Genomic DNA, 70,710 nt, shown 5'->3' on the forward strand with positions numbered 1-70,710 from the left:
ATTTTCAGTTTCGACGAGTTCAGTCACCGCTAGAGATGCTCTTACATGGCTCCATCAATGAAAGTAGAAGGACCATGAGTGGCGGCAGAGCCAAAGAGAATGCGGAGGATAGCACCAGTCTCCATACAAATCGCAAGGTCGACATAGGGAGTACCATATGCATCACCTACGTGGTATCTGCAATCTTATAAAGCAAAATCTCACTAAAATGTACTATTTAATGGCAGTCTATCTCTACATGAAAGCTATCCACATTATTCTTTTTTTTTTGAGTCATCTAATTGCCCATGTCACCCACTGATGTTCTTTAATATTGATAATAAATCTATTGAACATATACACCATCTGTTCTTTCATCCATGCATCCAATTGTCCACATCAATAACTTTTAGGCTATATTTGGAATCTCTGTTTTTCCATATCCATACTACAATATTTGAATGCCCGGCAAAGCAATACTTTAGGCCTAGTTTGGCAGCAAAAGATTGCGAAAACTGAAGTATTACAGAACTAAAGTATTTATGTGCAAGGCAAAGAATACTTCAGTTTCTAAATACTTTAGTATTTCTTAGTTTTGGCAAAAACTACATGATGTTTAGGAAGTGTTGTTTTACCGCCCCTTTACCGATTTTTGACTGGTAGAACATGATCCTCCTCACTCCCTAACAGACAGCCAATTTGAGAAAACAATGCTAGTCTCACAGCTGGTAAAACACGATCGTCCTCACTTCCTAACATACCGACTTTAGGAAGTGAAAGCTAACCTAGAAAAAGCATGCTAGTCCAAACAGACTCCCTCGTCGGCCGGACTCTGCCGGATCAAATCAACAGGAAATAAATAACAGATGAAAGATAAATTGCTTTGTTGTTTGTTCCTGGCTGACTACTACCCCATCTCGAGAATGTAGACGGCAGCGACGGCAGCTCAAGGTACAGTAGAAGCGAGCTGGGAAATTTTCATCGCTTTCTCCGTTTCATAAAAAGAGGTCTGGGGCTGTTTTTTAAATACTTCGAAAATACCACAGTTTAAGGGATATTGAAGTATCAATACTGCAGTTTCTATTCACATCCAAACACATTGAAGTATTCGAAACTGTGGTATTTTTTAAATCTGTGGTATTGCTCAAATACTTCAAAAAAACTTTGCCACCAAAGGCAGCCTTAGTTTTTATCCTTCAATACTTCATAAAGATAGCCGTTTTGAGAATACTACAGTTCTCAAAACTGCAATATTTGCTCGAGCCAAACACCACAAAATACGTAAAACTTTAGTATTTATAAACCATAGCTTCCAAACGGATCCTGAGCTGTGAAATACACAACAATTTCGCGATTTCCACATTGATGTAAGTTAGCCACTCCACTATTACGACTAATTAAACCTTTGCAAAATCCTAAAGACAATTTCATATTTCGTGGTCTTATATCGGTTTCATTTGCTCAACAGATTTCTTAAGGAGATTGCTGTGACAACAGCCGGGCATCCTTCTAGGGCGCGTTTGATAGCCTACATGCTCCTTTGCTCGCATCGGTCCAGCATTTTTTGGCCCGTATGGTTACCTGGCCGAGCCCGTATTCTTGCACGAACCGTTTCTCAATGCACCCTCGGGCTAGGCCTGGAGAAACGTCCGGTTCGGCCGTTCTAGCGAGCCACACCCCCGTTTCCGCAGAACTGGAGAACGCCGCGTCCTTGCAGAGCCACCGCGGGAGATGGCGGGAGCTCGTGCGGGGCGGCGAAATCTCGGCGGGATGAATTCGGTCACCATGCTTGATTTTTCGCCACCGTATATAGGGGCGGCTCTCTCACCAGAAAATCCAAATCCCCCATTTCCCCCCATTTCGAGCTCATCCACCGTTCCCGATCTAGCGACATGGCCGGCTCTTCCTCACCCGCACGGTCGGCGAGGCTTGCGGCAGCGACGGCGGCTGTGGCGGCAGCTACTGGCCGCGGATGGTCGTCTTCTTCCTCTGCATCGATGAATTCGGTTGTGGTAAGCTCCTGTAAACCCTAGCCTTAGATCTAGATCTTTTGGGTACACAAGGGGGGTCTGAACGAATCCATTGTACGACATTTCCTTCGTCACCGGTCGAGGTTGTGGAGGTTGTCCAGGTTGCATCTGAGTCTACCACGGGGACCGTTGTCGCCGTTGACTCTTCCACTGGGATGGTGGTGTTGCCTGCATCTTCGCCAGGGTCCCCTGCTTCCCCGACCTCGGTGCTGCGTGTGGCTCCTTTGACTATAAGGCCACTCTTACTTATCTCGCTGTTCATTGATGTGGTAGTGGTAGTTCATTGATGTGGTACTGCTTAAGGATGTGGATGTGGTACTGGTAGTGGTGATAGTTCATTGATCTGCTAGTGCTTAAGGATATCGATGTGGTAGTGGTAGTTCATTGATCTACTAGTGCTTAAGGATGTCGATGTGGTAGTGGTAGTTCATTGATCTGCTAGTGTTTGTCATGTAGGCAATCATACCTTTGGGTTCCCCTGATCTGTCTGCGTCTACTGTGAATGCTCAGCCATGCCTGATTGCAAGCAAACCAGTCATGGTTTGAAAACCTGAGCTATCAGAGTTTATGTTGAACCGGTTGGTTCAGCTCATCCGTAGAGGTGTCTGCTTCAACATGGAATTCAAGGAGCTGCAGATAAATAAGGCAACCGTGGATGTTCTTGCATTCGCTGGCGTACATGTCACCACTCTTCAGCTGTACAACCACATCAGAAACCCGAGGATGAACTGGAGCGTCATTATGAAGACGAAATCCGATCGCATTCTGGACTCGAGCGAAGATGGTTGCTGCTTCTACGGCGGTGATGAAGAGATGGCGGACGAGTACATTCATGTACGAAGCCTCATTGAGTTCATGCATAGATCTGAAAGTATATATGTGAATATCGTCCGCACTAACAGTTGTTCCTTGTGGATTGCAGCGCTGCCCGAAGCACCGTCAGTATGTCGGCACCCCAATCACGAACTACGCTCAGATGAAGACGATCTTCACGCCCCGGTTTGTGTGCAAGGCGCAGCTGTTCCATCTTAACTTGCTAGTCAGGGCTATCGACTTCATTGCAGACAACGAAGCAGAGTATGCCGAGTACCGTAAGCTGCAGCCACCTGAGAGGAGGAGTTGGCTTAGGACTTGGCTCCGCAACCAGTTTCCTATTTAGTTCTTCTGCTTCCTTCGTCATGATCTGCTGATTTTGGGAGGGGATCTTGTATTCCTCCATTAGCTAGGACTTGCTACAACCTGATCCCGGTTTGTAATGATGAACTTGTTCGAGGTGGTATTCCTCCTATAAAAGCTCCAAGACTACCCGGCCAACCAGGCTATCTGAAAGGGGCAAACCAATCTGGGTCGTCCAATCAGCATGCAACAGTAAATCTCCAATCCCGCTTTTCACCACAGCCGTCCGATCAGTCAAAACTTTTCTCACTCGTTCAGCTTCGGAAAGACTCCATGACGGGTAGGACCTTCCACGTGCGGGGCCCGACAGTTAGAGGCAGGCAAATCCGCACATTCGGTCGCTTCCTTCTCATGTGCACGTACGAGAGGTGAAAACCTAGATCGAATCCCCAATCCCGTGCGCTCGCCTCCACTTCTCTCCTCCCCAATCCCGTGCGCTCCCCAAGCCGCCGCCACGATCGACCACGAGCCGCCACCGTCGTCGTGCCTTGCCCCCTCGCGCCTCGTCCTCTGCGACTCCAAGCCGCCGCCATCGCGCCTCTCCGCCTCAACCCACCCAGCACTGGAGGTGGAGGAGCAGCTAAGGGCGGCGCTGGGACGAAGGTGGAGGAGCACGGATTCTGAAGAGGCACGCGCTCCTTCGCGCCCTCGAGTTCGTCCAACGGCAGCTGGCCGCGAGCTGGAGGTGGAGGAGCAGCTAAGGGCAGCGCTGGGACGGAGGTGGAGGAGCACGGATTCGGAAGAGGCGCGCGCTTGTTAGTGCCCTCGATTTCGTCCAACGGCGGCTGGCCGCGAGCTGGCGGCGAAAGGCGGCAACCGAGCGGGGAGGCGGCTGGCGGCGCTCGCCCTCGATTTCGTCCGAGCGTCAAGGAAAGCTTCTCATGAGAGAGAGAGGCTCCGGTGAACCTGGTTATCCCCCTCCTCTTCTCTCAGATCCTGGACAAAAATTTCTGGTGAGTTCCCCTTGTTTGTGCCTACATCATTAGGATTTCCCCCCCTCTTGATCTATATTGATGCCACTGTTTGCAGATTAGGTGTGCTTTGGGTTGAATCCGGGTTGATTTTTATGGAGAAGATTGTGGTCAGATTGAGATTCGTAACCCCTTTTGTCCATGATGAATAGATGGTGCTTTTGCTGATGTGCTTGCAACCCGTTGTGCAGGTTGAGCTGATACCTTTCCCTCCCCATATCTAATGTTGTGTGGAATTAGAGCTCTTGTTAGTCATTAGGTACCCCTTCTGCTTACTCACCTTCTGCTTAAGAATACACGAAGGGTACCCCTCTCCCCTGTCGCACCTGTCATTTTCATTTACAGTTCTACAGCCTATATAGATTGCATTTATCAGATTGAGCAACTCTAAATATTTCTTGGTTTTTTCACTTCCATTTTTTTCAAGGCGGAAAGAGAACTTGTTGGCAAGCTGCTGATGAAGGGCGATCACCGTTTGGGACACTCCAGTGTCATGGACATTGTAAATGCAGCATGGCATGATACCGGCTGTTGTACATGCACATTAACTTCCATTTCATCCATTTACTTTTACTACCCATTAATCGTTTGTTTTTCTACGATTGCTATTTATTGACAGTTTATGCATCTTCCTGATTGTACAGAAACTTATAATGCAGTCTTCTCAGTTTTGCTATGAAAGGAATTGCCAGTATCATGCCTTTTCTTATGTTACCATGTTACCGGTCATATACTTAGGATTACTTTTCTTCATTCGTGCAAATCAGACATCAAACATACTATGGTATTAAGGGATCGCTTAGGTGGTAAAGCGCCCTTTCAGCACCTTGGAATTGCCCCCCTTAGGTGCTTAAACGTCATACCGGCGGTAGAGCATCTTAGGACGTATTAGTGCCTTTAAAACCTTGAAATATAAATGTTAATACCACTACCAATCATTTACTAATTCTATTTTGATCATATTATGTGCTAGAGGGAGGCATAGCAGTGAACCGAATGGGGACAGATACATGGAATCTAATTTGAAAAGCTAAGGTGCCGCCATAAGTGAGTTTTTAGATGGAAGCTTGCAAGAAATACTCGGTGTGCAGGCCCTTCGTCTTTGCAACAGCGCAACCCTCATGGTATGGCAGCCTTGATGTATCAGCAAATTTTATCAACACAAGAGCCTTCTCTATTTGTCCATTCATTTATGTATGTTTCTTGGCTTTTCTCACAGACAGAGGGTTTGCTGCAGCGCTGCTGGGTGTCGAGGTAGTTTGCGTGAGGCCGGTTTGGGCATTATCCACTGCCTCCTTCATTCTCCAGACCAAGCCCACCACCATGAAGGTTTGCTCAGTCAGAAATGTATTAAGGATCTATGTAACTACTTGTATTGTTAACTGAGATATTGATAATAATTTATTTGTTTTCATAGGATAATTCATTGATGGGTTATTTTTTGGCAATAGGTGATTCCCCTCGCTATAAACTGAACAAGATTGGCTTTTTATGTATCCAAGCAATACTAAATATTTTGGAGGGCAAAGTCTGGGTAATTTTTTGTTGGTCTTCACGTGTTGTGCTAATCATATAAGATCACGAGCATATGTTTCTACAAGGTTTGTAATACATCAGTTGATAGTGATATTGCATTTGCACAATTCATAACCATCTGTCCGCTATCAAAGCATTGTTTTTTCAGCTCAGATCTTAGAAAATTAGAATGTTGTATGGATTTACTAATTGTGGAGTTCATCTTATAGCAGGAATATGTGTATTTTACTTTGTAGACAAAGTAGGCATGTTAGTTCATGCGGTTTATGACAAGAGTTTTGAAAAACCAGGGGTGGGAAAGCTGTCATCAATTATATTTGCTTACCTGTACTTATCAGCAATATAATAAAGCAAAATTAGGTTATCAAACATACTCTGGTTTACTTAAAGTTTCGCCTTGCAAGAGTTAGCTCAGGGTTTACGGTGTGATAGTGTTTGTATTATATGGAACTTCTGCAACAATCCATGATAAAACTGTACAATAAAACCTCTTTTTTTAAGTTAGATGTCTTATTTTGTGAACCCTTGATAACGCAAGAATTAATTGTGCTATAGTTCATAAAAACTTCCTGTGGGTAAAGTAACTAACTACGTTGACTTTGCATTCAGAATATCAAGTGCATATTTAATGGAAATGGAAGACATTGGAATATCTTGTCTTAGCCGCAGAGGGTGGTGTATCTGTAAATATAGACAGTGAATTTGATTTGGAAAATATTACTACTGATGCTGAGTTGCAGGAAACAAAGTGCCTGAACATATTACCACAGGTGCAATTATCCCTCCTCCCAAAGTGGATTGTTTATTTCATTATGGAATCCATTTTCCCCATTATGTTTACTTGGCAACCATATATTGATCTCCGCGCTCCTCCCTCATGCTACATTGTGGTTCCACTATTGGCAGCAGTCTGATTGACCCTTGCGGGGTGAGGGAGTAGACATTGGTGGATATCGGAGGGCATGAGCTCACGGTGGTCGCCCAGATTTCAACAGCTTCGACAGATAGAGAAGGTACTTCTTGTTTGCTACCTAAGTTTTCCATGAAACCGCGGGGCTAGATATTACAATGCATGATTGTATCAGAAAATAGATGTGTTTGCAATGCAACTTTGGTGATTATGATTGAAATCCGAGTTGTATTTGTTATACATCTCTTTCTCTTATATTTTTTTGATTAATCTGCGCCGCTATAATCTGGAACCAGTTGCTGGTGCGAATACCTAAAGTTCCAAATGGGATCCTCTGGACTCCTTTTAATTTTGAGTGGTGTGATGGTTTTCGATGCCTCTACTATCCTGGCTCCAGCTGGACTTTGTAAAACCTTTTCTGTTATTGATATTGGTATTGAGATGCAATTATCAATCTCAGGCCTCGGGAAACTAGAGTCAATTAATATGGGATATTGTAGAACATTGTGCGTTCAGATATCACGTAGTTATCGAGTACAAGCAGACCAATACTTTTCCTGCATTCTCTGCTTTCGTATATCGTATGGTGCTTGTCAGGTATATACCCAATCTCTTATTAAAAAGGAATTTTGAATGACCGTTTGCAATTGAATTCTGCTTTCCTTGTTTCACCTTGCTGGACATTGCATGCTCTCCCATTTCCGTAATTAAGAATTGTGTTTGAACTTCTAATCTTCTAGGAAACATAAGTATAACCGAGGTGTTTTCTGCATGCATGCAACATAATATTAACAAATGGATTGCTTATTGTCGATTTGGGAAACCATGAGTGTATGGCTGATTATGCCAAAGTTTCATTTGTCGAGATTCATTTGCTTTTTCTTTCCTGGTCATAGTATAGTTAATGTGAAATCTGAACTCTATTATCCTTGTCATTTTGTAGTTTCTGTCAAGTGTGACCTCTGTTTTCTGTTACTTTATTATTTTTCCTGGTAGGAAAGTGTGAGCTCTCTTAGCATATTGTTTAATGTTGAATTATTCATATAATCTTGCAGCTATTTTTTGTACTCAAATATTTTAGAAAGCTTTATCATGACGTTAATATTGATTTTACCTTACTGATATGCAGAGGTTGGATGGAGCATCGGACATTTCTGTCTTGAGTCTTGAGGGTGGCCACAGGTATATTAGGATAATTTGAATGTGTTCTTCAGATCATAGGTGACCCTGTTGCTGACGGGTACCTGAAGTATATGCTACTCACTTGCATAGTTGATTTCCCTTAGCTTGTTGTAGTGGTGCTTAAGCAACTATTAAGTAGTACCATATAGTTGTGTGTTACCAAAATGTGCCTAGCAAAATTCTTAAACACATCACAAGAAAAGGTACTATGCAATTTCCTTGAGCTTGTGTAAATGCAAAATGTTCACTTTACGTTCGGTTCCAATGGTGTTATTTCAGTATTGCAGGTTTGTTCAAAGTAAACCACGAGTTCATGATGTACATGATTGGACCTGGTAAGATGTCAACCTTATTTCCGTCTCAAGCTTGGAATTTAACCATTTATTTCCATGTATAGTTGATTTGCATTTATCTAATGGCCTAATGTTGATAAATAGAGCAAAGAACGGGAAGCAGTGGCGATGGCGTTGTGACAGTTCCCGCTTGAGCCGCCGAGTAATATCACCACCGTTCCACTGTTTATTGATGCCATTGATTGCCATATCAAAGGAGTCTATCATAAAGGTCTGAAGGTCCGTTCTGAATAATGAAGCCCTGTAAACTATAGTCTGTTGTTCAGTTTGGAGATTTTACATCTCTGATGACAGCGGCAAGCATTGGTGTTTCTGGTTCCTACTGCAGGTATTCATTCTTCCCATCGATGTCCTATCTTGTACTCCCTCATGATCTCTAGGTCTTCTTATACGAATATTTACTAATTATTTTTCTCAATTTTGTATGCCTTTAATTGCCATTTCTGAAGTAAGGGAAAGGATCAACATACCAGATTTGTCAATGAACGAGATACTCAGGCATAATCTACTAGCCCTCTCCTCCTTTTCTCATGGTCCGCTCTCTGTTTATTCTGGCTCTTGTTTGACTTGCTTGAAGTGCTTAGGTATTGTAAAGTCTGTACTTTGTTGTTGCCACCCTGATCTAGGGGAAGCTACGCACCAGAGAATCATGCCTTTTATCAAAATTAACTATGATACTTATTTAGAATAACCAGTATGCCTTTCCCAAGTTGTTGGATTATATATATTTTTTTGGGAGAAAAACAATTGCGTCTTCTCTTGGAACTAATGCATGCTTGCTCCACTTTATAGATTAATTTCTTCATATAACCTTATCATTGCTATGTTGTAACTTTCTATAAATCCTTGTTCATTCAGATTGTAAAGTGAAATAGAAGAACCCCGCAACTCCTGGGTGAGTGTCATTTGATGATTTCTATCTACTGTAGTGTGGATATGGTGCTATCGGGATATTGAGGATCTGTACCAAATTTCTGCGCGGGAAGTGTACACTATATAGAAAGTAAGTTACACAATTGTAGCAGTATTGCAGTTCATGGCATAGTATATTTTTTACATCTTCATTCTAAATGAAACTTCCAGTGCATAGCTTTACTGAAGGCAATATGGTTCGCCATGAATGGTACTTTTCATGTGTAGTTAATTTACCCTGCCCGAGTGATAATTTTTTTGTTTTAGTTTGATTTGGTGATGTATTTGTTTGATAAAAAGAGAACTGAAACTTTGCACTTAAAGTTTTTCATTTAGATTCTCGATATATATAGGTTGAACTGCAGCGTTTACATGGAGCGATCATGCATAAGTTACACGGCAAGGCCGGCCCAATAGTCATCCCTACATTTGAGAGTTAAACTCACTGCTGCTAGAATGGTAGAATCACATGGATTTGGGAGAGCTCTGCCTATCCAAACTTATCAATGAAATCAAAAAGTGGTAGAATTGCCCGTCTATAAGTTATTGACTTGGATGTCCTGCTGATGTCTTTGAAATAAAAATACTATGAGCGTGGGATAGGTTTCAGCCGAGGGTCACAATATAAACAAAAGTGTATATACATACCAAGAATGTAGGGCTCATCCAAGTTAAGAGGAATTGCTTTGATTTTATAAAGTTATCTAAATATATGTTTCCATATTAACATACAGGGTGTCAACCCTTAAGGCGTTAAGCTAAGAGGGTGGTGAAGAAGCTAAATGTGTGGATTCCAATGAAAAATTTAATAATGTGGCTCTTTTACTTACCCATCATGGTGGTTTTTTTCCCCTCTTAAGTTCTTCTCCGAGATAGCGATGTACGTACATTAGCTTGGACTGTGGTTTCATTTAGAATGAAGATACTAGAGATTTTTCAGTGCCATGTGTTTCATCAATTAACAATCAGGTGCAACCCCTGGATTTGTTATATCTGAATTTATTTGACACCATTGCCCACCATTTTCACCATTATAGTCTGCAAGATTCCGCTGTCAACTAATATTGTGTTATTCACCTTCCTGGAGGAAACTATTGCTGTGTATGGTGCATGCAACAGATAGTTATAATTGATGGTGAAATAAAATACTATAAATACATATTTATCATTCAGAAGTCAAAATAGAGCTCTTAAAATCAACAGAGGTTGATATATCCTGCTATCAAATGATATCTATGAGTGTTAACTGTTCTTCGGTTTTATTTTATATTGATTATCACTCTGCAAACGTTTCATATTCTAGAATGTTCGGATATTCCCACGAACAATGATGCTTGGTCATATGCTGAATTGTTGATGCAACTTGGATTTCCACGGGCTGAATATCCACACAAGGTATATGAAGGCAACATGACCTTACAGATTACCCTTCTAGCTACATAGTATTTCTTTTGTCATTAGCAATTTAGCAGTCATATGATTGGTATCTTGGCCGACAACAACCTGCATTGCCTTCTATGTCTCAAGAAAAGGAGATAAATGCAAGGAATTTCCATAGTTGGTATAGAGGTCTTTCATACATGTGATACCTTCATTTTCTTATTATCTCTGTAATTATTTACTTTTGACAAGTTGAATAAATTCCATATGTAGTGTATTCAAGTGGACATTTAATTTAGGTTCACGAGAACAGAAATTGCATTCTTATGATGCTAACATCATGAAATTACCTTACCTTAATCTGCAAAGTGTACATTCTGTTATCTAATGGTAGTGATGGCTTTCTAACAGATTGCATTATCATTTTTTAATATATTTCTTTAAGATTTCCTACTATTTCTCTAAATGTATTCTCTTAGGATTATGAAATGACAACATATTATCTTAAGATTCTAGAATGTTCAATATGTTTTGTCATCTATCAAGTGTTAGGTAAATCTTGGGACGAGCAGCGGATGACTCATGCCGTGGATTGTTGTGGTTGATGGCGTGGATGGATGTGCTTGAGTACTTGGTCAGCGGATTAGATGGAGTGGAGGCAACGAAGGGAGATGTAGCAGAACAAGGCAGAGGGTTAGGGAGATGAGTTAACAGGAATAGACTGGACCGTTAACTCAAATCGTGATGGGATTGGCGGTATGATCCAAGAATAGTGGTGAAAATTCTTTACGCAGAGGTCAAACATTTGTGTAGTTTCTGATTCCTGTGGTATTGGTTAAGGGCTTAAAATCTTGAACCAAACTCTGTTTTGTCTTGCTACTTATAGTAGAAATATTGTTCTTGAAATTATTAATTGTATTTCTGTGCTTCTCTTATGATGCTACATTTTTCGGTACAATAACCATAATTTGCTGACGGAGCATATACGAAAGAATAAAAGCTGAAAAATAGTAAGAAATTGTACTAAATTGTCATATCTTACTGTTGCGTTCTGCAGCACTTAGATGGATTGGTTGTCGTATCTGCAGCACTTCGATGGATTGGTGTGTTTGAAAAATACAACAGTTAAATTTCAGGCTAATTCTCAGTACTAAATTAAGTAAAATTTATAGTTTATTCTACTATATTTGCGCGATAGCGCAACGGGTCATCTAGTATACTAATCCCTCGTGTGATGAACCTGTGATGCATCACGAAGTAGTTGCTTCGCTCGTGATGCATCGTCCACTAAGTAGTTGATGTGTATTACCAGCATTTTTTGTGATGAACTGAATCTGATGTGCGCTGTTATTGAGTACTAGGTAACATCACCACTCTAAGTGAAGGGGTTACCATAACACTCAGCTATCTGCAATCAAACAGGCTGTAGGCTGCACGAGCAGTGAAGAAAGTACTGTAAACGGGCAACCAAACAGTGGGGCCTAGCTTCCCTCCGCGTCGCAGAAAAGGCCACCCACTCTACCAAACGACCCGACTTTCATGACCCATGGCCCGTTCGCGACGCCCAGGGAGACCCATTTCGCTAACGTATTGGTGCAAGAAATCAATGCAGTCTACCAAACGCACCCCTAGTATTCTCAACATTAACGGCACTAGTGGTTGGGCTGCCCCATGGGGCAGCTCCTCGCCGGTCAGGTGCAAGCAAATGACCACACCTTCTATCTTAAATCTTTGCACTTGGCTAATCTCCTTTTCCCAGCTTTTTACTTATTAGCTTCATGTTTCAAGATCTTTTCTTGACGTGCTGATCTTTGTGTCCTCGTATTTGGTAACACATAGATAACAATGTACTCAGGTATCAAGCAACATAGGGTGTATAATTCACGAGTGTATTAAAAACTGAAGACACGAAAGATTGTACATTGTTGCCCAATTGCCTGTATTACCCAGAGTCTTGAGAAAATAAATAGAAAAGGCAGAGGCCTTTGATACTAATTAGAATGCAAGAGCCGTCGCAACAATTTTCTTTGTGTTGAACAACGGAATTCTTTTCTCCTCAATTATCATGGAAAAATAAAATTAAAAGGCTGAGAAGTTGAAACTTTTCTTGACGAAAGGGCTGTCAGCGCAGCTTTTCATTGATTATAGATTAGAGGAGAGTTACAGGATTTGAAGACAAACCGAACCAAGCTGGGAGCGAAACCGATAAACTGAAGAAAAGAAGAATACAAAGCACCAGAGACTCGATCAGCAGCACCCAGTTGGCCATTATATTCAGTCGTCCATGTGGTCTTCCTAGGTTCAGCATTTTTGAGCGTCCGACCACACCGAAAGGTCCCCGCGGAATCTGTCTAGAGCTTTCAGCAACAACAAGCTGCATGATGGAGCTCCAGGCCTTGCAGAGCTGAAAAGAAACCTGATTGGAAGACAGCTGCCACCAATCAAGCAGATGAGCCCAAATGTGCAGTTTGCGAGGAGGCAAACAACGGATTCAGGTTCGATTCTGCAGGGTGGGCGAATTGGGTTGCAGGGCCAGCCTTTCTCGAGGCCTTTAATGCTAATTAGAATGCAAGAGTAGAACACATGCATAGTTGTCTTAACAATTATCTTTCTATTGAAGAACTATATTTGTTTTCCTCAATTTTACTATCTTGAAAAGACATAGTTTGCTACCTTCAAATGCAGAGATAAGCACACCAGAACATAGATAGAAAATTCCAATCAATAAATCATGTGCTTCTAATTTAGAATTTTAACAGAATATGCACCTACATCTTATTCACTATAATTGTCAACCTATAAACCAGACTTATATATGCACAGAAGTATTACCACTTTTCCTATGCAAAAGAAGACGTAGCAATTTGTTGTGAGCAGAAGGCACAAAAATATGTTAGGCAAACCACAAACTGATTGAAGGCCTAAGCTGTAAGTCCTTGAATGGCAATAAAATGGATGATATCACAAAGAGGGTTAACCACCTGTCTAGCCTGGACCTGGTGCCCTGTTTTCTGAAACAAAAGCTTTCATGCACCCTATCTTGACCCATTTTATCACAGATTTCCAGCAATACATATTCCGTATTTTGAAAGATATTTCAGAAGTAAACGATTTTTTTTTACCAAAAGGCTTCAGTGGGGCACTTGACTTAATGCAAATGGCATGTGTTCATACCTATGGTCCAGGAGCAATTACTAACTTTAACATATTTTTGAAGCAATTACTAACAATTTACCAGTATAGGCATGTGGTCTACTTCATCTGAAAAATATGCAGTACACTTCTCTTCTAGCTTACATGTTATCGGAATTCCCAATCCTCACCTATACTCAAGGTAGATCAGAGGCGGCTCACCTCTTCTCGAAGTTGCTGTGCTGCGGTGGCCAGTGCTACTCCCGCCGAATGCCGCAAAGGAGCAGAGCATAGCCATCTCACTATGTACCAGAGCATGTATACTGCACTATAAAACATGGAAGATCAATAAACATGGAAACGGTTTGCGAAAGAACAATAGAAAGATCAATGTTGACATGCAGCATACCTTTCCTCTTGCTGTATATCTAGCTCCAGGAAGATACTGAGGTATTTGCACCATTTAACCATAACCAGTTTCTCCCACTATGACAATAACCTACAAGAAGCACATACCAGAAAACTCAACACGACATTAGATGTACATAATTACACCATACACAGATACTTATAAAGAGGGTAGGTACATTAGATGTACATAATTACACCACACACAGATACTTATAAAGAGGGTAGGTATTTATATTATCAATATAGTTTAAATTTGGGGAAGAATGAAAGGGCTCTGGGAAAACATAAATAGTTGCTTCCTGAATCCTGACAGTACCATCACAGAAGGTTTGCAAAACTAATATTCATCTACAGCCTTGAGAGGTCCATCTCTGTATTTATATACTGGACATCCTAGTTCAACAGGGAAGCTAGCCAAATGAAAGACAAAAAGACTGTTACGGACTACAGTTACAATCCAACTATTATTGAGACCATGAGGAGGTATATGTGTTTCAAACAAATAAGTTCAAAATCTGAGGATAAGCATGAGAGTAGGAACACCACAACATGCCGGCATTATCAGCATATGACAACTATGACAATAAGCATGGAACAGAACATAGTTCTACTGCCACTAGTCCCGGATATAGTATTCTTTTACCTTGACATGCAACTTTCTTCAACATATTCGCAAGCTTCACGCATAGCAATATGGTAGAATACATATGTCAAAATTAAATATTCTAAGACATTATAAGCTCACCCTATAGCGACAAATAATAGAGGTCACCCTGTAGCCACATATAATAGAGGTCGCATGGATTTATTTTTCACAAAATCATTGGTTCTCTGGTAAAAGGAAAAAAGAACATCATGTCTATGAAGTGAACAATAGTGGGGAAATCTCTGACATTAAAGCTCCATCCATTATACCTTGACCAACTCTGACCCTGTCTTGGAGCTCGACCAACCTCCACAAGAACCTACAAACAAATGGAACCAAACAAAAATTATCTGAGTGAAGGAACGAATAAATTTAAAATGGCTAGCCCTGCCAGGTATGGCAACACATTAATAAGGAGATTTGCTGCTCCTAGCACTTCCATAGAACACGTCTACAAAAAAACAAGTGCGATAGAACAATTAACATGACTGAGTACAGAGGGCTCACAGATGAAACCCGAAGAGCAATGGTTAGGGCTTACGTGTTCGATGTGGACTATCACTCATAAACCGATAGGTCCCCCTCCTTCTCTTACGCCACAAATATGGCGCCACATCATCCCTGCCAGGCGCCCTCCTGAACCCGCCGCCTCCCATCCTCGCCTGACCGATGCATTGGGCTTTACCATCAATCATTGCAATATAAATAAGAAAATGACAGCATTCCATTAGAAAAAGGGGAACGAACCTGACATAAAGGAGTACTCGATCGCCACTATTCACCGGTGTGCAGCAGTAGCTCGTCGTCCCCGACACGGGAGGAGAGCAGCATCAGTAGGCCGGCTTCCATGTCGCGGCAGCGGCACATCTGGAGGCACAGGTCGTCCTGCTCCCTGATGAGCGTTGGGGCGATGAAAAGGGGGTAGGGGAGGGGAGGCGGCTACTGGGGTTCTTGACCTGGTCGTCGCAACTCTGTTGCCCTCTCGCCTCTGCTGCCGCCGCCAGGATGATTGGGAGGGGAGAGAAATTAGGGGTTGGGAGGGAGAGAGCAAAGGTGAGAGGATAGGAGGATGGCTTCAACAATTTTTCCCTGGCTCGCTTGCAGTACAGCTCCAGTGATCGCACTTTCTCGTAGTACACTGCAGTACAATCGAGCCGGGCGAGGCTGTACAATTTTCGCCCAGCGCGAGCGCGCCACCGGGCTATCGTGGAGAGCCCTGGGATAGGGTAAAGGGGGTTGCACTTGCTTCTCTATACCGAAAAATAAGTCTTGGGCCCCAACACATGACGACAAAGTCACATAAAGGGACCAAATTGTACACATACATAAGGAGCGACTAAGGCAACGTCCTTAAGCTCGCTGACGGTTGTCCTCCAAATTCAATCTTGTGACATCTTTATCTGATCTGGTATGCGGTAGTGCATTTTTCAAGTCAAATTCTCATAAGCACCACTTCAGATTAGGATATAGTGCCAAAATTCTGATAAAAAATTGCTCCCTTCCAAAAGCGCATGAAGTGCAGCTTACTTTCCTGAGAAGAGTTAGACATCATATTTACACTACCAGTATCAATACAACCTGGTCACTTTAAGGATTCGTCTCAAAGAGAGAGATATAATAAACTGGATTTGCATGTTTATATACCTTGAAAGATGATGGATGTCAAGCCGATTCATCACTTTGATGCATACAAAAAAATAGATTAGAGTTACTGCAACTATTGGATCTTTGAAAATAACATGGATAGATGAGGGGTTGTTAACATGCTAGGAAGCACTCCATGATTCCTGTAGAAATACAAGAAAAGTAGGAGTCATAAAAAATGATTAGGACAAATCTTGCACGGAAATTTTTTCCATAAATGATAGTACGCATCAAATGTACTTACAAAAGCAACAGGGAAAAAATATCACAAAGATAGCCTTTCAGTATAGCTAGATGATCCAGATCCTTGATTTTGACCAAACCATTCGGAATAGTTTTCTGAACATGTATGTGATGTAGTTCATAGTTGCTTTCTTGTCACTGAATTAGCTCCATTATTCCCAAGGAAAATCCTTCTCTTATAACTGAAGCCTTGGCAAGTGACCAATTCATCAAGACAGAGTGCATTGTACAATCCCAAGGAATAAAGAAGTTGCAAAGGGGGCACGATTGGAAGTGGGCAGCGAATACCCCTCGCCTGCAGCTCTATAAACCAACATTGAAAGTAAAAAGTGGTAAATTAACAACAACAAATGCCAAATAGCATAAGGCAACATCAATCAATCAACAGGACGTGAAATCACAAACTATATATCAGTGTGTGACATACATCTGTACTTAGATGATTATCCCTAAGATACGCTGATGAATCACATGTACTCCGTGCAACAATCGTGGTTTGCAACTTGATCCATCCATCGATGACAATGGAGAAAATGGAGAAAATACAATGAGAAAAATGGGAATCACGTACCTCAGTCCAAACTGCCGCCGTGATGCGCGGCGCTTCGGCCTTCGATCTGTTGGGGCTTGGGGACGAGAGCAAGGGGCGACGCATCCCGGACATTGGGAGGGCCGTATGGCAATCTAGGGCCGCGCCGGTCGCCGTCGCTCTGGCCGTCGAGCCTCCGCGGTTGAGTTGCTCCTGCCTGCTTCCAGCACGGGATGACGACGCAGATGAAGCCGTGACGGTGCAGGAGACCAGGAACCGGCCGGAGCGGACGAGAGGAAGAAGATGAGGGCGTCGGGAGCCGCCGCCGCTGGGACTGGGAGATGGAGGAGTTTGCGTGTGGGGAGAAGAAGCGTGAGACAAATCCACTTCACCTTTTTTTTCGTTGCTCGCCTAGCTTTTTCTTTCGCGTTTTTCTTTCTCTCTCGCACTCGCCAGCCCTCGTGCGCCAGGTGCGTATCGTGGATAGCCCCAGAGGCCTTCCTACCCACACGCACTTGCTTGTTCTCAATGCTGCGATGTCTTCCACAAGGACTACTGGACGTGTGGAAAATATGTCACTTTAACTTGTAATAACTCGTTTGATTTGTAAGTAGGCTATTAGAGCATCTCCACCGGCGGCCCTGATAGCAGCCCCGATAGCTTTTTTGGGGCCAGGAGCGAAAATGGGCTCGCACCGGCGCGCCCCATACGGCGCCGACCAATTTTGGAGCCCAATAGAATCGCCGGCAACCCCGTGCCGGCCCCTTCGCCAAGGGCGCGAATCGGGCGCGCCGACGATAGCGGAACGATGATTTTCGCGGGTGCGGGCGCCTTGTCAGCGAGAGGACGCGACGGTTCGCATCGGCCACGACGCGAGAATGTTGGTCGTCGGCGTTTAATGGCCTCCCGCGCGGAAACCGAGGCGGCCACGAGAGCAGCGACTGGCCACGCGGCGTCCAGTCGGCGTAAATGTGGGTAGTTGCCACCTTTATATAGTTCGTACGCCGTCCACCACCGCCGCTCCATTCTCTCTCCTCTCCACCACCGCCGCTCCATTCTCCTCTCCACCAAAATGCCTCGCCGTCTGAAGACCACTTACTCCATGCTTGGCCTCAACGGCCACGCGCTGCCTCCGCCACCACCGCAGCCGCAGCCCGAGCCGGAGCCGCAAGCCGACACCGACAACAACACCGACGAGGACGTAGACCCACGGTTCGCGGCGTGGGACGAGGTCTACGTCGCAGCCGCAGAAGAAGAGGCGGCGGAGGAGGCAGCGCAGTCGGGGCAGCCGCCGTAGGTCCCCGCCCACCCGGATCAGGCGGCGATCCTCGCGTCGCTGAAGGCGCAACGGTACAAGCGGTTGATGGAGGAGGAGGACGAGTTCGTCAACGACGTGGCCAGCGAGAGGCCACGGAGGAGGCGGGACGCCGCCTCATGGCGGCGGAGCAACAGAGGCTCGCAGAACTCAACGTCCATCGGCACTACGAGGCCTTCGCCCGCCAGGTGGCTCGGCGCGCCGAGATCGCCGCTTCTCGGGAAAGGATGGAAGCGCGGGGACAGCACCGCCGGCAAGCCCCTGCGCCACCGGCCGCCATGCTGTACCGCCAGATGCGGGAAGCAAGGGAGGAGAAGCGGGCACGGTCGCAGGCGCCAATGACGAAGAACGACGACGAGGCAGGGCCGTCGAGCGGCCCAACCGACGGCGGCCAGTAGATAGTTTATGTTTAAATTCGAGCTACCTTTGTATGAACTTCATATAAATTTCTATGAATTTCAGTTTTAAATTTCATTTTAAAATTCTAAATCTATCGGGGCCATCGTTTTGGGGACGCCAGTGTGGGAGCAGCATCCCCAAATAGAGGATGCTGTGCCGGCGCCCCCCAAACAGAGATGCCGGCACCCTACTAACGCCTATTTAGGGGCTACCGGTGGAGATGCTCTTACTACTCTCGCCATTAAGGTGACCCGGAAGCTGAGTGTGGTTCTCGGCTGTACCCCGCATTACACGGAGTATCCTCATGCTGAGCCACAGAGCTAGTCCTAGGCTAGAGGTAAATATCAGAGGCAAAGACACAACAGACTGTAGCATACTGAAATCATATCTGTGTTTCCATGCGGAAAAGTTCCAGTTGAACCTGGGTGCACGTGAACCCAGATGGGAAATACATTTTACAAATGTTAAAAAATTCTGAAATAAAAATAACGGGGTACGTATACATGTTCCATGTGTGCGTAGAAAGTTTTCGCGGAGGAACCATTTTTTTGTTTCAGAATCTACAAAAGAAAAAATATGTCACATATATACTGCTATATAGCCCTGCAAAATTTCACTTTTTTGCCGAGGCAAAATAAAATATTTTTTCATCACGAAACTCATGTCCAAGGCACATGTTTGAGATCACCTTTGCATTCATTTTGTGTTTCGATTTTTAAAACATGTTTTTACATCACAAACGCACTTTTGAAAAAGTGGGTTCACATGCACCCAGGTTCTCGCCATGCGCCATATCATCATCAGGCAAGCTGTACAGGATAGCAACCGGCGACGACCGCTGGGTAGCCGGTCAGGCACGTCGTAAGTACCGGTGACCCCGGCGACGACCGTAGCATCGATCCGACGTACGGGACTAATCCCGTGCATCCACATCCAGATTTTAACCCTCCCACTCATCCACTGATCAGGCAGCGTAATGCAAGATATAGCGGGTTGGGTTTGAGACTCGGGGATCGCACGCATATATATTGACCCATCGCATAACACGAAAAACCAACCACGACCACACACAACCCGGCCGGAGCAACAGCGATGAGCTCCACCAAGGTGCTAGTTAGCGCCATATACTACTTCATTTTGCTGGTGAGCCTGGCGGTGGCAGCTGTGCAGCGAGCATCGGCCGCTGAGGCTGGAGCGGCAGGAAGGGGCGGCATCTTCCATATCCCTTCCGCTGCCGAACTGGTTCGGGCTCGCTGCCCTTCCAGATGCGGGCATGTTGACATCCTCTACCCGTTCGGGATAGGGCCGGGCTGCTTCCGGCAAGGCTTTGAGGTCACCTGCGACGACAGTGCTAATTCTCCGAGGCTCTTTCTGGGCAATAGTACTATCCAGATCAATGACATATCTCCTGGAGAAAATGGAATTGATGCCCCTGCTGTCCACTTCAACGTTACCATGATATCAGGTATGGACACCTATAACAACATGTCATGGGAGGCCCCTGTGAAAGGTGTTACGGTCGGTGGAGTAGCGAATTATTTGTACGTTGTTGGTTGCGGCGTGGGCGTCTACTTGTTCGGCCATGATACGAACCATCCCATCGGTTATTGCATGAGTATTTGCCTAGATGACAAAGAGGCCATGAAGAAGGCAAATAATGCAGCATCGCCATACCTCCCCGGTGATCCTGAGATGGGCTACTGTTCCATCCGTTTGGGACAGGCCGTGCCATCCTTTGGCATCATGGCTGGCCGCCTCAATGGTGGCGTCTCAACACTATCAGGTGAAGTGCCCTCTAACGTAAAAGTTTTCCTGGCAGAAGATTACAAATTTAATATGAGTGACATCTACTCAAGTCGGGTAGACACAAGAAATGTCCAAGGGGCATTCTTTAACATAGCCATCACGGACCAACCGAGTTGTGAAAGTGCTATGAAGAACAAAGAGAACTATGCTTGTAACTATGAAAGCGCTTGCCAGGATGAGTCTTCTGGAGGATACACGTGTTGGTGCCCTGACAACAACTTGGTGCTAGAGGACAATCCTTACATTATGGACGGCTGCAGTCAAGGTTTGAGACTATTCTTTTCTCTGCTGAGTAAGTGTCACATAAGATCAAATTCTAAGCATACAAACAATCTGTAGTATGAATATATACAAAATAAATAAAAGTGCAAGGTAGGAGGTAATAAGTACAGTTGAGGTATATGGGAAGGTACTGTGTTTCTTCACAACCATTGGATGAAAAACTATGAAATTGTGTTAAACATTTCAGATGAATCAAACCAGAAGTATCACCACAACTCTTGTTTCGTTAGATGCTTGCTTTTTATAGTGGTATTTAGGTCAATTCACACATATTGTACATCTAGTCTATTTCTGGATAGCATGGCCATTTTTATTTACAAGCATTTAATATAAATTCATATGGCATCCCAACTTGAGCAGGTTACAGTCCCAATCCTAAAGAAGGTTGCAAGAGATTATGTGGGAATATGAGCATTCCTTTCCCTTTTGGAATTGAAAAAGGTTGCTATGCTCTTGACAAGTTTCGACTTAACTGTACATCAGAAAACATCACAATTCTTGATCGGGCACAAGTCGAATACATTGTGGCCAACGTTTCAGTGAATGAGGGATATCTGAATGTTCAAACCACACAAAGCAATTCAAACTACAACAATGAACAAGTCATCGTGGAGGCTATAATAGGCCTGTCTGGGACAATACTAGACGACCCTCTGAATGATCTTCTATACCTATCTCAAGAATTCGATATGAAGATGTGGTGGTCTGTCGAAAATTTAACATGCTCGGTAGCTATGAGCAAGGAAAAAATGGGTGTGTACGCATGCCGCAGTGTCAATAGCACTTGCGTCAATGTCACCCATGACCTCGGGAATACAACAGTGCAGCTTGGTTACCGTTGCAAGTGCTCACAAGGGTTTGAAGGAAATCCATACACGTCAGATGGCTGCAAAGGTAACCACACAGTTTTCCCATACAAATTTTCATCCATCACGCACATGATTTCTCATGGAACAGGATATGGCAGGTTAAAAGATTAATAGAGAAACATGTAACATGATACATGTGATACACATCCTTAGCTATCTTGTTCCAAATAGTTGATTCCCTTAACATTTTGGAGGTGGACATCATAATGGACTTATATTAACTACATGATCTATCCAAAACACTAGTCATCAATCAGAATACGGAAGACCCAGTCGTGAAGTCATACTCATACACCACGGCTGGGTTGTGTGAATCATATGATGCAGACTCCAGAAGGATGATTTTTTCATCATCTAAGAAAATATATCATTGGAATATGACTCTACCCCGCACTTAGAATTAGCATCTAGATAATTCGAAAAAAATGCCAAAATATCCTTGATCTTAATTCTTGCTTGAACTAATGTTGAATACCTGCACAATACTTTTTCTTGTGTATGCCATTTTTTTACAATGCATGAAAACTTCCCTGACTTCGGTAGTGTACACAATGATGTAAATTTCATCTCACTGAAATAATATCAACATATCTGACATCAAACACTTATTTGCATAATGTTAGTATTTGGCAACATGAACTTAGAAACAATAATTAGATGTGCATGTAGAATGGGTGCTAGACGAAGTGTACCATAGCTTTATTTCCAACCTTCTTACAAATTATTTTCGGCTATCAGTCGGTGCTTACTTACTATTTGTAGATATCAACGAGTGTTTGTTGATAAATATTTGCAACGGAACATGCCAAAATTATCCTGGAGGCTATAATTGTAGTGGCTGCACTCATGGAAAAGACTTTGATATACTAAAAGGAAGATGTGTCACATCAGCTAAGAGACACAATCTTCTTCTAGGTAAAACCATACAAATTTAAGCACCTCAATACAATTGCAACTTGCAAAATGTGTAACTCTTTCACGGCAACTACATGATGTATAGGTATTGCAATTGGAATTGGTTGTGGCCTAGGTTCCATAATTCTTGGGCTAGGTGCAACCGTACTCATCAACAAGTGGAAAAAAGGCATACAAAAGAGGATTCGAAGGACACACTTCAAGAAAAATCAAGGCCTATTACTGGAACAACTGATATTAGATGAAAGCACCACAGATAAAACAAAGATATTCTCCTTAGAGGAATTAGATAAGGCAACCAACAACTTTGATGCCAGTCGTGTTCTTGGTCGGGGAGGACATGGCACAGTTTACAAAGGGATCCTATCTGATCAACGTGTTGTGGCAATTAAAAAGTCCAAGCTAGTGGAGCAAACTGAGATTGATCAGTTTATTAACGAAGTTGCCATCCTATCACAAATCATTCATCGAAATGTGGTGAAACTTTTTGGTTGTTGCCTCGAAACAGAGGTGCCGTTGTTGGTCTATGAATTCATATCCAATGGCACACTACATGATCTTCTTCACATTGATGTAAGTGCTAAATGCTTGCTTTCATGGGATGATTGCATTAGGATTGCAGTAGAAACTGCAGGTGCTCTTGCTTATCTGCACTCAGCTGCCGCAATACCAATTTTTCATAGAGATGTCAAATCTGCCAATATACTCCTAGCTGACAACTTTACTACCAAGGTTTCTGACTTTGGTGCTTCGAGATCTTTATCACTTGATGAAACACATGTAGTAACCATTGTACAAGGCACATTTGGTTACTTAGATCCTGAGTACTACCACACTGGGCAACTGAACGAGAAGAGTGATGTTTATAGTTTTGGAGTTATACTAGTGGAGCTTCTGATAAGAAAGAAGCCAATCTTTCTTAATGACCAAGATAGAAAAGAAAGCTTGGCTCATTACTTTGTGGAAGGACTTCAACAGGGAGTTCTAATGGAAATCATGGATCCCCAAGTTATCGAAGAAGCGAAGCAGAATGAAATTGATGACATGGCCTCTATCGCAGCAGCATGTTTGAAGACTAAAGGCAGAGAAAGGCCTACCATGAAAGAGGTAGAAATGAAGTTGCAAATCCTTAGAACTACAAGATTAAGGAGCCAAACTTCCCCCAGAAATGACGCAGAGATTGAGTCATCTTGGTGTCCAAATGGCAGCAGCTCTGATGCACAGGGCAATATTATCAATAATGTTGGTTTAACAGCTGCAGGCATCTCTGAAAGGTATAGTCTGGAGCAAGAGTTTATGTCTTCAGCCAGTTTGCCACGATAGCACGGATAGTGTCACATTTGGATCAGTTACCCTATAATTTTATAGAAAAAAATAGGTAATGTATGAGGTCCAGTTATATGAGAGCATATGTAATGTAAATTTCCATATTATATTTGTAGCTTATTTCAGGTGTATAATTTTTAATAAGATGACAACTCGTCAGATTTAAAGCTATGGTTGTGAAAATAATGTATTTTACAATGTTGCCAACGAAGAGATTACTCATTTCTATCAGCGGCAGTATGTGCAAGCGAGAGGGACCGCCACCTCCAGCCTCAGTTATTTTGCTTAAGTAAGATTCAGGTGAGTAGAGACAGTAGGGTATAGGCCCGTGCATCTTTCCTGTCTACACACACACAAAAGAAGTTGCTCTGGCCATTCTCGTCCAGCTTTGCCAGTGCCCATCTCCGGCTTTCACATTATAAGTTCCCGGATCTAATTTAGTGATTCATGGTATTATAATTTAACTCCACAACATAAGAAATCCATGTTGCGGCAGTTTTACATAGCATTACTGCATTAGTAACAACATGACTGATTACTTGAAAGTGAGGAACACAGAGTTAGTAGGCAAAGCCATACAAACCATGACACGTGGAAACGGCATGTTACTCTTCTGCTGCACATGTTCGCACAATGTGGCAGAACGACGCCTTTGGCATCTTTTCATTCACAAAACAATTCCACTCACGGCGCTGCAGAGCTGTACTTGCAAATTTGTGAAGTTCAGATACTGCATATAAACAGAATCCTATCCACGGAAGCACAACACAAAACACACACTGGATCGCACATCATGATCTACACCCGAACTTTTCAAATGACCGTGCCACATTGTACATCTTGATCAGGGTTTAGCTCGACCGTCTAACATCAGATGAGAGTATTCCATCCCGAGCCTATGCGCAGGAGCCATTAGCCCTACCCCATGTGCTACCAGAAAATTTCCGGGGAGAAGGGAGCGTACCGATTCGCTTCGGCATGAGCCATCCACTACACCGCCGTGACCGGTTGGCGGCGAAGTGCGGCACGGCGTGATGACGGTGAGGAGGAGCGGCGGCGCTGCAAGTGCCGGCCGGCTCTGAAGGCGAACGTTTTCGCTGGAGAGTAGTGGATTTGTTCTCTGTGGGGAATGGGCTGGTGAGCCTCACGCTACATCAGAACCGGCCTAGCCCATTGTCCAGCCCAAGGCCCAGCTGAGCCCAAGCAACCCGGAAACGGAACCTAACCGACCGAGAGCAGCGACAGGCAGAGACATACCTGGCCAACGGGCCGGGCTTTGGCGTGCCGGCCCACAGCACGCGAAAAAAGCCCGTCACGGGCCCAGCCCGGCCCGTAAGGTGCCGGGCCTGTGCCGGCCCGCGAAATTCAGGTGCCGTGCCTGGGCCGGAGGGCGGGGCACGCGTGCCAGCCCGGCACGGCCCGTTAGGCGCGTGGCCCGTGAGGGCACGCGAGCACGCCACAATTCACCTAATTTTCAGCAAAATAGGGTCTGAGGGGGGTCGAACCCGCAACCTCTGCCCTCTCACACGACCAGTTAACCAACAGACCAGGGAAACCTTGCTGGTGTAGGGGTGATTCGGTGCTCCTTTAAGGTATATTTCGCGGGGCGATCCCGAGCCCGCGTGCCAAACGGGCCGCCGTGCCGGCCCGCTTAGCTTCTGTGCCGTGCCGGGGCCGGGGAGCGGGGCACGTGGGCTGGCACGGCACGGCCCGCCAGTTCACGGGCCGCCTGCGTGCCGGGCCGGGCCAGGCACGTGAAGCTGGGGCCGGGCCAGTGCCGGGCCGTGCCGGCCCGTTGGCCAGGTATGGGCAGAGACAGCAACCGCCCGACCGCACTCCTCTTCCTGTCTTCCACCTCCCGCCCACGCCCACGCACAGATCTCTGGGAGCTTCCTTCCCTTCCACAGCAGCAGCCTGCACTCCACGACCTCAGAAGACATGGCGGCCTTCACCAAGCTCGAGGATTCCCCCATGTTCCGGAAGCAGGTGCCCCCTTCTTCTCTCCCTCCCCGATCGGGGCTCCGGGGTATCTTTTTCGCTTCCCATTGGCCTGGCGAGATCCCGCTTGGCTCTTCCTTTCGCTCGGGCGGATGCGGTAGATTCACGTCATCCGCGTGCTTGGGTTTGAGCTGTATTTCGAGCTCTGATGATTCGTCATGAGCTGGGGCGGATATTATGGGGATTCGGCACCGTCTTTTTTTTTACTCGGAAGATCTCGACTGGATCGCGTGCTTCCGTGGGTGTCCATGGGTTAGGATTAGCAATGCGGGGGCTCTTGAGTGGTTGCTCGATAAGATTCCGTGTTGGATCGAGACAAGTCAGTAGGCTGTTGCTGATTTAGCTGCATGAGTGGATCGCATTCTAGTCTGCTTACCAAGTAGGAGGACTTTGCGTTTCTGTCACCTTTTTGCCCTCCTGGTGCAGCCTGGCAGACAGTGTTTTCTTGGAAAGCTGCTGCACTTTTGTGTCTGGGATCAAACTTTGTTGCTTGTCACGTTCTTCAACGTTAGATCATGTCTGAACAAATTTGTAGGCTCAAGAATTGGGAGGCTTGCTATTGCTGGCCAAATACTACGTATTAATTTGCTAGCTCTGTGATGTTTGAACAAAATTTGTAGGTTCAATGAACAAAATACTCCTTATCTGATAATTTAGTTCGTGAAATTTGCTAGCTCTGTGATGCCTCTCCTTTGATCTGCAATGATGGGTTCGAACTGTTATTGTGCCACCTACCGAGTTAGGATGATTTATTTTCACTTGCTTTATTGAATTATTTACTGTTAGTGGCTTCAATAAATGTTTAATTTGAGCATATCCAAAAGAGCACTCTGTCGCTTAAAACTTCAATGTCACTCTGTGGCTTAAAAGTTAAATTACAACTGTAGAGGAAATCATATATATGCAACTATAGAACTGTTTAATAAATGGGAGGCCACCGCAAAACCTGAATTCATTAAAATAGCACTCTAAAACAACAATCGTTATGTGTAAGCCACTTTGCTTTTGCAAGAACACAAAGTGCGGGCGTCCTATAATATAGTCTAGTCTGTGCTGGTGTCATTTAATCGGTAGACAGTATTTCTTTACTACTATGGCCTGAGCCTCATTTTGATACCATACTTTCACTAATAATATATGAGGCCCGCTGCACTCAAATTTGGGTCATTTAATACTGCACATTGACGTGGTGGGACAAATAGATGTTTACTTGACTGCTAGGTCATCCAGGGACTAGCCGACTGCCCACACGAAATCAACATCTATTCATACCAAGCCCCTTCGTATTGCACGGGGACAAAATTAGTCCCGGAGTAAAGTGGAAGAACAAATGTGTACTTTGCCCTGCAATATCGATGGTGCTTCTCTGAATTATCGAATCGTGCTGTTGGATCAGCATCACCAATTGACAGTGATATATTTATCTGACATATAGGTTTCATCTGTAAGTCAAAATGCCCTTGGTTACAGTTCTTTGGATATATATATATATTCATTGGCTACTTTTACTCCTGATTAAATTCTGTTATAGTTAGTGTGAAAGAAACCACTTTTCTCTAAAATGGCTGTTTTGTAGAAATACTGAGTTCACAAAGATAGTAGTCCACCTTGAATCAAGCCTTTCTGGACATTGGTCTCAATGTTTGAAAATATAAATTGGAGTGCAAAACTCCCTTTCAACTTCTCTCTCGTTTTTGCCCACAGAATTTCCTTTCTTCTTTAAAGGTCAATCAAACTTAGACATAAATTTAAGTTATTTCTGACTTCTTTCTGTTGATCCATAGGTCAATTCTTTGGAACAACTTACCGATGAACTGAAACAACGGTGCTCAAATCTTCATAAAGGGTGTAAAAGATTCATGTACATTTCTCTCCTAACTCCTTTTCCATAACTGTAAATATCTTATGTGTAAATGTAAAGCAGTAGCCTCAAATGTTGCACAAAGGTACTGATTGGTGTTGTAGAATAGAGGAACTATAGCAACCTCTACTGCCTGTAAAAGTATACGCATTAATGAATTCTCTCCTTAAGTCCCACCTTCTGCCCCTTTCTTGCTTTGCTGCTTCTAGCTATATTTGTTGTCATATTACGTATATAATTATTGCAGTTTAAATTGTTTCTAGGATTAAAAGATTAATAAGAAGGCTTATGGTCAAGGTTCTGCTTTAGTATAGCTTTGTTTCCTAATAGCCTTAGTTTCAGGGGATCACTTGATGAAGGATATGCTGGAGATCTACTATTTGCCGACGCCCTAGAAGCATTTGGTGCTGGTCGAGATGACCCTGTTAGTGTTGCCATTGGAGGTTATTTGACAAATCCCTGATGTTTCTTTTGCTTACTTCTACCTGTTTTCTCATCTATATGTACGAAAGCCATTGAGTTTATCCCTCTAAATTATATATTTTGTGCCCCTTTGTTTATTAGTGGTGGGTGCTCTGTATACTCAAATTTACTTTTTTGTTTGTTTTGCGGGTAGTATACTTAATTTACTTAAAGCACAGTTCTTGCAACCGGAGACATGATCGATACCATGCATATTCACGAGTTAGATTCAACAATTTTCCTCAATAAAATGTGATTCCATGTTATCTTTAAGATTTGGGGGGAATCTCAAGTTCCAAATTCTTATTATGTTGCAGGGCCTGTAATGTCCAAGTTCACTACTGCTTTTCGGGAGCTTGGAACATACAAGGAGCTCCTTCGTTCTCAGGTACTACGATCATATAGCATTGACATGTACCATTTCGCTCCATCTGTAGTTCACTTCACCCACAGGAAAATAAGTTACTGGAAAATAATATTGCTGTTACTATTTTCTCAGCTCGCACATCCTGAGCTTATCCATCTGAGTCATGGCATGAGTTGTACCATTCTAGTTTGTACTACCTCCATTCCAAAAAGGAAGGCGTATAAATTTTTCTAAAGGTCAAACAACTTGAAGTTTGACTAAGCTCATAGAAAAAATTATCAATATATATAATAAAAATTAATATCATTAGATGCATCATACAATATACTTTCATATCATGTGTGTTAGGTCTCATAAATGTTAATAGTTTATTGTACAAGTTTAATCAAAGTTTACACCATTTGACTTTGGAAAAAAATATACGTCTTCTTTTTCGGAATGGAGGTAGCATTTACCTCTGCAGTACCTATCCTTTCCTTTTATTTTCAGATTTGAATCTGCAGTCCAAAATTATTACAATTTGTCACCTGCGGTGCAATGTTTGGCATACTTGAGGGGGTGTTCGGTTTCTAGCCACACTTTGCCAAGCCTAAGTTTGGCAGTTTAGTATGTGTTTGGTTATTTCCACACTTTAGCAGTGCCACACTTTATTATCCATATGGTCCACCTGTCGTAGAGTGAACTTTGTGCTAACTTCTCACACACTTGTCAAACTTAGTATTGGCAAAGTCTGGCTATGAACCAAACCATCTACAGACGGGGTAGTTAGTAAAGCCTGTAGGTGGAGCAGATTGAAAGCAGAGGTGGTCAAATGTTACATATTTAACATAAGAGTGAGTATTGGCAACAACAACAGCAACAGCAACATCAAAGCCTTTTTCCCAAGCAAGTTGGGGTAGGCTAGATATGAAGCCCAACAGAAGAAATAACCAAAACAAGGAGAAAGAAAAGAAAAAAGCGAGTAAGTAAGGTTCCGGCACATGGATCGCTGATCTCCATGCAGGCCTATCAAGAGCCAAGATTCTAGGTACATTCCAATCCCTCAAGTCTCTTTTTATCGCCTCCACCCACGTCAACCTTGGTCGTCCTCTACCCCTTCTAGTCTCCTCCATACTCTTTAGAATTCCACTGAGCTTCTGGATATGCCCAAACCACCTTAGTCGGTGTTGGACTAGCTCCTCGTCGATCGGTGCCACCCTATACTATCGCGAAATACCTCGTTCCTAATCCGGTCCTTTCTTGCATGTCCGCACATCCATCGTAACATGCGCATCTCAGCAACACTCATTTCTTGGATATGTTGTCTTTTAGTGGGCCAACATTCTGCCCCATAAAGCATCGCCGGTCTAACCACCGTCCTATAGAACTTACCTTTTAGCTTTTGTGGGACCTTCTTGTCACATAGGATACCAGATGCTTGCCGCCACTTCATCCACCCTGCCTTCATCCTGTGGAAAACATCCTCGTTGATATCACCATTGCTTTGCAACATTGATCCCAAGTAACGGAAGGTGTCCCTCTTGGGCACTATCTTTCCTTCTAAACTGACATCTCCGTCTTCGCCACCAACACCACTAAAGTTGCATCGCATGTACTCACTCTTGGTCCTGCCAAGTCTAAACCCCTTTGACTCCAAAGCTCTAACTTCCTATTCATGCCGGCCCTAGTTTCATCTACTAACACCACATTATCAGCAAAGAACATACACCAAGGAATATCTCCTTGTATATCCTTGGTCACCTCATCCATCGCCAAGGAAAACATGTATGGGCTCAAGGCTGACCCTTGATGTAGTCCTATCGTGATTGGGAAGGTATCGGTCTCACTATCACCGGCGCCAACACTTGGCACAACACGACCGTACATATCTCTGATGAGAGTAATGTACTTTGTTGGAACTTTGTGTTTCTCCAGCACCCACCACATGACCGTCCTTGGTATCTTGTCAGACGCCTTCTCCAAGTCGATGAAGACCATATGTAGGTCCTTCTTCTGCTCCCTATATCTCTCCATAGGTTGGCGAAGTAATAAAATCGCCTTGATCTCCCGGGCATAAAACCGAACTGGTTTTTAGTGACATTCGTCACTCTCCTCAAGCGATGCTCCATGATTCTCTCCCAAAGTTTCATAGTATGGCTCATAAGCTTAATCCCTCGGTAGTTAATACAACTTTGAATATCTCCTTTATTCTTGAAGATAGGTACTAATATGCTTTTTCTCCACTCTTCAGGCATCTTGTTTGACCGAAGAATGTGGTTGAAAAGCTTAGTTAGCCATACTATTGCCACGTCTCCAAGGCTTCTCCACACCTCAATTGGAACATCATCAGGGCCAAGGGCTTTTCCTCCTTTCATCCTTTTGAGGGCCTCGTTAACCTCAAGCTTTTGGATCCTCCGCACAAAATGCCTATTGGTGTGATCAAAGGAGTCATCTAGCTTGGGCATAGTGCCCTCATTCCCATCATTGAATAACCCATCAAAGTACTCCCTCCATCTATTCTTGATCTCTTCATATTTCACTAAAAGTCGATTAGCCTCGTCCTTGATGCATTTCACTTTGTTGAGGTCCCTCGTCTTCCTCTCATGAATTTTCGCCATCTTATAGATATCCTTCTTGCCTTCCTTTGTACCTAGTCTACCATATATAGCTCCTCATGGGCCCGCCCCCTTACTCCACTCACAACTCACCTTGCATTCTTCGTGGCCTCTTTGAACTTCACCATGTTGCTTGTGCTTCTATCGTGGTGCCAACTCTTAGCGCTTATGTCTAGCCCAACTTGTGGGGCATAAGCACTGACAACATTCCCAACAACTAGCTTGACTAGGATGATCCTATCCCCCTTTCTCAGAACATCCACTACTCCATCCTTAAAGCTCTTATTTATGAGGATTCCTACGCCGTTCGTAGTACCTACTGAACCTGAATACCAAAGCTTGAAGCCGGTATTCTCGACTTCCCTCGCCTTCTGACCCGCCCATCTAGTCTCTGGGACACAAAGGATATTTACACGCCTCCTGATCGCAGCATCCACTAATTCCCATAGCTTCCCGGTCAAGGATCCTACATTCCAACTACCCACCCGCAACCTATTTGCCTCGGCTAGCTTCCTGGCCCTTCGCATCTGTCAAGAGAGATGCAAAGACCCTTGCTCACTTAACACTACATCTGGGCGAAGATGTAGCACGCCACTAAGGCGGTGGCGGTCTGGCCCTTGCTCATTTAACACCACATCCGGGTTCCGATATGGCGCGCCACTAAGGCGGTGGCGGCCCAGCCCTTGCTCATTTAACACCACACCCGGGTTCCGATATGGCGTGTCGCTGAGAGGGTTACGGCCCAACGAAATTCTATTGGGTTTCATATCCATAGGAGTGGCTGGTTTTTACGTTTGCTCGCCAAGCCTATCACAACCTTCCTGCTTTACCCGGGCTTGGGACCGGCTATTCCTAAAAGGCATAGGCGGAGTTAAACGTGAGCATTGGCAAAACCATGAAAATATAGTTACCAGCCAAGGATATCTAAATTTGTGAAGGTTTGTACATCTTTTAGTTGCAAGAAATAGAACATTGGAAGGAAATGCCAAAAGGGTCTTTGAGTCAATCTTCTCTTCCATTATGTTTATAATGTCAAGTGTATTATTGCATACTGTGTAGGGTTTGCGTGTCTTGTAATATATGCCCTGTGGGCCTCATATTGATACAATAATCTCTGTTCTTTCAGTCAGAAGGTTCTCCATTCTTCTCTGAAAAAACAGAAGTTATCTTGTCAGATATGAACTGTTTTACCATTACCAACGAGTAAATTGTAGAACACCCCTGGTTGTAGGGTCGCAATTGCAGGCCGAACAGCTAAATGGTGAAGGTTGGCCACAGAATCGTTCAAACACATCAGCATTTGTACTCAATTATAGAGCCTTAACTAGTTTGTAAGTTCCAAGGAATCCTTTTGGAATGATAAATATACATCAGTAGAAGCGCTAGGTTGTCTCTAAGTAGGCCTCTAGGGTCTTTAATCAGTTGAAAAAAGCTTTTGGAAGATGTTTTCATATACTTGGCATTGATGCACCTGCATACATCCAGAACCTGAATTATGTGTTGAAAGAGGATATTCTTGGTCCGGTAACGAAGTCTCCATTTGGGCTCACAAAACCTTCATGTACGGATTTATGGGAAACTGGCAAATTTTATTTGTTTTTAAGTAGTAATAAAATAACAATACTAATTTACTATAGTGAATATCAGAATATCTGTAACATCCTTACCACTCTGTTCCCTCCAAACAGGTTGAGCATATGCTCAGTGAACGTTTAACGCAATTTATTAACGAGGATCTGCATGATGCAAAGGTGACCCCCCCCCCCCCCCCCCCCTCTTTGCAACCAAAATATTGTATTATTCTTCACTGACCCACACTTGCATGTTCCTCTTTTTCATGCCTTAATAATTGCTCCTTGAGCCCAAACTTCAATAACTAAATAAATCTGACAACAACAACAACCAAGCCTTTCAGTCCCAAACAAGTTGGGGTAGGCTCTAAATAAATCTGACATGGTTTTAAAATTATTTTCAATGCTTGATGCTCCCTTGACTATGCTTGCCCTACTGTCCTAATTGACTGTCTTGATTTTGATGTAGTTAATTAACACATGGGTTAAGTTAATATTATGTGCTAACATTTCAGCCTATATATAGGACTGTCGACAGCGTTTGGATAAGGCTACAGTGGGCTATGATCAGGTAATGTCTTGACTTCTAGCTATGTCATTGCTTACTTTTCTTCTTTATTTCTTCCTGTTGGCATGTGGTGCACCACAAATAAAGCAGCAATTCAGCCCATTCCTAAGTAACATTTTCTTTAATATTCTAAATTTATACAATTTGTGCCCTACTTAATGTCGTATCTCTATCTTGCTTCCAGGCACGTGAAAAATTTGTGTCAGTGCGGAAAGGGACTAGAGCAGAAGTAGTGACAGGACTTGAAGAGGTAAACTATGACAACTTTTTTCATAGTCAAATATAATTGCAGATTTGCAGTGTGCATCCCAGCTCCTTAATCCCATGTTTACAGGATTTACACAATGGCAAGTCAGCTTTCGAAAGATCCCGCTTTAACTTAGTATGTATCATCATTTTTTCTTCTTTCTAGCATTGCTATGAAATCATATAACACGCCAATGATCCTCCTGCAATGTAAGGAATTCAGGTGCACGCCCTTGCAAACATTGAAGCAAAGAAGAAGTACGAGTTCTTGGAATCAATAAGTGCGGTGATGGATGCCCATCTGAGATATTTTAAGCAGGCATGGATACTCTCTACAGTTTAAGCGATTATCGTTGTTTTGTTGCTTGAGACCTTCTTGATTATCTTCTTTGTTCTAGGGATTTGAACTACTGAGCCAAATGGAACCATTCATTCACCAGGTTCAGTAATTGTTCCTTATATTGGTTTTAATCGATAATGTTCATTCTAATAACCGTTATCCATAAGTTACCGATGAATGTGCTAACAGTAATGTCTTAATGCAGGTTCTAACATATGCACAACAATCAAAGGAAATGGCTATGAACGAGCAAGATAAACTTGCAAAGAGAATTCAAGAGTTTAGAACTCAAGAAGAAATAGCAAATTTGAGAATGGCTAGTAATGTAAACACATCTACTAGTGGTGATGGTATCCATGTTGTTGGTCTTCAATCCTATAAAAAGATTGAAGCCTTGATGCAGTCAACTGCCAATGGCCAGGTAAGTAATTGTTCATTGCTTCCCCACGTAATGCTTTGAAGAGAACCTATCGCCAATAGATAGTATGATGTAATGTGTCCAAATTGCCGGCAACCTTTCTTTCTAATATGGTGCTTGATTTGTATATGCACTTGTTCCTGAAAGAGGGATCTGACAAGATATAACTATGATGTTGGGTTCAAAATCTAGTACTGTATTCCTATGTTATCCTTCTCTTCTTTTTTTTCTCGAGAAAAGGCAAGAGGATTGCGTCTTGTTTCATTGAAAAGTGGAGAGTATTTACAAGCCTAGAGACACTGGATATAACACACGTAACACACGTAAATCTAGTACTGTATTCCTAGAGAGGCTGTATTCCTCTGTTATCTTCTTATTGTAATTAACTAGGCTCCATGTTCATTCTATTTTAACTCATATTTATTTTGTACCAGGTTCAAATAATTAAACAAGGTTATCTCTTTAAGCGTTCTGAAAATTTACGAGGAGAGTGGAAGCGGAGGTATTTTGTTCTTGACAGTCATGGGACTCTGTATTACTATGGGAACAAGGTAAATAAACAATCGGTATGCAATCTTAATTAGCAGTTATACATTTATAGTTTGGCGATCTCCTGAGCTTTTTAATTTTGCTTGCATGAGTTTGTAAACTTGTATTTTGTAGGAATTTATGTTTCGTCTTATTCATGCAGTCATATTTGTGTAAAACATTGATATTTGTAATGAATGTTATGTTTTTATAGTAGCTTATATCCTTGCTCCTGGTTTTCATCGCACTTATATACTCTGCTACTTTTCTCTTCCAGCAATTAGAATGGTCTATTTGGTTATGTTTAGTTATTAATCTTTCTCTATGGGAGGATTCAGACTGATGTATATCTTTTTTCCATCAAGTGGATTGATTTCCTGAGGGCCATGTTGCTATAGTAAAATGCTCTGAAAAGTTTCTGCGCAATTGGTGATTATAGTGAAGATGTGATAGATTGTTTAAGTGTGGTGTTTAAAGTTATGCCATAGATTTGTTTTATAATTTACTCTAAGGAGGCATACATTGTTTATTTTACATTTACCTTTTGTTCTTTGGAAGCAAGGGGTGGCATCACAGCAAACAACTGAAGGGACTGGTGTTTTTAGTCGTTTCAAATTCTTAAATCAGAAAGCTTCATCTCAGGGAGATGATCCTCTTTCATGTCGTACAATTAATCTCAGAACTTCAACAATTAAGATGGATGCAGAAGAAAATGATTTAAGATTTTGCTTCAGAGTAATCTCTCCCATGAAGGCATACACTTTACAGGTAATTGTAACCCCCTCAGATGTTGAACATTCTGTTAGAGCCCATATTTTAAATTTGATTGAAAACACATTTCTGAAGGTCTGAAGAAAAACACGTTGTTATGATAAACTATTTTTTGAACAGTGATACCATAGATTTCTTGATAATTGATACTAAGAGGTTCTAACTTTGTTGATGGCAGGCGGAGACAGAGGCTGACCAAAAGGACTGGATCGAAAAAATAACAGGAGTTATTGCATCACTGCTGAATTCGCCGCTCCCACCGCAGGTTTGCTCCATTTTCTTCTCTTTTGTTACATTATACAGAAACACTCCGCTGTTTAGTAGAAGTAAAACTGCTGAGATATCTAATTGCAGCATCTGTTTTTCATAATCGTGTTATAAGTTAATAGTGCTTGGCCTGCCATAAGATTGTCTTGATTTTAGTGTATTATTACATGCATGTGATTTTTTTTGTAGGAGAGTAAATTACATAAAACCACTACATCTGGGGTAACCTTCAAACACAACTAACTACTCCTACCACTTGTTAAAATTGCTGCTAAAGAACACGACTCTTGTGACAGGATTGATAAATAAGGCTGATGATCGGGCCTGCATGTCAGAGCTGGGCGTAGCTTAGCTCATGTGGACTCTATGTTGAGATGGATTTGGGGCCTACTTGTCATCTTTCATTTTCTTCTCAGCCTTTCTTGTTCCCGCTTCTCAGCCTTTCTTGTTCCCGCTTCTCAGCCTCTGACCTCTCTCTCCCACACGTCCTTGCCAGCGTTCTGGCCATGCCAAAGCCACTCCACTCTGACCACCACATCTTCCGATGATCTCCGTTGAGTGGTAGGACGATTCCCTGTGTATATTCTCTCTCTCCTTCACCCCCAACACTGCTACCCTTGACAAATTCAATGATTCCATGGCTGCAGCCTTGCTCCCTTATTTGCACATACAACGTTTAGGGATCCAGCGAGCTCCACCTTTGCTTCCCCATCTTCCAGGACTGGCCATGTATCGGTCACGCTGCCACAAGAGGCATTCGGTCGGGCTTGGGTTGAGTCAAATCAACCACACCTCGGTTGCAGTGCCACCTCTCCATTGGGTGTGTGGCACGCCTGTGAGCCACATGAGGTCTGACATGTGCGCATGACATGTCAGATTTACTTTTGATGCATTAATAGAAAGAAGGTTATGTATAAGTCTGAAACCGGACCAACACCACATCATACAGCTCAACCCACGTAAGCTAAGTGCTTGAGGGGATCAAAGAGTGTAGGTCAAAACCACTGAACCCAATCATCAGCCTTATATGTCACAATCTGCCCCAAGAGTAGAAGGCTGTCCCAAATGTGGTGTTTTTATGTAATTTATTCTTTTAAGTTAGTAGTACTGTTCAATACTGATTTTATCCTGATTTCATCTCATTTCAGCTGCCATATGGAAATCTAGCGGCAGAAAGTCATAGTTCTGCAAGTTCCGCTGACCTTGCATCTCTTGAAGAGAGTAAAAGTTCAGAGGCACAGAATGATGCACTTAACCATCTCAGGACTATCCCTGGAAATGACTGTTGTGCAGAATGCCGTGCTCCCGATCCTGATTGGGCATCTCTAAACTTGGGTATTCTGATTTGTATTCAGTGCTCTGGGGCTCACAGGAATCTTGGAGTCCATATTTCGAAGGTGCAATATCCTAATCTATATTTAGCTCTGTATTTATGTTACTTAGTGATTACATTGGGTTGGTCCTGTCTTTCACTAAAGTTTGTTTATGAAATGATTGGAAACATTAACTTAGTGTTAGCGGTAGTGTAAAGCTGTAAAAGTAGGAGCATATTACTGTCCAATCTCCAGATGCCACCAGTTGACAGTCGTTGTGGAAGATGATTGGCAGAACTCGTGTTAACTATGCCTTTCCTTTTGCTGCAATGGTAGTACTTGGTATCCTTTGCAAAGTATCTTTGTGGTGTAAAGAAAACTACATATGCTAGATCTGAACTAAAGGATCTAGATTCTTGCTGGCCACCAGAACATAAAGCAATGATCTGCCTCTTTTCCTTGTTTCATCTGGTGTTCTCCATCAATCGTTACCTTCATGCAGTTACGAACAAATCGCCACGCCTTTACCGGAAAGGCTCACATACCAGAAGCCATAGCCCATAGACCTGACTTAGGTGGAAATTCGCATCCGTAGCTCTTGTAATGTTTTACTTTGGGGAGTAGTCCACATGCTGCTTGTGGGCTTGAAGCCTTGCCCCCTAAGCAAACCACTTTGTAAATCATAATTCTCTTTCTTCTAATTAAAAGGCAGTGCCCCTGTTAGTTTCTCGTTTCTCTCTCTAATTATGTCTATACCATTCCATTGGCACTTACCCTAGCACCACCATCATCCACCATTATGCAGTAATCAACCTATGAATCTACTGTTTTCATCATGGTTTTCATCATTATCTATACTGATTGAATTGGAAGAACTCGTGCTCTTTTCACTGTGATGGATGATTATGAGATGGAGAATGCAACTAGGCATTGCCAGTTGCAATTAAACGAGAGAGATTATGTACAACGACCGGACGGTGGTCTTTTGCACAGGATACATGCATGTAGTTCCAAGCTATACTTCTGATTTGTGCAATTTAGTATTGGGAACATCCTAGGACTACACTTTAAGATCTCTACGTTGTTGGTCTAGCTCTACCCTTCAATTGTATTTGGTATTTCTTTTGCCATATATACTACCTTGTGGGCTTTTGGTACATAGTTTTTTTTTTTTTTTTGCTTTTAAGATTATAAATTAGCGGGGTTAATATTTCAACAGTTCAGCTTATCGTCTTACTTGATGTAGGTTCGATCCTTGAGATTAGATGTGAAAGTATGGGAGCCAGTAATTATTGATTTGTTTCGTGCACTTGGAAATGATTACAATAATTCCATTTGGGAAGCTCTGCTTCCGAAAGAAGATCAAGGGTATGTTGATATATCTTGTCTTACATTTATTTTAAGCATTTCTCATCCTAGCCACACCTCCATCTTCAAGCTTTTGTAGATTGACTAATATCCCAGCCGACCAATTTGGGCTAACATGGATCATGTGTACACTGTACAGATAATTTATACTTCTACATGTATGTTGATGAATTTTGCAAATATTTGAGCTCTCTGGAAGACTGGGACTCTTTTATATACAGAATGAACTCGGGCTTGAATTTCTATTGAATTTTAAGTGTGCACTGAAATTCGTTATAGGTGGGGGTACTCAAGGCATTAGCTAGGTTACCCCAGTATACTGTGGAGTTGCATTATCAGTATCCTGATATGCATCTGGTGCTGATACAAATGGAGAAGTATCAGAATAATTTTGGGTGAGGGAAAGCTCTTGATTGGAAATATCAGTATTATCCATTGTAGATAGAAGCCAATAGTGGAGCAGAGTTGCAGAGGTGCTGGTGCTTTATGAGTCGATGAGTTGCAACTTGTCACTGGGGTACCAACAAGCAGACAAATCGTGACTAGTCGCAACTCATGCTAGACAAGTTGATATAGTTGAGATGGAAAATACTAAGTACCTACGGAGGTAGTAGTTACTAGTTACTTGTCTGGGGGCAATAAGATTACTTCGTTCCTCATCTGTGGCCTGTGGGTTTGAGTTTTGTTAGTTTCTTATTCTAATTTTCTACCAAGTAGATGGAAAATGACTCTTTGAATCTAATACTACATCAAATATATTTCTATATGATACGAGTGCTGGCAACTTTGCTCTTTTCTCCAGTGATCCTGTCTAATTTAATTTTTGACATTGACAGTCTGCGTAATATTAATTTGTATCTATGCAGAATGGATGAGTCAAATAGTGCTATCCTGTTCATGGAAAAGCCTAAACCTACTGATGCTTTCTCAATAAAAGAAAGGTTCATACAATCAAAGGTAAGCTCTTCTGTGCTGTCTTTAGTACTAAGCCTAGTGTCATATTCTCAAAGATTATTGTATGGCCAGCCATGCATTTACTGATTGAAGTTTCCAAAAGGCAATATTTCTGCATTTATGAGCATGACACTAGTGGTTGTTATTCTGATGTAGTATATGTTATCCAGTATTTTTGTTGGAAAGCCTAGCAGTCTGATGTGCTAGCATAAGATTTAATATCCACGACAATTCCACATCCAGATCAATCCTGCTATTAAATTTGACATCCTGTGTTTGCAGAATGTAGTTAGCAACCGTTTGTAGAGTAGACCATGGGGATCCTCTATGATGCAAGTATGTAATCTTTGGGCATTCCTTAAAGTTGGAGGCAAAGTTCAGTCGGCGACCTGATTCCTGGCACTTCAGTTACTTATCATCCCGGCAAAAGAAGGCCACATTTGAATTCCAGCTGGGCTACCACCCGATCTGGGTGACCCTCTTACCTTTTGGAGGCTGGTTCTTCCTGCTTGGGTAGGAGGACCACTAAATTAAGACCTGTTTATAAATCTGAATTCTTAACTGCGCTGTAGGGGAGAGATAACCTGCATGTATAATACATAAACAAAAATTGATGGATCGCTGATGACTTGCCTGTTTGACTGATAATCTTTCTGTTGATATTTACAACTTGCATTATTAGTCTAACGGCTGACTATAGACTTCAATCTTTCATAGAGATACAGTGAAGTAATGCTGACCTTTTAGGAGAGATAGTATTTAGCTCCATGTATGGATTATGATATGATATAGACTATTTCACTATGTTGTTGTTCCTTCAGCAGTGTTCATTCTGTAATTCATTCTTGTAAATGCTCTATGCAGTATGTGGACAAACTTCTTATTGCCAAAGATGCCAATGAAATTACTATTGGTATACTGGAAGCTATAAGGACAAATGATGTGAGAGCAGTGTATCGTATTCTTGTGTTGGCCGATGCGAGTCCTAACATGACATATGATGACTTAAACAACGACGTTAACCATGTTCTGCCAGTTACAGACAAGAGATTATTTGATCCAGCCTCTTGCGAGAGAATAGAGGATTCTGGGAAACCGGAAGGTTGTCTGCAAGGCTGCTCTTTATTGCACATAGCATGTCAATGTGACCATCCTTTAGTAGTGGAGCTTCTGCTACTTTTTGGCGCGGATATTAATAAGCAGGACTTCCATGGACGGACACCATTGCACCATTGCGTCCAAAAGAGTAATGACGCTCTTACTAAACATCTTCTGAAGAGGTAAGGTTGAGTTCCTGCTGTATAGTCTATGCTTAGTTATATTCCAATATATTCAGCGCCTCGAGATGTAATGCTTGCTCGTGCCAATTCATAAGTACACTGTTTCCACTTAAATATGTTGTATTTATTTCAGGGTTAAAGTGCATTCATTGATTTCTTTACAAGAAGACTGTACTTGTTTCTCTCAAAAAAGACTACTTGTCCTTTTGGGAGAATACGTTCGCTAAATTTTATCATTTTAACTAAAATATTTAAAACAAATGTGAGTGGTATGTTTGTCACATACATGGATTCATTTACGTATCATCCCATGTCCAGGTCCACCGATCACTGTAAAAAGCAACCATGAAGGCTTGTGTGTCATTTTTACTCTAAAGATGGCATATATGCAAGCTTCGTAAATCAATATGCCCACTCATACCAATATAGTGGCCACCATAGCCTCCAGTAGATCAGGTCAGGTCACTGTGAATGTGTATAGTGGTTTTACTTGCTTCTTGGGTTTGATTGGCGCCTCTTCCAGATCATTATACGATACATTTCAGTAATCTAGTACCAATCATGGAAATGCAGTATATGCAGAAGACATTCTATTTTGTTTCTTTATTTTAGTACTATGATGTACCTAATATTGTGAATATTCTCTTATTTGCCTCTGGAGAACATGAAAATAATAAATATTCTCCCAGATCATTTTTGTTTTAGTACTTCTCTTTTAACCAAGTCCCCTTCTTCACAGGGGTGCAAGAACAACAATCAAAGACGGTGGGGGGCTGACTGCTTTGGAGAGAAGAATGGAGCTAGGAGCAATAACAGATGAAGAATTGTTCATATTATTTGTGAGGTACGATCAATAGCAGGGCTAATTTTTTTACACAAGTATTTGAACCATTTTGGCGATTTACTTTTTCTAGAACTCCCAATAATTTATATTTTAGTCTCTTGGGAGTGAACATACATTTATTTTGGGAAAGTTGGAGATCAAACATAGGCAATTAAACCCTGAACCAACATTTGCCTACACAAAATTAAGATGATCGTTTATTGGTTTAAAAAAAGAGCAATTAATTTGTACTACTATAGTTTTCTCATAGTTGTTATTGTTGTAAATCATCCCCTATGGGAAATTAGGATTGATGGCATGCACTACCTTAGTGTGAGACAATTCCACATCAACTGAACCAGTTCGCATATATTGTTTGCATCACTAATTGATTTTACTTTCATTAACTTGGTTGAATAACATCTGAATCTGAAAACAAAACATGTGCAGGTGATATTGCTGAACAATACTTAGGTTGTACTGTTGTAGCCTTAGCAAGCAAAGCTTGCTTGTATCTGAAAGCGTCTATTTTAGCGTCTTTTACACTTGTACATCTGAAGATAAGACAAACTCACTGGAGATTACTGAATCTGAAGCAAAACGCTCTGTTGTACAACAACTATAGGCTAGTAAAACATACATTATTACATTTATTTATTCAAATAGTCTCTGGGTTTGTATTTCTTTTGTGAAGCATATCATACCATATATACATTTGAGCAATTTTCAAATCCATTTTTTGTGGCCGTCTACTGTTTTGCTATCGTGCTTGTTGTACATCCTATAATATATTTGCGCTTCATGAGCTGTTTTGCGATCGTATTTGCTATTCTAAATACTAGTGATTAGTTCTTTGCCACTGCTCTTAACAACATGTTAATCATCTAGGAAGGGACCAACCAATTTAGAGCAACTCTAACATTGCCTGTAAATGCTGGAACTGAATTTTTCCGGCGGATTTACGGATTCAGGCCAAACGCCGCGTAGAATAGAGCCTGAACTTGCGGCCTGGCCCAAAAAGATCCTCGGGGGCTCGAGAAACTCCGCGCGCGGCCCTTATTTATATAGGCCGTGTAGGGGAGCTCGGTTCCAAAACCCTTAGCCGCTCCGCCGTCTTCTGCCCCGTGACTGATGAGAAATCTGAGTGTTGCCGCATTTGCGCATCCGCGAGCTTTAGGCTGCTGGATTGGCGGCGGGGGGATTGGCGGCGGCAACTCGCCACCGTGCCACCTTGTCTTCCGCTCAGAGGCGAAGCGGAAGAAGTGGAACCACTCCGAGGGCGCGCGGAAGCAGAGCGCGCGGCGGTGGATGAACTGGGGCCTGACGCCTCCGGGGAAGCTCGCCCGCTACGCCAATAGCGGCGAGGGCTCTTCCTCTGGAGGGTCACGCCGGACCCTGGCGCCGCCCATCGACAATAGCAAGGAGGAGGAGGAGGAGGGGGCGCCTTCAATTCCGGCGACTACGTCCTCAACAACGACGAGGAGGCGACGGTGATCCAGCAGGTCGCCGTCATTTCAAAGGCGGAGGCGCATGTGCGCGCGTACGAGGCTGCGTAGAGGGAGGCTGTCGTCCGCTGCGTCAAGAAGGAGATCGTCGACCTCGACGCCGAGTAGGCGCGAGCAGTTCCTGCCTCGCCGTCGCCCGCCTCCCCGTCCTCCGCTGCGCCGTGCCTAGAGGCATCGGTAAGTATCCCAAAGCTGAATTTTGTTCATCGTTAGGTCGCGCGGCAGAGGAACTACCTATATTTGATCTTTATTTTGCGATTGACATGTAAATTATGTATGTATGAACTACGAATTTCATCGCCGAACTTGTTGGCGATGAAAAATTCTCCCTGTAAATTTAAATATCAAGTTTTTCGGTTTCGATTACGGGTTCTGTTCTGCGCCACCTCTGAATTCGCTCCAAAAAGTTTTTCGGGAGACTAAACTTATACTTTTCAGTTCGCGTGTTTACGGGCTCTGTTTAGTGGACAGAAATATGTAAGAACTCGCTATGCAATCGAGACTGATCTTCTAATCATAGTTTTAGAGTTCGAGTGAAAACTAAGGCCTGGCTATCGGTATATAATTTCCTAACTAATATCTGGGCTGCTCAACTAGCATGTAGCCTGGACGGTGAGCACGCCGGATCCCTCACTGCCAGCAGAGTCCAATTCGTCAGTATAGTGCACGGTGCACGACTCCTTTCCAATGCATGCCGCCGACAGCGCCTCCATGGCTGGCTTGGACTCGTAGCCTCCCTCGTACGCGCCACACTGGCCCTTGGCCACACCGAAGCTCGTGACGTCGATGCTGGAGATGGTCCCACCGTTCGCGCACGCCAATGTGATGCTGTCGCCCTTCTCTGCATTGATGCACACCGACCCGACGACCACCGTCCTGAAGTTCACTTTGGTCGGGTCGCCACCGGCCTCCTCGAACAGCACGATGGTGTTGAGCCCTCGAGCGTTGAGGAAGGACCGCGGGACGTGGTAGAACTGCTGGCCGATCTCGTGGCAGCCGGTGAGGCACTTCTCCTGGTTGTCCCAGGTCTTGTACGCCCCTCTGTAGTCGCAGCGGTGGCAGCCGTCCATGTTGCCCGCGATGTAGCTTGGCCAGTAGCGCCCCAGGTTGCGGCCGTTCACGTACACCACGCCCTTGTTCAGGCCAGCCAGGTCCACCACCACGGCATCCTCACCATCAGGAGCGTGGAAGAAAGCCTACAGAAAAAGATAAATCAAAATTTACTCACTATTTTTAAAACAAATTATCTCATGAAAAGTTTGTATGTTTTCCAAAGTAGTACCTTGTACCAGCTGAAGGGCCTGTTGACTGGGACGGCGGGGTGGCAGCTCCACTCGAGGTCAGGCTTGTCCAGATGGATTTGGATGCTCTCACCATACAAGCCAGTCTAAAACACAGGGATTTATAAGGAGTTTCGTCAATTACTATGAGGTTAGAGATCATCAGTGATTAAACTAACTAAAGCACATAACATGATCTACACTATCTTGTAGTACCTCGTAAGTCCAGGTGCTGTGGGAAAGATCAATGGCGCTGTTGTCGGGACGAACCAGCTTAACCGGCCCACCGACAATACCAGCGGGCATCAGCTCGAAGGAGGCTCCATAGTTCTGTTTTAGCATAGGAAAATTATCAAGCATACATGGCTGAAACAGCAGAGATGCAAAAAAAAAAAAAAAAAAAAAAAAAGATACTGGATCTTTTTAGGTTTGTGAAAACCAAAACCTTGAGGCCGACGGTAGCACTGAGGAGGGAGATGTAGTTTTTGCCGGCTCTCATTGTCACAGGAGCCTGGAACTGGAAGATATATGGCCCATTCACGGAGTGCTTGTAACCAGCGAGCTCCCCGTTGACAAATGCATAGAGCTCATGGCCGGTGGTGTTCACATACAACGTGAACTCCTCTTCCGCACCACTGGTCAGACTGCATTTCAAAGTTTAGGTTTCAGGTTTAGTGACAATATTGACACAAGATGCTACATACAGAGCTATGATATTTGCCGAGATACCTTGTCTTGTACCACAGGTAGTCGCTCTTATCAGCTCCTGTAACAATCTGTTCCAAGAGCTCATTTCTTCTGAAGGAGCCGCTACGATCGGTGCAGAAAGGCTTCAAGAGTTCAGGAAGCCAGAACCACTTCAAACCCTGGGTCGCCTCACTTTCTTTCTTCACCATCACAGATGTCTGTGTCTTAACCTGCTCATCGAGTCATTGTTCCAATAGAAAACAATCAGTACCGATCAGGACTACCTTATACTAGATTGCTCGATATAAAAAACCCAATATATGGTAGTAGAGGAAGCTACCTTAGCGGTGTTGTATGCGACAGTCTTGCAGTCAGGCAGAACACTGACGGACCATGCTGGTACCTGGTAAGTAGACCCTTCAAAGGTCACATTAAGATCCTCGTTGTCATGGCTGTTGCTGATGAAGCAGGCAGACGAGCCATCGTCCAAGGTGTACTTTGTCGCCTACATTGACCAGAAGAGTAAACCACAACATAGCATGCCTGACCGTAAAGGAAAAAAAACAAAGCTAGAATCATACTTTGACTTTGTCGTCGAAGCTGGTTTCGTTTTGCTGGCCGTAGACGAGATGCTTCTCCATGGAAGTCAGCATAGCATGAAGCTGCTTTAAGTGGCCATATTTAGGTTGCCTAATGTTACCTGTCAGAGTGAAATTGATTAGATCTGAATACTGACTGCAATGCATGCCTGAAGCAAACCTTCTGAAAGCAAGCTTACCATACTCATCCAAAGGTGCATCGTAATCATAGGAAGTTGTGATGTATGGACCTCCAGTAGTACGGCCAAAGTTCGTCCCGCCATGATACTGCAGATCAACGTTGCGGTGGGGAACTAATTAACATGCAACAATCATTCGCCTAAGTTGAAATAAGAGTACAATCACTGAGAGGAGAATACCATGTAATAGTTCTGAACTGATCCACGGTTTTGGAAGAACATGGCGACCGAGTAAGCAAGATCCTCAGCGGGCCTATGATAATCTGGCTTGTCCCAGGCTTTGAACCTAATGACATATTGAAGTTATCGTCGGCTAAGCCTACTTGGTGAGAGTTAAGTAGTCTCATTCTTGCTGTACCTAGATGACAAAGTGAATATGCTGAGAAAGTAGTCTTACCATCCAGTCCAGTTCTCCGTCCATATCTTAGGCATGTTTTCTTTGGGCTTGAAGTTGTGGCAGTAGAAACCATTGCAAGTTTCGAGCTGATGATCGAAGGCGACAAATATAAAACATATGGTTCATTCAAACGAACACATCACTTGTTCATGTGAAATTTGGAGAGGGGGCCTTACCACATTGGGTGGGAGGTCGTTGGACTGCTGGCACATGATCCACGGCACGCCGACGTTCTGGTTGTTGGCCATCTCCGCGCACCAGTGGATGTACTTGGTGGCGGATTGCTGGTCGGGCAAGCCACTCTGAATGTTCCCGTACTCGTTCTCGATCTGCGACGGAGGAGCGAGTGTGTTGACATTAGAGTTAGAAAGCTCGTCATTCCAGATTTTAGGAATATCCTGTACATTTGGTCGACTTTGCTTTACCTGAGCGAGAATGATGGGGCCTCCCTGCCCAGCGAACATGTTGGCGTCCTTCATCTTGTTCACTATCAGCTTGGTGAAAGTCTCCATCTCGCGCTGTTGAACACGTAATAATACACAAAATCAATATAGTTCAGTTTGAATCACAGGTACTTTATGCCAGATGGATTTAGAGAGATGCATATAATCAGCACGGATCAAGAACTGGAATGGAGTAGTACCTCGAAAGGCTGGTTGTGAAGTCTGAACTGCATGTCAGGGATGTCACGCAGCCAAGCAGGCAGTCCTCTGGAAAAACAGGAAATGAAAACACACAAGTTAGTGCTTGATTTAACAATAAAATTGCAGTGCCAACGTACAGAGTGTACATACCCGTAATTCCATTCGCCACAGATGTAGGGGCCAATGCGAAGGATGGCGTACATGCCGGCCTTCTGGACCTCACTGAAGAACCTTATGATGTCGTAGTTTCCCGCGAAGTTGTACTGAAGTTAGTTTAGAGAAAATAACGTTAGCCATGAACCGATGCAGCATGATCTCTATATCGTGATGTTTACGGTACGAACCTCACGAGGGCGTGGCTCATGGCCATTCCAGAAGACGTAGGTCTCGATCGTGTTGAGACCTCCGTCCTTGGCCTTCTGGATCAGATCGGGCCACATCTGCACGACAAAGAAACAGTAGCAAATCAACAACGTTGCATCAGTTAGCTCTTAAGAACTTAAGAACGTTAAGGGTTTGTTCACTTCTAGTTTATGTATTTCAGAAGAATGCATGGGATTATCCGAGATCCCAAAAGACTCGAATGGTGCGTTTGTCATGATCCTAAGACCCCCCACAAACCACCACAAACCTTCTTGTTTTTTTTGTCTAGATTAAAAACTTCCCGCAATACTGGTGAAATGGAGAGATTTACTAAATCCCTTTCCATCCCTAAACCCCTAGGGGTGGAAATATTCTAGAGCTAACAGAAGTTGCCCGTGTACTCACCTCGGGCGTGCTCCTCGGGTAGTGGATGGAGCCGGAGAGGATGATGCGGCGCTCGCCGTCGATGACGAGGGCACGGTCGTCGTACGAGACCTTGGTGCAGCTCGCGCCGGGGAAGCTGCAGACGGCGGAGAGAACCAGCACCGTCAGCGCCAGCGCCGCGCGCGCTATTGAGGTAGAGGTCCGCATCTTCTCGCTTGTGGAAGGAAAGCAGAAGGTGTTGTTGGTGCAACGCAGAGCGCAGGGGACGCTGCTATTTATGCATGAAAACCATCGCCCGTACGTATATGTTGGATAAGGTTTTACTACGTATTTTTTGCTAGTTAGGTTTGATCTTTCGTGGTTAATTCGTTATCTTGTCAGGCAGTTTTGATTCACTATACGGCAGGTAGGCATGATAATACTTGATGGCGGCGGCAAAATCTCCCACGAGATTGTTGGTTTTGGATTGGACGTATGGTTGGGTTGATCGTCAACGGGACTGATCCAGCGCGCCAACGTACCTGAGTAAAACCTAGGAGACATGTAAAACCTACTTCATCTTTTGTATCGCAAACGTGTTTTGCGGTATCTCACTACGGGAAAAACGGCCGCTGCGGCGCTGCCGTGCCATTGCCTTTGTCGTCCGACGGCAAAAATACGCACGGCAAACAAACACCGCATGGCAAAGAACGAAAAAAATGCAGGGCAATGCTGAGTGCATGGCAAAGAGAACATACGGCGTACGGCAAACAACAAGCGCACGACAAAGCCACAGAAAAGCGCACGTCAATGAAACCATTCACGGTAAAGAAAAAAAGACATTGCCATGACAATCTCTTTGCCGTGTGCAAAGTAAGGGCGCACGGCGCTTTGCCGTGCGTTTTTGCCTTTGCCCTTGTGGCATTTTCTCTTTTTTCCTTTCTATTGTACTTATTTTAATACTTATTTTGAAATTCAAAAACAAAATCTTTATTTTAAAATTCAAAAACAAAATCTATTCGCGTCGGAAACGAGAGATCTTTTGTTTCTCCATACAGAATTAGTTTCTTTAGATTCTGACATAACAAACAATTTCTATGAGACATTAGAACCCCCATTTACCCCCATTTATTTTTTAAATATGACAAGTACTGCATCTTAGGGAGAATTAGATCCATACCATCAAAAGATCCCATCTTTAGAAATATACCACTGAAATATTGTGCATTAGAAAAACGGTTTTGCTAAGTCTCAGGCGACTGAGATTTCCTTATGTCTCAGTCGACCTTGAAAACCATTGGATCCTTTTTCGAGAGAGATTTCCTTATGTCTCAGTCGACCTTGAAAACCGTTGGATCCTTTTTCGAGATTCGTGCAGACTTTGTGGACGGACAGAAAAATGATGAAGCGCGAGAGCTGAGACTTGAACTCTCGTCCTTTCGTGTAGCAGTGCGCCACCGCAACCACTAGGATAGCCTGATCACGTTGTACAGAACTACGGTAGTCTCATATAGTTTATTAGTATCTGTTTCAATTATTAAGTACACAGAGCAAATGAGAGGGTATTTGTGCTGATTTTTTCTTCTCCCTTCTCCCTTCATTCTCATTATTTTTATTCTTTTTTTTCATTTCTGTGGTTGCAACTTTAAGGAAATGTGCAACTACCTCATTATTTGTATTTTCTATATTTTTTCCATTTAAATGTATTGCACTTTCATAGACAAAAGTGCAACAAATTTTTACCTTATATTTATCTTGTCACACTATGAGCCGCACTTTTAGTTTTCAAAACTATTAATCAACAACCGGGTTTTCCGATAGAGAAGAAATGTGCAACTATCAAGCTATATTCGATATCAGTTGCACTTTTTTTAAAAGAAATATGAAATTCTATTCGGTTTTAATATAAGTCGTACTTTTTCTCGAGAAATGCGCAACTAGAAACTAGTTATTGATACAAGTTACACTTTTTTAAATAAATGTGTAACTAGAAGTTTTTTTATATGATTTTCACTTTTCTCCAACAGTGTGTAACTTTTCGATATGAGTTGCGTTTTTTCAAGAAATATGCAACTAGCAACTTATACTTGATGTGAGCTATACTTTTTCATAAGAAATGTGCAACTCCATCTGGTTTTTCATTTTGAGTTGCACTTTTTCTCAAGTAACATGCAATTACCAACGATTTTGAAATGAGTTGAACTTTTCTTAAATAGAATTCAATTAGAAACCCGTTTTGAAACGAGTTGCACTTTTCTAAAGACAATGTGATACTCAAACTGGTATTTGGTTACGTTTAAATGTGGTTGCACTTTTTTTTGTAAGAAATGTGCAACTCTAACCGTCTTTTCAAGAAGAGTTGCACTTTTTCGCCGAAAATGTGCAACTAGCACCGGTGTTCGATATGCGTTGCATGTTTCACAAGTAATACGGTGCAACTAACAAACCGATATTCAATATGAGTTACACTTTTCACAAGAAATGTGCAACTCCAACCGATATTCCATAGTAGTTGCACTTTTCACAAAAAAAGGCAACTTCAAACGGCAAGTTGCACTTTTTTAAGAAATATGCAACCCCAACATTTTCTGGAGAAATTTGCAACATATTGGATCAAATTTACGTTTATTTTATCAAGAAATGTGCAACTATAAACATGTTTTTATCCGAGTTGTACTTTTCTTCGAGAAATGTGCAACTAGAATATTTTTTTCATTTTTTCTTTGATATTTTTGGCAGTTCTTTCTCTCCCAGTTAACTAGCACCTTGTTGTTAGACTGGTTTCTATTTGGTGATTGAAACTTGAATGTGTTTTTTTTCCAACCAATGTAGTATATTTTTGTCTAGAGCAGACTACCAGGCCAGCTGCCCAACTAACAACTATTAGAAGCAGGCCCATCACGTAAGAACAAAAGGAAATCCTACACAATACATACGTGCACATCTGTGGTGTGTGTTCGCTAAAAGAAATAGTTGATATGGTTCGGTGCAGCTAAGCTACGTATGCAATCGATCGGCCGATTCACGTGGAGCTCCCGTCGACTGAGATATAAAAGATTTCTAAGTCGACTGATGTCCAGCCAAACCCTTAGAAAAATACCATTGAAAACTAGCACCGTTGTAGCTTTCTACCACTGGCGTGATCTTTACGTGAATTGGACCTTAGTAGCGGCTGGGAACCATCGCGCTGCCGCCACCGGCCACCGTTGCTCCGGCCATGGCGCGGCGCGGGCAAGATACGCCAGGGGGCGGCGTGGGGAAGCTCCACAGTGGCCGGCATGGGCGACCATGGCCAGGTGCCGGTGCAGACGATGTCTGCGACGGGGTAGCGCGGGCAAGATCCTCGAGGGACGGCGAGGGCGAGCTCAGCCATGGCGCGGAGCGGGCGAGCTCGGCCAAGGCCGGCGCGGGAGAGGTCCTCTAGGGGTCGGCGCGGGCGACCACATCACGGCGCGGGCGAGCTCGACCAAGGCCGGCGCGGGTGAGGTCCTCGAGGGGCGGCGTGGGCGACCATGGCGAGGTTCTGACGCCGACGAGCTCCGCGACGGGGCGGCGCGGGGGAGCTCCTTGAGGGGCGGCGAGGACGAGCTCCGCCATGGCGTGGCTGGGCAAGCTCTGGCCAGGGGCGGCCGCGGGTACATGCAGTTCCCTCCGGCCAGCAGGCCATGGCGTGTGCCGTGCGTGCCTGTGTCTGCTGCCTTCAGGCCCCTGGGTCGGAGAAAATATCTAGTGATACCACCCCCTTACATGATACCATGATACCGTTTCACAAAATTTGAATTCTAGGTATTAATTTTTTTTTGAAATAAATTTGTGGTGGTTGACAAGATGTGTATATACATTCTCTAGATTTTTCACGGCCAAATTTAAAATACACTAAGAGAAACAAAAAAGACAAATGCTATGTGAATAGTGCCATTTGTGTTTTTGTCTTTATGTGACACTATTTATGCTTGATTTCTCATTTTTGTTTTTCGTAGGGTATTTTGAATTTGGTTATGAAAGTTACTGGGCACATCTTACGAACATCCAAAATTTTGGTTTTAATTTTTTAAACATTTAAAATTTAAATTTTGAAAAGTGGTATCATGGTATCAAATAAGGTGTGGTATCACTAGATATGTTCTCCCCTGGGTTGGTGTCTGATTGATTTTTTTTTTTTGACGGGAGAGTCTGATTAATTAGGGTGTGTTTGGTAGCCCGGGGCTACTGAGAAAGCCTTTCCCACATGAGATAATCTAACCACATACAAGTTGAGCTGAGAATTTACACATGTTTGTTAGCTCGGGTGTGCTCACCCATGTGGAGCCAAGATGTTGTTTGGTGATCCAATCTGAGCTCAACCAGTCACAACAAAAGTAATTTGCAAAGAGGTCCTACTTTTTACACAAAGAACCTTGAGCAGAAAAATAAAAAGCAATCAGGTCCTATCTCTCTCCATGGATGCTTGCGTGTGGGAATGCAGCAGGATGGTGGCGCGATGATCGGCCTAGGCGGCGCTTGGTCGTCCGCCCTCGCGGCGTTGGGTCGTCCGCCGTGGCTGCGCTGGGAGGCGGCGCGAGGAATCGCAGGGAGGCGCCGCTCGGGTCAGAGAAGACTGCGCCAGGGAGGCGGCGCTCGGCGGGCGGGACGACGAGGAGCGGAGGTGGTGGCGCCGGCGGGAGGGATTGACGTCGTGGCGGCGCGGGAGGCCGTGGCTGGCGGCGCGCGAATCCGTTGCGACGGCGGCGCGAGACCCCGGCGGCAGCTCGGGGCCGTGGCGGCACGGGAGGGCGTGGGAGGGCGTGGACGGTCGGGAGGGCGTGGGAGGGCGGCGCGGGAGGCCGTGGCGGCGGCGGCGCGCGAGGCCGCGGCGGCCATGGGAGGGCGTGGACGGTCGGGCGCGAGGCCGTGGTTGGCGGCGGCGTGAGGAGCGGGCTGGTGCCAGCGTGAGGAGAGGAGATGTTGGGGAGGAATGCTGTGCGGGGTGAGGGTCTGGGGGGGAGGACGGGCCCTGCGACAGTGTTTTGCGGGATTGGTTCATCCCGGATGAGCAGCGAAGCTCGATTTGGGTTTCGCTCCTGAACGGATCGTAGCGAACAAGAGGGGGGGTGAATGGCGCTACGACAAGTTTTAGTCTTTTTCAAGTTTTATGCAACGGAAGGTAAAGGTGTGACTTTTAGCAATGGGGGTGATCCTACAATGAAGCTAGAGCATGTGCAACAAGTAAAGGAATCAACAAGATAACAAGAGTAAGGAGCGAGACAACCGGGGGGGGGGGGGGGGGGGGGCCCGGCGAGGCGAGGTTTGTTTCCCGCAGTTCCCTCCACTAAAGGAGGTACATCTGCGTTGAGGAGGTGCTAGTCTCACACAAGAGACTAGGCGGCCACACCACGAAGGAAGGCCTCACCCTCTTCCTCGAGAGAGCTCCACGGAGGTGCTCTCCCTCTTCCACTAAGGCACCGGTCGAGGCGGTGATTCCTTCACAAGGTTGGGGCGAGCTCCACACACACAAGGATGCTCCCAACACCCTATGGAGCTAGTACATCACCAAGCTAGACTCCATAGCTGCACATCTCCAATGCTCCACCATAGGAACCCATCACCAATGCTCCACCATAGGAACTCTTCCAATGCTCCACCAAGAAACTCTTCCAATGCTCCACCAAGAAACTCTCCAAGGCTCCACCAAAGGAACTCTCCAATGCTCCACCAAAGGAACTCTTCTCCAAGATCCACCAAAGGAACCCTACCACCAAGATCCACTAAGGAATAGCTAGTATTTGTGAAATCTCTCTTGGTAGAACTATAGATCGGGGTCTCCTCCACCTATCCTCAAAATTAGGGCAAGATTGGTTGGAGGGGGAAGGAGATCCTCAAGGATTAAGCTCAGCAACAATGGAGGAGAGAGAAGGGGAAGAGATAAAATCGGGTGGGGAAGAAGGGGCCCTTAAATAGGCTCCTCCAAATCCAACCGTTATGCCCAGATTTGGCCTAAGCGGTACTACCGCTTTGGTGCAAGCGGTACTACCGCCCTGAGTTCGAAATCCCCCCAGATCTGGTCAAAGGACACAGAGCGGTACTACCGCCCGCGGTACCGCTCGTGGTACCGCAATAGGGTCCAGACCTTACTGGATCCAGAGCGGTACCAGGGCGGTACCGGAGCGGTACGACCGTAACGCGTTACGGTACCTCAAGCGGTACCTTGAGCGGTACTACCGCTCGTGAGCGGTACTACCGCCCCAAGTACTGCAGGGGGTACCGCAAATCGTTCTATGGGTCAATTTCAGTGCAAGCTCAGAGCGGTACCGTGGGCGGTACCTATAGGGGTAGCGGTACTACCGCTACAGGTACCGATAGTACCGGCCTGGCTAAATCTGGTTTTCTTCCCTTTTTCTCTCCAACATTGTTACCTCGCTAAACGCACACAAAACCGGAAAACCTATCAACTACGCTTCGGTCTTCTGATCTTGACGCGTCCGGCGAGGTCACCGTGTACTTGAAAATCTAACAATGATACTCAAGGCACACGGTGAGATTGCTCAAGTGTTGTCATCAAACACACAAAACTTGGGGTATGAATTTTGCTCTTACAATCTCCCCCTTTTTGGTGTTTGATGACAACACAAGAGTTGACAATAACATATGATATTATGATGAGAACATTAGATTTGCAAAAACTAGACGGAGCTCCCCCTACACATGTGCATATCATGAATATGTATTTGAATACAAATACACATGTTATAGAGACATCACTCCCCCTAGTTTTTACAAACCAAGCACATATGCAACATAGATAGATGACATGTTCAAGAGGCATATGCATAATATGGAGGCAACATAAGATCATATACGGAGATTTGGGTGAAGTTATCATACCATAGCCTTGAGAATACCCAAACTCACAATAAGATGCCTCCATAGGGTTGTTGATGTAGCCATAAGACAAGATAAGCAACTAGGACCAAACGGCTACAAACAACAAAGGTCTCCATCCACCTAGGAACTTCTCCCCCTTTGGCATCGAACACCAAAAAGGAGGGTGATGAAACTAGAGAGATGGAGAAAAAGAACATACAACCAAGCTTGCAAAAATCACGAGAAAACAAGCTTGATAGAGGTTCTTAAAACAAGAAGAAGAAAGCAAAGAAGAAAGACAAACAAGGTCAAGAAGAACCGAAAAACCCTCAAGGAGGGGGTGTTGGTGGCCGAAGCCACCGTGTAAGAGTATAGTAGTTGTGAGGTCACGTAGATGTATCTAGGACTCACGGACTACAACTCAACATGAAGCTCATAAGTCACTTAATTGACAAATAGCAAATGTTTTGGATTTCTTTATGCATTATGGGGGGAGTGATAGCTCAATGGATTTAAACCGCACTCCCCCTATGTCCATGCGTGCCTTTCATCTAGATACGACGTTAAGATTGGTATGTGCGCACGATGGTCAAGCAAAGTTCGACGGATCAATGATATTTAGTTCATGCCTCAACTCAATAAAGCGCTTCTCATCCAAGGGCTTCGTGAAGATGTCCGCCAATTGCTCCTTGGTGCCAATATAGGATAGTACAATATCTCCGCGAGCAATGTGGTCCCGGATGAAGTGGTTCCGTATCTCAATGTGCTTCGTCTTGCCATGAAGGACCGGATTGTAGGCGATCTTGATTGCGCTCTCATTGTCACACAAGAGAGGCACCTTGCTATACTCGAGGCCATAATCCCGCAAGGTTTGCCTCATCCATAAGATTTGAGCACAACTACTTGCCGCGGAAATATACTCGGCTTCCGCGGTGGAGACAGAGACACAATTTTGCTTCTTCGAGGACCAACACACCAAAGATCTTCCAAGAAAGTGACATGCTCCGGAGGTAGACTTCCTATCAATCTTGTCGCCCGCCCAATCGGAGTCGGTGAACCCCACCAATGCAAAGTCCGTGTCCCTTGGGTACCATAGTCCGAAGTGTGGGGTATCAACTAAATATCGAAAGATCCTCTTGACCGCCACAAGGTGGCTTTCCTTCGGACTTGCTTGAAACCGTGCACACATACCAACGCTCAACATGATATCCGGGCGAGAGGCACAAAGGTAGAGAAGCGAACCTATCATCGAACGGTAGAGCTTGGTATCCACCGCCTTGCCGCCTTCGTCAAGAGTGAGTTGACACTTGAGTTGCATCGGAGTTCCGATCCCCTTGGCGTCCTTCATATCAAAGCGCTTGAGCATGTCTTGTAGGTACTTTGCTTGATTGATGAAGGTGCCTTGTCGCATTTTCTTGATCTCGAACCCAAGGAAGTACTTGAGTTCACCCATCATTGACATCTCAAACCTATTTGTCATCAACATAGCAAACTCATCGTTGAATTTTGTGTTAGTAGAGCCAAATATGATGTCATCTACATAGAGTTGGCATACGAAAAGCTCCCCATTGACCTTCTTAGTAAAAAGAGTGGGATCGATTTTCCCCACTTGGAAACCACGGTCTTCAAGCAACTCCTTGAGATGCTCATACCAAGCTCTAGGAGCTTGTTTGAGACCATATAGGGCCTTTTTGAGCTTGAAGACATGGTCCGGGAAATGGGGGTCCTCGAACCCCGGGGGTTGCTTCACATAACTTCCTCATGTAGAGGACCATTAAGAAAAGCACTCTTAACATCCATTTGTTGCAACTTAAAGCCATGATGTGAGGCAAAGGCCAAAAGGATACGGATGGACTCGAGCCTTGCAACGGGTGCAAAGGTTTCACCAATGTCCACGCCTTCAACTTGAGAATAGCCTTGTGCCACCAATCTTGCTTTGTTGCGGATGACCGTGCCACTTTCATCTTGCTTGTTCTTGAAGATCCACTTGGTGCCGATAACATTGCGGCAATGATCGGGTCGCTTCATGAGAGTCCATACATCATTCCTCTTGAAGTTTTTGAGTTCCTCTTGCATTGCATTCAACCAATCGGGATCTTTGAGAGCATCATCAACTTTGAGTGGTTCCACTCTAGAGACAAAGGCATGGTGCGCACAAAAGTTTGCAAGTTGTCTCCGAGTGGTGACATTTCTCTTTAGATCACCAATGATGTTTTGCAAGGAATGAGACTTGAGACGCAAGTGTCTTGTAGTAGGATCTTCACGGCGAGTGTCGGCTTGAGGAGATGGTTCTTGAGAGACCTCTTGGCCTTCATCACGGTTTAGGTCCTCGCCTTGACCTCCATTGTCGTTGAAAGAGGCAACCTTGTCATGAGATCCGGATGGCTCGGGGGTATAGGGAATATCAGGGGAAGACTTGGGTAGGATCAGGTCTTAGATAGGATCTATGAGATCAATTTTTTTGCAAATACAAAACTTGTTGAAAAAATCTGAAAAAAAATCAGAACACACATCTATGTTATATATGCAACGCCAAAAATTTGCAACTTCAAATTCGACATACATTTGGAGAGACAAAAAAGATAAATCTGAGTGTGAATAGTGTGAAATACTACTCAACCAGATCTGACACAATTCACAATAGAATTTGTCTTTTTTGTTTCTCCAAGTGTAGATCATATTTTAGGCTGAAATTTCTTGGAGTTGTAGATACAACCTATATGCATGCTGTTTATTATTTTCAGATTTTTTCGCCTGTTCAAAGTATGTTTTTTCTGGGTTGATCCTATGATCCTACCTAATGGAGAGATCCTATACAAGTCTCCCCCGGGAATATCATTGTCCATGAAGATTGTCCCCGAACCACTCGGAGAAGAACTTGAAGCTTGACCTTGGTCACTTGATGTTGGGTGTTGAAGTAGACGAGCTTGCGGTGTATGTTGTTCTTGAGCTTGTTGAGGTGAACTTGAACTTGATTGTTGTTGTAGATGTCGAGGTTGATCTTGAGGTTGAGGTTGAACGAGGTTGTTGTAGAGGTTGGCTTGCATTTGTTAGATCAACGGAAGAAGCTTGGCCTTGTGGTGTAGATGGCTCCACTTGGGTGGAACTTGGTCCTTCCCCGGTACTCATAGAAGGTAGAGTTTGAGGTAGGCGAATGCCCACACCCATCCTTCCTATGGTATCCGGGGGAATTGCATCTCCTTTCTCACAAGAAGCACTTCGCTCCTCCAAAGATCTATCATCCTCATCGAAAGTCACATCACAAGATTCTACAACACGTCCACTTGACTTGTTGAAGACTCTATAGGCGTGAGAATCCGTAGCATAGCCAACGAAAATTCCTTCTTGAGCTCTTGAATCAAACTTGGATAGGCACGTGTCCTTGACAAGTATGTAGCATTTGCATCCGAAGACCTTGAAGTATGACACGTTAGGCTTGTTGCCGGTGAGGATCTCATATGGTGTCTTCTCAAGACCTTTGCGGAAGTAGAGGCGATTAGTAGCATGGCAAGTGGTAGAGATAGCTTCCGCCCAAAAATTGTAGTTGGACTTGTATTCCATCATCATGGTTCGAGCGGCTTCGATCAAGGTTCGATTCTTCCTTTCGGCGACCCCATTTTGTTGGGGAGTATATGGCGTGGAGTATTGGTGTTCGATTCCTTCCTCGCCGAGGAATTCATCCAATGTGTAGTTCTTGAACTCCGTTCCATTGTCGCTCCTTATTGCGAGAATCTTGTTGTCGTACTTGCGTTGAACTTGGTTGGCAAACTCCATCATGGTCCGTTGAGTCTCACTCTTGTACTTGAAGAAGAATACCCAACAATAGCGTGAATAGTCATCAACGATGACGAGGCAATACTTCTTTCCTCCAAGACTTTCATGAGACGGTGGGCCAAAGAGATCAACATGTAGGAGCTCCAAGCATCTTGTGGTAGAGATGATAGTCTTGGCCTTGTGAGGAGCTCCATGCATCTTTCCTTGTACGCAAGCCCTACAAACACGATCCTTGCAAAAAGAGACATCTTCTTTTAGTCCGAGAATGTGGCCACCCTAGTGGAGACTTTGCAAAGTCCTCATGTTGACATGGGCTAGTCGGCGATGCCATAACCAACCCTTGTCACCTTTGGCGAATAAGCAAAGAGCGGAAGATGTTGTCTTTCCGGAGAAGTCGACAACATACAAGCCGTTCTCTACATATCCAACAAAAGCTACATTGAGTGTCTTGCTCCACAAGAGGACCACCATATGTTCATCAAAGAATGTTCATAGTCCCATACGAGCAATTTGATGAACGGAGAGTAAGTTGTAACCAAGGGTCTCGACAAGGAGGACATTCACAAGTGAGATGTCGGGTGTTACCACCACCTTGCCAAGACCCAATACCTTTGAGCACGTGTTGTCGCCATATGAAACGGTAGAGAGTGAAGGCATGAGGTCGACAACAATATCCTTGCTTCCGGTCATATGACTTGTGGCTCCACTATCAACCACCCATTTAGCTCCACCGGAAGCATAGTCCTACAAGGAATCAAGTATTGGATTTAGGTACCCATTTTTCAATGGGTCCTAGCATGTTAGTAACAAGGGGTTTGGGAACCCAAATAGTCCAATCGACATTGTCCTTTTGAGGACCAATAAAGCGAGCAAGAATATGTCCATAGTAATCGACAAAAAGAACATGAGAAGGGTTGTTAGAGCCGGCGAAACCCGTCAAGGCGGAGTTGGGTACTTCATCCCTTCTTGAGCTAGCATTGCTCCCTTCACGGTTGGTCTCCATGTTCTTCTTGTCCATCTTCTTCTTGGTCCTCCTCTTCCTCTTCCTCTTTGGCTTGGTAGCCACTCCTCCTTCATTGCCCGAGCCCTCTTTGGCTCCATCTTTTGCTTCAATGATTCCTTCCAAGTACTTGGCTTGAACTTGGAGTCTATCAACCTTGGCCTTCAAGCGATTGACTTCATCTTCATGCTCCGGGTGTGGATGGCAAATATCAAACACTTGGACCTCCTTTGCCTTGTTCACCCGGAAGTGTTCCATCAAGGCTTCTTCTTGGAGAGCGTTCAACTTCATGAGCAAGCGCTTGTCATTTTCCATCTTGGCAATGTCGCTTTCATGAGTGCAACATGCACGGTCCTTGCTCAAGGGAAAGTACTCCTTCAATGTTTCTTCTTGCATGGAGTTGATCTCCATGAGCTTGGCTTCCCTTCTCTTCAAGGCGGCAATTTTCTCCTCATGATCACAACATGTATCCTTCTCCTTGCTCATACGGAGACACTCCTCCAACGACTCTTCTTGCTTGCTACTCAAACTCAATAGCTTGGCCTTGGTGATCTCAAGAGCGGCAATTTCTTCTTCATGGTTGCAACATGAGGTCTTCTCCTTGAACAAGCGATAGTACTCATCCAAGGCTTCTTCTTGAAGAGCATTGACTTCCAAGAGGAGGGCATTGTGTCTCCTCAAGGAAGTAACTTGATCCACAAGCTCATCATGGGAAGAATTGGGGTCTTCATCGTCTTTTGCTTTGTTGGCTTCCTCGAGCAAGAGCATCTTTTTCTTGAGGTCACCAACCAACTCAAGAGCATGGTCTCGATCCTTGGTGAGACGTGAAACAATGGCTTCATTCTTGTCTTCGAGAACAGTGACACTAGCTTCAAGAGACATGTGAAGATTCCTTTCATCATCAAGCTCCTCCTTGAGATTGGCAAGCTCATAGGCCGCTTCCCTTTCCAACTTCTCCCTCTTCTCGATAAGGTCTTGTGCCGCACGAAGTTGGGCTAAGAGAGCCCCAACATGAATCTTGGTGTCCCCCTTCATGTTAGTGAGATAAGAATCCAAGGAATCCAAACCCATAATCTCACGTTTAACGGTGAGACTAGTGGCATCATCAATATATGAGGCATTAGTAGAGGATGATGGTTTGGAAGGGGATTTTACCTCCGTGGATACCTTTGCCATGAGACACCGTGCATTGTTGGTGACGAGGTTCTCATTTGGAGAGTCGAAGAGGGAGGTAGAGGGAGTGGAAATGGCGATGGCGGCCACTCCCTCTCCTTCCTTGTTGGAGTGCTTGTCCTCATGCTCCCCATCTTCATCGGAGGTGTACTCTTCACGGATGATGAAGGCTCTAGGCTTCTTGTTGGAGGAGACCTTGTCGTCATCGGACCTTGGGGAGAACTTGGAGAATCCCTTGGAGAGTGGCTTGTACCTATCCTTTGGGATAAGCTTTCCACCATGATCTTCTCTTCTCTCAAACGTACAATCCGCGACAAAATGATTCTTGTCACCGCAATTGTAGCATATTCTTCCCCTTGTCCTTTCTCTTGGGCTCTTGGAGGGTCTTCTTGGAGAATCACGTGATCTTCTTGGTCTTGTGTTTTGGGACATGTTTCCATCCCAAAACTTCTTGGCGGCGAGAGCCATGTGCTCATGGTAGTTGAGCTTGAGATCATCCGAACCCCACTCAACGGGATCCTCATCACTTTCACTAGCTTCATGCACGTTCATATTCAATGCAAGGTTGGGCTTGCGGGAGTTGTGGGCGCGAGCAACAAGATCCTCCGCATTCTTCTTGGAGATGTCCATAGCGATGACTTCGCTAAGGACTTCATCGGATGTCATAGTACGGAAGGAGGCGTTTGGCGGATGGCCGTCAACTTCACTTCCTCATAAGGGAGGAGAGCGTTGTAGAACTTGCGCTTGATCCAATAGTCATCCACGAACGTTGCTCCAAGATCTTGCATTTGCACGGCAAGAGCGATGAGGCGTCGGTACATTTCCTCGGGGGTCTCTCCTTCAATCATGACGAAGTTGTCGGCCATGTTGTTCACTTCATCAAAGCGAGAGCTTTGGATGCTTGCATTGCCGAGGAAGAGCTTCTCAAGTTTGTCCCATGCTTCCTTGGCGGTCTTGAGCGAGCGCATATGAGCGCGGTCCTTGGGGGAGATGGCCATGTGAATCATGTTGATGGCGGTGGCGTTGAGTTGGTCATCCACCACATCTCTTCTTGTCATCTTCTTGGGATCTCGTGGTGAATAGCCCTTCTCAATGATACGCCAAAGCTCGGTAGAAGCGCTGCGCACATGTGAACGCATTAAGAATTGCCAATTCTCAAAGTTGTTTGACTCGAGTAACGGTGGAGAACCATGCGACAAGATATGCGGCATCGGTATCGGAATGTTGATGGTGTAATCATTTGGTGGTGGCACCGCATGATAACCCCCTTGACGTTCCGCAACCGGTGTGTCATCATCCTTCCCTTTTGTTGAAGTGCCGGTATCCCCAACCCCTTCCTTTTGTGAATCTTTTGTCGCTTCCGCGACAAAATCAACAAGAGGAAGGGTGTTAGCTTTTGGTGGCGGATCCTCGGCACTTGCTATTGGTGGAGGGTTTGGTTTTTGAACCACCAACTCCATCATCATCGCCTTCATTTGGGCAACGATGGATGACTCCAATTTCTTGAGGTCATCCAACGTAGCCGTCGTGGAATCGATGGGTGATGATGGAGCGGGTGGCTCAAGGGAAGGTGACCCATTCACAACCATCTCTTGTTCGGCCATTTCTTAGGCGGTAAAGCCCGAGCAAGAAAACCTTGCTCTGATACCACTTGAATGGATCGTAGCGAACAAGAGGGGGGGTGAATGGCGCTACGACAAGTTTTAGTCTTTTTCAAGTTTTATGCAACGGAAGGTAAAGGTGTGACTTTTAGCAATGGGGGTGATCCTACAATGAAGCTAGAGCATGTGCAACAAGTAAAGGAATCAACAAGATAACAAGAGTAAGGAGCGAGATAACCGGGGGGGGCGCGAGGTGAGTCGAGGTTTGTTTCCCGCAGTTCCCTCCACTAAAGGAGGTACATCTGCGTTGAGGAGGTGCTAGTCTCACACAAGAGACTAGGCGGCCACACCACGAAGGAAGGCCTCACCCTCTTCCTCGAGAGAGCTCCACGGAGGTGCTCTCCCTCTTCCACTAAGGCACCGGTCGAGGCGGTGATTCCTTCACAAGGTTGGGGCGAGCTCCACACACACAAGGATGCTCCCAACACCCCATGGAGCTAGTACATCACCAAGCTAGACTCCATAGCTGCACATCTCCAATGCTCCACCATAGGAACCCATCACCAATGCTCCACCATAGGAACTCTTCCAATGCTCCACCAAGAAACTCTTCCAATGCTCCACCAAGAAACTCTCCAAGGCTCCACCAAAGGAACTCCCCAATGCTCCACCAAAGGAACTCTTCTCCAAGATCCACCAAAGGAACCCTACCACCAAGATCCACTAAGGAATAGCTAGTATTTGTGAAATCTCTCTTGGTAGAACTATAGATCGGGGTCTCCTCCACCTATCCTCAAAATTAGGGCAAGATTGGTTGGAGGGGGAAGGAGATCCTCAAGGATTAAGCTCAGCAACAATGGAAGAAGGGGCCCTTAAATAGGCTCCTCCAAATCCAACCGTTATGCCCAGATTTGGCCTAAGCGGTACTACCGCTTTGGTGCAAGCGGTACTACCGCCCTGAGTTCGAAATCCCCCCAGATCTGGTCAAAGGACACAGAGAGGTACTACCGCCCGCGGTACCGCTCGTGGTACCTCAATAGGGTCCAGACCTTACTGGATCCAGAGCGGTACCAGGGCGGTACCGGAGCGGTATGACCGTAACGCGTTACGGTACCTCAAGCGGTACCGTGAGCGGTACTACCGCCCCACGTACTGCAGGGGATACCGCAAATCGTTCTGTGGGTCAATTTCAGTGCAGGCTCAGAGCGGTACCGTGGGAGGTACCTATAGGGGTAGCGGTACTACCGCTACAGGTACCGGTAGTACCGGCCTGGCTAAATCTGGTTTTCTTCCCTTTTTCTCTCCAACATTGTTACCTCGCTAAACGCACACAAAACCGGAAAACCTATCAACTACGCTTCGGTCTTCTGATCTTGACGCGTCCGGCGAGGTCACCGTGTACTTGCAAATCTAACAATGATACTCAAGGCACACGGTGAGATTGCTCAAGTGTTGTCATCAAACACACAAAACTTGGGGTATGAATTTTGCTCTTACAGCTCCTCATCCCGGCTCTGGGCTCATTTCCGTATCTTCTCAGGAGTGTGGACCTGATACGAGCCGGGCTAACAAACACTGGATCTCCTCAAAATCTCGGGTGAGAGGAGAATTTCTGAGCAGCCCCGGGCTACCAAACACACCCTTAGTCTCACTTAACGTCTAGTTTCACGGCTGTGGTAGAAAGCCGTAACGGACCTAGCTTTCAATGGTATTTTTCTAAAGAATAATATTTGGTGGTATTTTTCTAAAGTTGGGATGTTTTAATGGTATGGATCCAATTCTCCCTATATCTTAATACAATGTGTATATCCATACTTTTGCAATACGACAAGTACCCTAAGTCCTCACCCCTATCCAACATATCAGGGTTTCGGAGCAAACCGCGTTCGGGGAATCTGGTAACTGTTATCGCCCGAACGTGAGGAAGTTCACACCGGAGAGCTATTTGTTGCACCATTACACCTTCCACCACACTTCCACACATATTCTAGGTCCACATGCAAGTTTTGGTGGCATTCCGGTGGTTCGGCAGTCACCCCCCCCCCCCCCGAAAACGGCGGTCTGCATGCCCCGGGGGTCTACCCTCCTAGATTTCACCGCGCGAGGTAACACCAATATACTTTTTCATAGGTTTAGTTTTTTTAGGCCATATACACATGGAAAACCAGGTTTGGCACCCTTTGGCACATTATAGCCTCCGGTATACCCGCAGTGGGACACTTCAGCCTACAAGTCCAGGAATCTTCCAAGTGTTATCGCCCGAAAGAGAGGAAGGTCACACAGGGGAGCTATGCCTTGCACCATTTGGTGAATCACACCTTACACCATAATTCAACACATATCCTAGGTCCACATGCAAGTTTTGGTGGCATTCCGGTGCTCCGGCGGTCATCCCCCCCCCCCCCCCGAAAACGGCAGTTTGCGTGCCCCGGGGGTGACAAGGGATTAACTTGTCAATGCCTACGGGTTGTAGACTAGGGTTTAGTTGGAAGTAGAGGGCAAGTAGAGGGCAAGTAGATCTCGAAGGTTTCAGCCGAAAAGTACTCGACGATTATGAAAACTAGGGTTTGAGAGACAATGATTCGATGCTTTCTTTGTCCCTCGACTCCCCCTTATATAGGAGGTGGAGTCGAGGGATTCGTATTGTACAAGTTACAGAGTCCGGGAGGGTTTCCAACCCATCCCGCAAGATTACAAACATCGTCTTCTAATACAACTCTAGCTTTCCTAAATATCCACTTGGGCTTCCGATTCTTCTTATTCTTCGAGTCGTGGGCCTTCAGTAAACCCCGGGTACTATATTCGGCAGGCCCATTGGGGATGCCTATGTCAGTAGCCCCCGAGATTTTGCTTGAATCGTAGAGTCAGGGAAAATATCCGTTGTTTATATTTATTTGACAACTTTAAACTTCTCTATATTTCTTCATATGAATTTATATATTGTACAGGGATAATGGTAGTTGGGGCTAGTTCATCTGACGGATCAGGTACTAGTTAACTGCTCTAGTGGCAATCCGCAAAAACCTACTTCAAGATCACGTCCCTGGACATGATCTCGGGATACTGGTGTAAACTTCGACAGGTGCCGCTTAAGGTCTTACCATTCTGTCGAGTCCCTGTCATATTTATTGGGTACCTAACGCGTCCGCTAGGATTTTTCTTCGTATCTGTTGATACGGATAAAAGTAGCAAACCGACGTCAGAGACGGCGCCACGCCACACAGAACGGATCTGGGGTCTTACCTTCGCAAATTTGCGGCATTCAGAAATTGTTCGCAACTTTGGCGTTCTGAGAATATATTGTCGAGTGCTTATTCGGCTGTTGGAATGGCACATTTTATTGAGTCAACGGATGACTTATATTGCTCTCCCGATGGGAGTATATGTAGAATTATGTATATAACTCAAAATATGCTCGCTTTTTCTTCTTCTTTTTCTCTATCTCTTTTCTTCTTCTTTTTTTTATAATTTCATCGGGCATGCGAACAGCGTTCCCGATGGGAGTAGCCCCCGAGGCTACAGCCAAGGACTTGTGCTTGGGTGTAGGCTCCACGCCTTATGTCGCTATATTTTCTCCTGTCACATATTTTGTCAAAATCTCTCGGGTGCGCGAACAGCGCTCCCGATGGGAGTAGCCCCCGAGGCTATGAGCAAATACTTGTATTTGATCATAGGCTCTCGCCATTTCTATTTTGTCTTTCTCAAATTTTTCATTTTTCCAAAGTAGCCCCCGAGCATTTGATCAAAAACTTGTATTTGATCAAAGGCTCTCCAATATCTTTTGCCGTCGCCACTTTTACGAAGTTGTTGAGTCGAATTTTTTCCTTGCTAAAGTGATGTCATTGCTGACGATAGCCACGACCTTAATTCCTGGAAATCGCGAGATGCTCCCTCTCGCTGCCTTGCGGGCCCAATTTTCGCATCATATTGACACGTCGTGCAAGTGGGGGACACACGTCCTCTGCTTTTCCTGGCGCACGCACTGTAACTCCTCCAGGGTTTAAATTACTTTTTTACCCCTCTTCCACGTGGTCATCATCTGCCGCACACTTTTTCCATCCAACGGTACGCCGCTTCGCCGCACCTCTATATAAGATCCCCTTCTTCTTCCTCGAGCACCTCCGCTCGCGCCGTTTTCCTGCTCTCCTCTGCAAAAACTCCTCTTGCGCCCACGCTTCCCCTGAGCTCATCTTCTCCCAAGCTGCATTCCTGCGCCATTGTTAATGCCACCGCGTAGATTGACCAGACACAGCACGCCAGAATCGACGATGGCTTCCGTGGATCTGGGAAGCGCTGAGTGGGAGAGATCCAAAATCTCCACCCAAGACATCAACCTCCTGAAGAAACTGGGGATCAGCAAGAAGCCCAAGGCGCTGTGCTTCCCCAGCGAAGAAAGCTACCCAACCCCTCCAATGGAGTATCGGGTTAGTTTTGTCGACCATCTCATCCGCGGCCTTTCTGCCCCCATTCACCCTTTCCTTCGAGGATTGCTTTTTGTTTACGGTCTGCAACTTCATCACCTCACGCCCAATTCTATCCTCCACATTTCCATTTTCATCACCCTCTGCGAAGCCTTCCTTGGCGTCCAACCTAACTGGGCGCTATGGAAGCGCATTTTCTTTTGTCGCCGCAATGGCTCTCCCAATGTCGCCTATAATATAGGCGGCGTTGTTATCTGCGTTCGCCCCGATGTCGAGTATTTCGACGTCAAATTCCCTGACTCAGTTCAAGGGTGGCGCAAGAAGTGGCTGTATATCCGTGAGGAGAACCATGGATGTGCTGAAGACAATATTCCTCCTTTTGACGGTACCGAGAAAATCTATCGCCGCCGCTCCTGGGATGCAGAGGCTACCGAGGAAGAAAAAATGTCGACGGAGGCATTGATGACTCGCATCCACGAGTTGCAAAACACTCGCGGCAAAGAGCTATCAGGTATCCAAATCACAGCGTATTTCCTTAGAATCAGAGTGCAGCCTCTTCAGGCTCTCAAATACCCTCTCTTGAAGTATGCTGGCGACAAGGATGCGGATCGGTTGTCGATGGATTTGGAGGTCAAGGACTTAGAGAAACTTGTCCGGAAAATCTCCTCCCTCAGCAAGAAAGATCCTGTCCCTTCTTCTTGTCGTGTAAAACCATATAGCGCCACCAATGCGCTTCCCAAGGTAACCTTTGTCGACTAATTTGTTCTTGTTTTGCCATCCTTTACGTAACTCTTTTACTGACACCTCCCCTTGTTTTTGTATAGAACTATCCAAATCTTGTCTCGCTTCCCCCCCTACCTGAAGGTGGAGAAGTCGAAGAACGAGCTGTTGTCACGGATGACAACCAAGATGCCCCTTCTTTTGATAATGAACCCGCGGGTTCTCGAAATTCTGCGGGATCTTCTGAAAAGGAGGCTGCCTCTGAGGCTACTACATCGGCACAGTCTCCTCCTCCTGCTGTTTCTCCAAAGAACAAAAGGAAAAGGGCTGAAGTCGAAGACTCCGGCACCTCCAAAGCCGAAGAAGCTACTCCTTCACGTCAAAAGGCAGCTTTTGATCCATACCTTGAAGCCCTTGTCAACTCGTAAGTCTTCTTTTATTTCTCCTTTTCTTGCTATTCGAAGATTTTTGTCTATCTTGCTTTTTTTTATGCTGCCGCCATTTAATCATAGTGGTGATGTGGAAGAAATGCCAGCTACTGATGCGACTGCTCGAACGAGTACGTCGCATACTCTAGTTGTTTCTGAGGTGCAAGTTGAAGGAGGAGAATCTTCGCCTCCTCAACACAACACTGACGTTCCTACTCCTCCTGCAAGCCCCCTTGTCCCTTCACCAAAAAGGACAAGGGTTGAAACAATCACGGAGCCTACCCTACAATTGGGTAGCTCCTCGACTCCTCTTTTGGATGATGTAAGTCCTTAACTTCTTTCTGACATTGTCTATATTTTCTCTGTTTGCTTCTTTGGGCCATCATGTTTTTTCCCATACCGACGCTTTTTTTCTTTATCCTTCTTTGACAGCCTGTGATCAAAGAACTTATTCGCATCGGTGCCCAGTTCGTTGGGTACCGCGAGTATGCCAGCAAGACCGAAGGTAATAACTCCCTGCTTGCCTTTGTTCATGACTTCTTGCTCCTATTTATCGCAATTTTGACTACTTTTGACTATTTTGGCAGAAAAACTTGCGGAGGCCAACAAACTTGCCGACACACTTGCTCAGAAATTAGACCAAAGTGAGGCGGCTCGCAAAAAGGCCAAATCTGATGCTGGCAAAGCCAGGGCAGAGGCTGACAAGGCCAAGGCAGAAGCTGCTGGTGTCGAAGATCTTCAGAAGAGGCTTCATGATGCCGAAACTGCCTTGAGCGAGCATAAAACTTCGCAAGCTGCTCGTGAAGAAGCGATCCTCAAGCGCCTGGACTCGCAGAATCGGCGCTTTGTCAGTAAGTTTTCGATCTATTTTGCCTTCCTTGGACTTGCTTTTCTTTACTTGCTTGTCGACCAACATATATTTTCCTGGACAGGGAAAACAAATCAAGAATTTGAGCTTGAAGATCCTGACAACGATCCTCTTCTCGACGCACTCTCTGTCCTTGAGTTTCATGGAACAGAAACTCGTGAAGGCATTGAACAGGCTGAAGCAGGATTGTCACGGCTATTCCCTTACTTCTTCCCGAAGAAAAAGGAACCCGCGACTTTCCTTGCTCTTGCCAAGGACTTCAATCCACCAGAAGATCTTGGACTAAAGATGCGCCAAGAAAATATGAAGATTGTTGTCGAAAGCACTGTCGCCTTGGTTGCTGACAGCCAGCAAACCATCGACTGGACTAAAGTGGGCGACACACAAGAAATGGAGACCACGAAGTGGCGATCACTGATCAAGGCTTCGAAGCCCAACACGAAGAAGATCCTTGCCTATCTTGGAATCAAGCCAACTTCGACTCCTAGCTCGTCAAAGCCGGAGGTCTAGTTGAATGCCCTGTCTTTTTCTTTCTTCTGTTTCTTTTGATGTTGTCGCCATAGTAGCTTTGGCGACAATTGTCTTAGTAGTCCTTTTTGAAGAACTCCTTCTGTAATATCCGTGTAAATTTCCAGAAGATCAATGGAATTCTATCTTGCGCTATCATTTGATATTGAAATTTTCTTTTCCAGTTGATATTTGATAACTACTCTGCAAATCCTCATCCTGCCGATACTTCTCCTGCTTCCTCCTTTTCGAAGAAAACATTCGTCGAGGATAACCTTATCGAAAGTTCTTCGGGTAAGCACTTCTCGCAAGATTTGCAAGAACTTCGCCAACAACTTCAATCCATGAAAAAACAAACTCTGGCGATGATGGAGCAATCTCGAAAAGCATCCGAAAGAGAGAAGATTGCTCTTCAACAAGCTAAAGAAGCCATAGCTGCTAAGGACGCTGCTGTTTCGGAAGCTGAGAAAGCAACTACTCGAGAAAATAGTATGCTCGAGCTAATGACTGAAGCTAGTGTGGATATGTTAGGTATGTTTTTCCAACTTAGCACTGCTTCTGCTTTTTGCCTATGTCAGGGGGGTCTACCCTCCTAGATTTCACCGCGCGAGGTTCCACCAACATACTTTTTATAGGTTTAGTTTTTTTAGGCCATATACACATGGAATACCAGGTTTGGCACCCTTTGGCACATTATAGCCTCTGGTATACCTGTGGCGGGACACTTCAGCCTACAAGTCCAGGAATCTTCCAAGTGTTATCGCCCGAAAGAGAGGAAGGTCACACAGGGGACCTATGCCTTGCACCATTTGGTGAATCACACCTTCCACCACACTTACACACATATCCTAGGTCTAGATGCAAGTTTTGGTGGCATTCCGATGCTCCGGCTGTCATCCCCCCCCCCCCCCCCGAAAACGGCGGTATGCGTTCCTCGGGGGGTCTACCCTCCTAGATTTCACCGCTCGAGGTTCCACCAACATACTTTTTCATAGGTTTAGTTTTTTTAAGGCCATATACACATGGAAAACCAGGTCTGACACCCTTTGGCACATTATAGCCTCCGGTATACCCGCAGCGGGACACTTCAGCCTACAAGTCCAGGAATCTTCCAAGTCTTATTGCCCGCAAGAGAGGAAGGTCGCATAGGGGAGCTATGCCTTGCACCATTTGGCGAATCACACCTTTCAAGAAACTTCCACACATATCCTAGGTACACATGCAAGTTTTGGTGGTATCCTGGTGCTCCGGCGGTCATTCCCCCCGAAAACGACGGTATGCGTGCCCCAGCGGGTCTCTACCCCCTAGATTTCTTCGATCGAGGCTCCATTCCTGTAGTTTTAAAATATCATGATAATTACATTATTAAATAGTACACATGTTGAAAAATAGGTTTAATATAATTTTTAAATAGATTTGAATCTTAACGACAATTAAAATGGTGGAAAAAAATTGTATCGTGCCAAAGCGCACGACAAAGGTCATGTTGCACGGCAAAGTCTTCTTTGTCGTGCAGTGGCGCACGGCAAAGGTGATGTGGACGGAAAAGATGTCTTTGCTGGGCGAAAGCGCACGGCAAAGCTTTGCTCGCTGGACAAAGAGAGAAGGGCGCACGACAAAGGTGAACGCACGACAGACCTACCGAAACCCTATCACCAGCTCCTGACCGGTATTGGCCACTCATCC

General features: G+C 44.6%; 3 protein-coding genes and 2 long non-coding RNA genes across 20 annotated transcripts; 3 read left to right on the forward strand and 2 right to left on the reverse strand.

Moving 5' to 3' along the window:
• The first annotated feature begins 5,404 nt into the window (after nt 1-5,404).
• LOC127307017 (uncharacterized) lies at nt 5,405-10,969 on the forward strand. The gene is made up of 8 exons (XR_011746620.1): nt 5,405-5,485; nt 6,302-6,705; nt 8,064-8,119; nt 8,222-8,356; nt 8,404-8,465; nt 8,587-8,670; nt 9,067-9,140; nt 10,353-10,969. It is a non-coding gene; the product is annotated as an uncharacterized lncRNA (long non-coding RNA).
• Nucleotides 10,970-12,302: 1,333 nt separating this feature from the next.
• On the reverse strand, nt 12,303-17,527 carry LOC127307016 (uncharacterized). Of its 12 annotated transcripts, none has more exons than XR_007855048.2 (8): nt 17,077-17,526; nt 16,507-16,808; nt 15,366-16,405; nt 15,160-15,280; nt 14,888-14,937; nt 14,718-14,803; nt 13,971-14,084; nt 12,303-13,884 (listed from the first exon to the last, which is right to left on the reverse strand). It is a non-coding gene; the product is annotated as an uncharacterized lncRNA (long non-coding RNA). The 12 variants fall into 12 exon arrangements; XR_007855049.2 differs by having other exon boundaries at nt 13,971-14,803; nt 15,366-16,296; nt 16,382-16,405; nt 17,077-17,525; XR_007855047.2 differs by having other exon boundaries at nt 13,971-14,060; nt 17,077-17,525.
• Nucleotides 17,528-19,793: 2,266 nt separating this feature from the next.
• Nucleotides 19,794-24,113, forward strand: LOC127307014 (wall-associated receptor kinase 5). 4 transcript variants are annotated; one of them, XM_051337710.2, is made up of 4 exons: nt 19,794-20,819; nt 21,194-21,730; nt 22,444-22,620; nt 22,706-24,113. In XM_051337710.2, the coding sequence occupies exons 1-4, from the start codon at nt 19,841-19,843 to the stop codon at nt 23,941-23,943; spliced, it is 2,931 nt and encodes a 976-aa protein (XP_051193670.1). In that variant the 5' UTR covers nt 19,794-19,840; the 3' UTR covers nt 23,944-24,113. The 4 variants fall into 4 exon arrangements, with proteins under 4 accessions (XP_051193670.1, XP_051193672.1, XP_051193671.1 ...); XM_051337712.2 differs by having other exon boundaries at nt 22,468-22,620; XM_051337711.2 differs by having other exon boundaries at nt 21,197-21,730.
• A 1,657-nt stretch (nt 24,114-25,770) lies between these two features.
• LOC127307013 (ADP-ribosylation factor GTPase-activating protein AGD2) lies at nt 25,771-42,421 on the forward strand. Of its 2 annotated transcripts, XM_051337709.2 has the most exons (20): nt 25,773-25,932; nt 27,729-27,805; nt 28,148-28,248; nt 28,585-28,655; nt 32,917-32,979; nt 33,326-33,370; nt 33,552-33,617; nt 33,702-33,749; nt 33,837-33,932; nt 34,012-34,053; nt 34,159-34,374; nt 34,806-34,922; nt 35,458-35,667; nt 35,849-35,935; nt 37,086-37,334; nt 38,497-38,618; nt 39,485-39,575; nt 40,437-40,852; nt 41,592-41,696; nt 42,126-42,421. In XM_051337709.2, exons 1-20 carry the CDS (start codon nt 25,885-25,887, stop codon nt 42,127-42,129), a joined length of 2,274 nt encoding a protein of 757 aa, XP_051193669.1. In that variant the 5' UTR covers nt 25,773-25,884; the 3' UTR covers nt 42,130-42,421. The 2 variants fall into 2 exon arrangements, with proteins under 2 accessions (XP_071678895.1, XP_051193669.1); XM_071822794.1 differs by lacking the exons at nt 41,592-41,696; nt 42,126-42,421 and having other exon boundaries at nt 25,771-25,932; nt 39,855-40,526.
• Nucleotides 42,422-43,773: 1,352 nt separating this feature from the next.
• Nucleotides 43,774-47,921, reverse strand: LOC127310252 (beta-galactosidase 1-like). The gene is made up of 16 exons (XM_051340935.2): nt 47,735-47,921; nt 47,311-47,406; nt 47,117-47,229; nt 46,966-47,032; nt 46,748-46,840; nt 46,499-46,651; nt 46,323-46,408; nt 46,106-46,211; nt 45,926-46,013; nt 45,729-45,847; nt 45,488-45,652; nt 45,190-45,377; nt 44,906-45,104; nt 44,677-44,790; nt 44,463-44,567; nt 43,774-44,376 (listed from the first exon to the last, which is right to left on the reverse strand). The coding sequence occupies exons 1-16, from the start codon at nt 47,918-47,920 to the stop codon at nt 43,774-43,776; spliced, it is 2,481 nt and encodes an 826-aa protein (XP_051196895.1). The 5' UTR covers nt 47,921.
• Between the last annotated feature and the right edge of the window lie 22,789 nt (nt 47,922-70,710).

Source organism: Lolium perenne, chromosome 6 (genome assembly GCF_019359855.2).
Source record: "Lolium perenne isolate Kyuss_39 chromosome 6, Kyuss_2.0, whole genome shotgun sequence".
NCBI lineage: Eukaryota > Viridiplantae > Streptophyta > Magnoliopsida > Poales > Poaceae > Lolium > Lolium perenne.

Coding starts and splice junctions, on each gene's coding strand:
- LOC127307014 (XM_051337710.2), top strand. CDS start 19,841: ATGAGCTCCACCAAGGTGCTAGTTAGCGCCATATACTACTTCATTTTG. Junction 20,820..21,193: donor TATGGACGGCTGCAGTCAAG/GTTTGAGACTAT, acceptor TCCCAACTTGAG/CAGGTTACAGTCCCAATCCT. Junction 21,731..22,443: donor CACGTCAGATGGCTGCAAAG/GTAACCACACAG, acceptor TTCGGCTATCAG/TCGGTGCTTACTTACTATTT.
- LOC127310252 (XM_051340935.2), bottom strand. CDS start 47,920: ATGCGGACCTCTACCTCAATAGCGCGCGCGGCGCTGGCGCTGACGGTG. Junction 46,652..46,747: donor GCCCCATCATTCTCGCTCAG/GTAAAGCAAAGT, acceptor CCTCCGTCGCAG/ATCGAGAACGAGTACGGGAA. Junction 46,409..46,498: donor ACGACCTCCCACCCAATGTG/GTAAGGCCCCCT, acceptor TTCGATCATCAG/CTCGAAACTTGCAATGGTTT.
- LOC127307013 (XM_051337709.2), top strand. CDS start 25,885: ATGGCGGCCTTCACCAAGCTCGAGGATTCCCCCATGTTCCGGAAGCAG. Junction 28,656..32,916: donor AGGAGCTCCTTCGTTCTCAG/GTACTACGATCA, acceptor CCCTCCAAACAG/GTTGAGCATATGCTCAGTGA. Junction 38,619..39,484: donor CTTCCGAAAGAAGATCAAGG/GTATGTTGATAT, acceptor GTATCTATGCAG/AATGGATGAGTCAAATAGTG.